Raw genomic sequence first — 72089 nt, forward strand, 5'->3', positions numbered from 1 at the left:
AACTACGTCCAAGTTCTACCTTGACAGCTCATGGAACCCAACCTGCCTGTGTCAATGACCAAAAGACTGCCCTCTTGGGGGAAATGCTGAGCGAGTTTCGGCAAAGGCGAAAGCCATCACAACACGGAGGAACGACCAAGCGCCCAAGTCTGCAAGCGAAGCATAATGGCATCATGGTAGACAAGAGATACCGTCATACTAGTGACAAAGCAGAGTCTCATAAGAAAGGCTAGGTACAACGCAACTTTACGAACTCAGGTGTAGAGCCAGCAGAAAAGAGCCTCTGTGAGATGAAGCTGCGAAAGTCTAAAGTTACTAGGAGATCTGACAGTGAGGGAGGGACAACGAAGACACATGATTCATAACCTCTCCCACTGGCGCAGAGGGCGGAGGAAGCGCCAAAGCGTGTACCCCACGCTCCTCAACAAATGTCGGATTGATGAGTGCTGATAGTCGAGTGCCCAGTGTGTATTTTTAGCCCTTGTGTCAGGTGCAGATATCCACTGAGAGGGGAGGCTATGGACGTTGACCATCGAAACACCCAGCTGTCTTCGATCGCTGTGGAGTCACAAGTCCAGCTGGACAGACGCTGCTGATGCCAGCTGCATTGCCAACTTCTGAGGCCGCACTGATGGGACATGGAGGCCACCATCAGACTGCATTTCTGCTGGATATTTGACCTGCATGACCTGGACGCTGACTGATATCATCCGAGTGGGAGGACACTGCTGGTGTTCATCCCATCATTGTGGTAGACACCGATGCTGCTGGCTCCTGTCTCCTAAATGGGGGCTGGGGGCCGACCCCTGCATGCCAGCGAGTACTCCAGATGGGCCTGGGGCATTACTCTTGAATACAAAACATCGACGCCAACGAGTTCATTTTGGAGATTGATTTGTAGAGCTGGAGGCCGCTGGTATTTGCGGGTCGACGGCCAACCTGTGATGCAGTAGCCGCCACCTGATGATTGGCTTCACTGGCCTTACTGCTGCGAGTCAAGTGCACATTGGCTTTCCTCCACTGACGAGGGACTGTTCTGCTGGCCCGGCTATGATGTGGCACTTTGGAAGACAGACATTTTATTACTGCCTAATAAATGTGTTATTGTCAATGATGTTTTCTTGGTACTCTCGAGGGTAACTAGGTCCTCACCATCGCTTCCTATCCAGCCTTCTCCTGACAACTGTAGGAATGTGGGATGGGATCCCTATAATAGTTTCTTTATGGCTGCTGTACCACCAATGGAGAGAACAGACATAACATATCAATGTAAATATGAGTGAGGACGGCTCTAGGTACTTTCAGTGTGGATGCACCATAACTTCGAAACCCTACGAACAGTGGGGCTAATTAACGGGGAAGCAACTTGTGCATGACACATTGAGAATTTGAGTTGGCTTATATGCACATCCAGATAGCCAAGGTGGTTAAGGCATCTGTTCCACAGAAGGAGAGCGTCTTGGTTCGACTCCTGGTCCAGCACAAATTTTCAACCTGTACCACTGATTTATTTCGATATCCTTAGGCGGCTCGTCCTGATTTGTCTTAATATAATTTATTTTCGGCTGATGTAACGCTAGTGGTGTCTTCTCTATCGGATATGTCTGACAGAACAGACACCATATTATCAGTTTAATTTCTCTAATATTTTGAGGAACATAGTTCAAAAGTTGGGCTCCTGACACAGAAAATGATTTAGAAACCATAACAGAATGTTTAGTGGTACAGTGCGGATTTTGTTTCGTTGAGTACATGTATTTCTGTTGTTCTGCTCAAATGGTTCAAATGGCTTTGAGCACTATGCGACTTAACTTCTGAGGTCATCAGTCGCCTAGAACTTAGAACTAATTAAACCTAACTAACCTAAGGACATCACACACATCCATGCCCGAGGCAGGATTCGAACCTACGACTGTAGCGGTCGCTCGGTTCCAGACTGTAGCGCCCAGAACCGCACGGCCACTCCGGCCGGCTGTTCTGCTCAGTTGTGTAAGGGTTCAAGATGTATCAGAGGGAGTGCAATGATTGAGAAGACGATAGAGCAAACAGAAGGTATGGTAATCTCTACGCTTATCAGCATGTAGCTGCGATAACTGTTCATAGGCGCGAGCGATATGGTCGAAATAGCGAACATCGCAAATGTATCGCACGAAAGCATTCATTGACAGCTTCAGCCAATGCAAACTCTCATACGTATATATATATATATATATATATATATATATATATATATATATATATATATATACGTATGAGAGTTTGCATATATATATACGAATTTTTCTTCAACCCCTGTATATACAGGGTGTTACAAAAAGGTATGGCCAAACTTTCAGGAAACATTCCTCACACACAAATAAAGAAAAGATGTTATGTGGACATGTGTCCGGAAATGCTTAATTTCCACGTTAGAGCTCATTTTAGTTTCGTCCGCCTACGCTCAATGGAGCACGTTATCATGATTTCATACGGGATACTCTACCTGTGCTGCCAGAACATGTGCCTTACAAGTACGACACAACATGTGGTTCATGCACGATAGAGCTCCTGCACATTCCAGTCGAAGTGTTCGTACGCTTCTCGACAACAGATTCGGTGACCCATGGATTGGTAGAGGCGGACCAATTCCATGGCCTCCACGCTCTCCTGACCTCAACCCTCTTGACTTTCATCTATGGGGGCATTTGAAAGCTCTTGTCTACGCAACCCCGGTACCAAATGTTGAGACTCTTCGTGTTCGTATTGTGGACAGCTGTGATACAATACGCCATTCTCCAGGGCTGCATCAGCGCATCAGGGATTCCGTGTGACGGAGGGTGGATGCATGTATCCTCACTAACGGAGGACATTTTGAACATTTCCTGTAACAGAGTGTTTGAAGTCACGCTGGTACTTTCTGTTGCTGTGTGTTTCCATTCCATGATTAACGTGATTTGAAGAGAAGTAATAAAATGAGCTCTAACATGGAAAGTAAGCGTTTCCGGACACATGTCGACATAACACATTTTCTTTCTTTGTGTGTGAGGAATGTTTCCTGAAAGTTTGGCTGTACCTTTTTGTAACATCCTGTATATTCGTAGCGCGGTTCCTCACATGTTGACGATACAAAAATGTCTGTCACAAAATTTCGTCCTGCGCATATTTCGGGCAGTAAATGGACCTTAAAGATTGGCAATCAGGCACCAATGTAATCACATGCACAGTAACTACCCCTGTCAGCTAATACAGCTAAGCTCTGCAGTTGGTACAATGGATAGCGTTTCGGATTGGCATGGAGGAGTTAGAGGGTTCGATTCCGACTCGAGGCCTCCTGGTATTTATTTTTGTTTGCTGTAAGTAGTCTGCGTGGTATGGTATCTGGCGCCTCAATTGTCATGCAGAGATTACATTGGGTTTTCTACAAAACATCTGCAGTTACGCACTTCGAATACAGAAACAGGCGTGAAACATGTAAAACATACTTAGTGCTTGATGAAACATTATCAGTAATAGAAAGTGATGAAAGCTATGAACTTATAAGAAAGGTAGATAGAGGTGGATTGTATTGCCCTAATAATGAGGTCATTAATGCTGTTATTTTCACTTATTTGATTGTTAAAAACTTGGTGTCTGGAGAACATGAGCTCTCCTTCATGAGATGTACATCCCAGAGAAATCTAGTTATAAGATTAGCTGTTGATGTAATTAAAAGGGAAGACTTTTTCCTAAGGGAGTTTTCTTGTAATCAGGTAGACCACACTGGTGACAAAATTCTTCAGTCTGCAGTATATATTTCTCAATAATTATGTTAAAAAATTAATGACAGCCATATTGGCAGTAAAACGAAAAAGAGAAAACTGTCAACTGTAAAGTAGTTTAGAATAAATTTTGTGACAGGTTAACAAACATTTACATTTGTCATTCTCTCCTAATTCCTACTTTTCTCTACTTGATGTGTGTAGCAGCATTGCTTAAAATGAATGTTCATAAAATTAGGCCTATATTCTATTTACAATGATGTCATATCATTATCAAGAATCTTCTCTTACATATTTGAGAGTTTTGATGAGAGAGACAGACAAGGTGTCAAACTTACAAAATCCCTGATTTTGCTTTGTGGGTTAAAGGTTAGAGTAGATTCAGTTTTTGTACTGTAGATTATATGAGTCTCATGGGTGTGGGACATGTCAGAAGATATAACATAAAAACATAGGACACTTTAATATAATACTCACTTCCCTGATCATTTTGCCTGTAGATTGTCAAGATATCCAGATACTTCACAGTAAACTTAAACTGCTAATATCTACAGAATGTACACAGTCAGAACGAAACATAATTATACACTTTTATTAAATATATCATACACAAATTAACTAATCTTGACTGTTGTGGCCAAGTGCTGTCAGAGCTTAAATCTAACAGACATTTTTACGTCAGCTGTTCTAACAGTCCCTGTTAAAAAAATTCATCTGCAGAGTACAAAAGGAGCTACCTACCAAAAAGCTTTTCAACCTGTGCTTTATCTTAAATCAAGTTTTTAATGATTGCTGGTAATTTATTGAAAATGTGTATTCTTGAATATTGGACCTAGGTAAGTGATTTTAGGTCTTTATGTAGATTGTTCTTATTCCTAGTATTGGTACTATGTATTTAGCTATTGGTTGGAAGTAGAGACATATTGTTTGCAACAAATTGCATTAAGGAATAAATATACTGAGAAGCAGTGGTTGGAACACCCAGTTCTTTGAGTAGATTTATACATTATGTTCTTGAATTGACACCACAAATGAGTCTTATTTCACGCTTTTGCATTGGTTAAATGAGCATTTGTAATTAAACTTTTCACTGTGACAATATCTCCAATATCTATGCGATCATTGATGAGCCATTCATGCCGCAGTGAATTACATTTTTGTCCCAGTAATAAACTTATGATCACTACAATAATTTCGTCATCCTGTTACGGAGTATCTCTGTTAGTGTCATTTACTGACTAATGGATCTAGGTTTCTGTAGCGACGTTTTTCTTAACAAGTAAGTCAGATTTTGCATTCGATTTTAAACACAACAGAAGGAGATCACACTGCGTTGTAATCAGTGAGCCACATTGCACACAATATCATACAGGGGCGGCACAGTTTCTCTGTAAAGGGCAAATTTAAAGATCAGTGAATTTGTTATGGTTTCATGAAAGAAATACACGTTCATCGGCTCTAGCGCACAGGCTGTCTTGCAGCGGCAGAAGGTGTTAGCCTAGCACTGATGACGTCATAGTTCCGCCGTGAGGCCTGTGTATCAGAAGGTGTTGGCACGACTCGCGTTTATCCCATTTATTGTTTGTCATCTATTACAGTACTGCCGCCTCGTTTTCTTATTCCATTTACTGTCGTCACTAACTTCCTGCCTTACTTGCGCGTGAGCAGCAGCAGCAGCAGCGCGAATCGATAAGTGCACTGTCGTACCATCTCTGGAGTGAGTGATACTATTTCTGGGTCGTCGTGTGTCTCCGAGTCAGTTCGGGATAGACCAGCAGTGCAGTCGGGACACGGCAGCAGTGAAGTCGGGGGCGGAACGCCACTGAGGTGCGGACAGCCAGTGCTCGCCGACTGCTGGCGACACACATAAACTATCCGACAGAGGGACATTGGAGCAGGATGACCGTTGGTTGGTCGTTTGGTGGGTCATCTCATCAGCTGACGATATTTGCCCTATCCTTACTTACACCAATGTTGCACATATATTGTGTTGTAAATTCTGCAAATCATCAGATATCCTAAAAAGGCTAGCGTTCTGCTTCACGTTTGGCATCTGCCTACCTACCACAACTCACACTTCCTACCAGCTCACCCATTTCTCACACTTTTTTTCTTGGAACAACTTCAAATCCATTGCGTGAATCGGAAAAATCAGTCCCAGCGCCCAACATTCTACACACCAATCATCAAACCCATCCAGGTGCCCCACTGCACCACTACGCCCACATCCCACCTTCTATGCACCTTCACATCTCGATAAAAAGGAACAGAATGTCGAAACACTTCACAATCCATTTCGAATGCAGGTATTCACCTAAGCTGTCACTGAAATGGAAAAGGATGGGATGAGATGTCAAGGTCAAGGTTTCTCAGCAAGAAAGTTTTGGTGTTGATGTTGTTAAGGGAAAAGTGTCCTGATCTGCCAGCATTGGAAGTTAACTTATTTTCATAACATAAACTCAAGGTACAGTATGTGTTGTGCTCTTGTGTGCTCTTAGATTTGATTTTATTATTTTGCTTTGTTGCTGAGATAAACTGCAAGTATTCCATAATGACTTCCATATTTTTATCGTTGACTGTTCTTGCATAGGAGAGGCCAGACATCTGAAAGTGAAAAACGATTTAAATAACGATGATAACTGAACAGAGCTGATGTATATACTGTGCATAAATAAGAAGATAATTGGTGAAACTATTTTCATTAAAGAAGCTTATATTAAGTAAAAATGTCAGCTCTATTGAAGGATAAAAATACATTTGTTTATTTAGGAAAAAAATAGTGGATAAAGTAAATAAGTAAATAGGCTCTATGTATTCCCCCTCTTTGATGTGTTTGGATATATAATTTTTTAATACTATTATATGAAACAACATATATATATATATATATATATATATATATATATATATATATATATATATATATATTCGCTAGCAAATATATATTTTTATTTTGAAATGTTGTTTCATATAATAGTATTAAAAAATTAAGTTAGTACTGTTATTTTCTTAGAATGCTTAAAAATTCCTATAGAACTGCTGCAATGTTACGTTCCTACTTGTACTCAAGCGTATCACATTATGATATGTCATCATGGTTCAAGGGAATACCAGTCTCGCTAAACACCAGCTTATACTTCAAAACAGAGCAACGAGAACAATCGTGACATGTAGAGAAACGCAAAAAAAAAAATTCAAAGAGCTAAAAATCATGATCCTACCACATATAACATTACAAAAATATACACCACGAACTTTCAGAGTCAGACAACTATAAATCAATATACACGAAAGCCACATATCAAATAAGTTCTCTTTTATCACCCAAAAAATCTTGCTTAGTGAATTGCCAAAGGAAACGAAAAGAATTACATGAATTTAGGAAAAAAACTTCAAAAAATTTTAATTAGTAAGAGTTTTTATGGAGTCCATGATACTTGCATCATTAGCAATCATAGGAGAACAGCTTATTTCCTTAGCTGTAGTGAACTTAGGTTCTTATTTTAAAAAATAAACTGTATTCATGCAGAAATATTTATTATTCTAATTAAGTGTATTCTGACCATTGTTATATGTTTGGTTTAATGTTGTCCATAAGATTATTTTACTAATCAACACATAATTTTGTAAAGCTGTTCCATGTACTATTATCTGTGTAAAGGTAGTCCACCCACAATGATTTGTCTGAGCGCTTCACATTTACACAGACAGATCATAGCATGTGCCTAGGAGATTTGGGAAGATATGAAATGTGCTCAAACCTGGAAATTGGAGTTGGAAGTTAGAGCACAACTGCTCAAATCTGCAGGCATTAACCACATCTGCACAGAAAAATCGTAGCAAGTGGTCCAAAAAATGTTACTGAATCAGTTATTTGTTCCATCTAATGTTTCTTGTCTGTGGGTGCGCAGTGAACTTAATGTGGCAGATACACATCAATACCCTAGAGAGTTCATTACTGAATTTTTTCACATTTATAGAAGTAATACATATTTTTGGAAAGTTAAGAGTCAGGAATAAAGCAATCAAGATAAGAAGGCAGCTGTTTATAATTCTTTAATAGAGAAAGTACGAGTGGCTGACCTTATAGCAAACAGGGAAATTCGTTGTGGACTGTTTACTGCAAAGAGCTCAACACTGTAACGAAATCCCTATATGATATGTAGTTCATAACAAGAGTGAATTACAGGTGAACTGGAGAATTCACTACCACAACACTAGAAGTAATACTTTTGAGACTATGAATCCATATGTAGATCTCAGAATTGAGTTTTATTTTCTGGTATAAAAGTTTGTTACAGGTTGCTGGTAGGCTTAAGACAGGAAATTGAAAATTCCGACTCAGAAACGAACCAAAGTATAGCTCACTGGCCACACCAATAATTTCTTAGAATATACTGAGTTCCAAACACATCTAAAAGAGTAAGAATATGATCTGTATCTTGTCACAATATTGGTGTATTACAGGATTGAGGTACTTTATTTGACTTCAAGGAATCCTCCTTTAGGGCAGTGTAAATAGCTCTGCTTGTGTTGAGTATGATTTCACTCAATGCTTGTTTCGAAATTTCGGTATAAAATTCTAGATCCTTGCAACTTCCCCCTGCAGCCAGGAACCTTAACATTATCATTTGTTGCTCATGTGGTGAAACTTTTCTCATCATACAAGTATTTTTCCATATAATACAAGGATGATAAATAAATTGAATTGAAATTATTAGCAATTCGCCATACAAAATTGACCAGTGACATCTTCATAATTCTTAGTTCCTTACTTCCGATATGGACAGTATCTTATAACCTCACTTTGTAAACACACTACTATTTGACACTGATGTCACTTGCTGTTCTACTAACAGCTGGTGTGAAACAGCCTCAGCGATCTCTATTTTACCTGGATGTCGAACTTAAGCTGGTTGTATGTGTTGGCCAAAGACGCTCGATTTAGTTTCTTGCCTGATTACAACATGGCTGGCACAAATTGTTATGAGAACACAAAATGAAGATACTTTTCGTGTGTGATTCCACATAGTCTATAACATCATATGTTGATATAAATTTTTAAGTAAGGAATTATTTATCATATACAGGTAGGTGGAAATTTTTTGCCTATCTTCAATGTGGTGTGCTAAACAGGCGACAAGAATCTATAGGCATGCTGAAGTTCCGTGCTCTAAGATCAGAAATCTACACCCAGATAGTACAGTTATCACCGATCGGCATTTATCCACCCTCTTCTGCAGTACTTCAACCAACCCCCAACAATGAAATTCTTTCTGAGATATATGGTCACAGACTTGTTTGACTCATGAAATGGGAGATGCTAGCACATAGACGCCAATTATCCCGTGAAAATTTAGTTATGAAAGTAGTAAATCGTCTCTTACATGTTACGTGTAGTGCAAATTCTTTGGTTACTGGTTTTGTCTCCAGATTTCGAATGAATTAATGGAATACAGACTTTCCTTTCAGTTTCACTGTAGTGTTGAAGAAATAGTATTATTACATGACACAAAAATTTAAGGACCAGTATTAAAGTATCTAGAAATATATTGCATGAATAGGCACTGAGAAGACAAGATTAGACCTAATTTTATCATCCACATAGAATTTAAGGAGTCATTCTTCTAGCAGTCCATAATCTATTGGACTGGGAAGAGACCCTAATGTGTAGTTCAGTGCTAGGTACCTGCTTCTACGCACTTCACAATGGTTTGCAGAGTAAGCATGCAGAAGTAAAGATCTATTATAGAATGTCTGCGATACTGCTGCACCTATTTAGGAGGTGAATATATTAACTCTGGCAAATGATTATAATTTTTTTTGTAGACACCAGCTTTAAGGGTTAACTTGTGTCCTGAGATATCTACTGAAGTAGCTTTGTACTGTTTGTGAAAAGCATATATGCAAGTTTCAGGTGTGTTGAAGACAGAGTTTTAATATGTTAGTGAAGTTCACAACTGTTTAACATAGTGTGAGGATATATGTAGAGTTCTAATACGTTAGAGAAGTTAACAACTGTTTAACATAGTGTGAGGATATATGTGTAAGTCGTACAACTTGAATTCTATTTCGCGTAGGAATGATTTTCCTTTCTCAAGTTTGGCATGGCTACACATTTGTTTTCTCACAGGATATTAAAACTGATACAAGAATTACTTTTTCATTTTTCTTATGTGCTATTAACTGTAATTTTTATTAAATGATGGTGATTAAATATATATATATATATATATATATATATATATATATATATATATATATATATCAAATGTTCATTCCAGAGAGAGAGAGAATTCTATTTCTTCAATTCATTCAGAACATTTTTATTTTTATTGCAAGCAAACAATGCTAAAGAGGCGAAAAAGCTATCAAGAAGCAAAAACTTAAACAATTAAAATTGGTAACATCCAATGAGTTTAAGTTCCAGGCTTCCACAGAGTATACATACACAGTGAACAAAGCCTACTGTGCATGTTCTTAACATCAAACCACGCTAATCACATGATTTTGGGACGATGCTGGCTGTCTACAAATTTCAGTATTAGCGAAATTGTAATATTTCAAGTATTCGCTTTGTTTTATATACATTTCTACATATTTCAATTTCAGAAACAGGTATAATGCAGTACTGCCATTGCTAAAGAGAAGTATGTGAAAGGAGTGCCAGTTGCTTTTCATAGATATGTACAACAAACATATAATTGTAAATGTCGTATTGATATGAGGCACTTTATACATTGTAAAATAAAGAGACACAGGATTATAAAGTCTTGTATTGTAGAGACAATTTCTGCAATTTTAGGGTATGTGCTTATGAGACAAGATTTAGACAAATTTGGACATGTACTTGAGTAAACTGTCAGTCAGTGTACACATATTGGTGCAGTGTTCATACGCAGACAAAATTTATACATGACAGTCTGATTAATTTCCTCCAATTTATGCAAGTTCTTAACCCTTGTGTGTGAACGAGCGAGTTAGCATAATGGTTAGCACACTAGAATCACATTGAGGAGGGCAACTGTTCAAACCCATGTCCAGCCATCCTGATTTGGGTTTTCTGTTATTTCCGTAAATCGCTTCAAGCAAATTCTGGGATGGTTTCTTTGAAAGGGTACAGCCAACTTCACTCCCCATCCTTCACTAATCCAATGGGACTGACGTCTCGCTGATTGGTCCCCTCCCCCAAATTAATCAACCAACCTTGTGAATGTGTAAGTATTTCTGCATGAGGCAGTTTCATATACAGTGTCATTGCACTGTAATTAATTATAACAGATTCGAAAATATGAATCAGCGCAGTAGAAAATGTAAAAAACGAAGTTCTTAGCTGTTATCTTTTTATCACTCCAAAAATCTAGCATTGGTCTTGCATTTTTTATTTTTTTGTGCATAGTGTATGGTTTTGCTTTTCTGATTAGATGGCGAAAAGATGTTATAGATATTTTACTTGTCTGTAAAAAGCAGTATGATAAATAAAACAAAATTGAAAACAATAATGGACAAGCAGAAGGGTAAATCGCTTACTGTAACAGTTTTATAGTTCCAAAGCTGTTGTTTGTTTGTGGCACTGTTGCCCCCTCTACAGTTTCATTGCAATACGATTAATTACAAAAGAAAACGTAAAAAATATTGTTGGCTGTCATTTTTTATTCCCCTACCGAAAAAACGTAAATTACGTGGAATTTGAGCTATAACACAATGACGAAAAAGCACAGTACCATTGCTCCTCATATCCATAAGGTAATTTCAGTTCCTGGTATCAAACTGTTAAGATAACAGTAAAATGCATATACAAACTTTCACAGTACTTCTGAAGCTGATCCATCTGTAGCAGCGAAGTAGTAACACTCAAAATATGCTAAGTGCTATACAAGCTATAATGCTCCATTTAAAGATCACGTGACTTGAATCGAATGAGATGTTGCCATGTTGCGGACAGAATTCTCACTCTGCGCCTTCGAATGGTCATTCCAAAGATATTTACACTCCATGGTAACAATACAGTCTGATATAAGAATCTCAACACTCTGTTTCATTTTTGTTACACACAGCAATAGCAGCGCCCCAAGTGGACGAGATAGAGAAAGCACTTGACATAACAAATGTGAACAAGTATCTGGTGTGAAACTGAATAGAAATAAGTCTGTCATAATGAATATTGGAAGTGGATTAGGAGTTCCCATACGTTTTGCTTTTCTGATTAGCTGGCGAAAAGATGTTATAGATATTTTACTTGTCTGTAAAAAGCAGTATGATAAATAAAACAAAATTGAAAACAATAATGGACAAGCAGAAGGGTAAATCGCTTACTGTAACAGTTTTATAGTTCCAAACCTGTCTTGGGTGGAATATACAAGGAATATTCGGCAGACCATTGCAGTTAATTACAGAAGAATCCTCAACACCATCCGTGCTTTTACACGTCAGCACAATCTCCGTACTCTTGATGAGATACAAAGAGTGGCTCTCGTAAACATCTATTTATCCTCTAAATTAAATTACGTGGCGCAAGCCCTGCAAATGCAGAGGGAAGTGGCGAACGGGATTTTGGATGCTTCTGGCCACTTCGTCAGCTGCGGCCACATCTTCAAAGTCAAGTACCAAACGTTGACACTACCGACTGAGAACAGCCGGCCGGAGTGGCAGAGCAATTAAAGGCGCTACAGTCTGGAACCGCACGACCGCTACGGTCGCAGGTTCGAATCCTGCCTCGGGGATGGATGTGTGTGATGTCCTTAGGTTAGTTAGGTTTAAGTAGTTCTAAGTTCTAGGGGACTTATGACCACAGCAGTTGAGTCCCATAGTGCTCAGAGCCATTTGACTGAGAACAGTGTATTGAACCTTACAGATGTGTATAATAAAGCACAAGCATTGTACGTCTGTAAAACATATAAACCGTGGAAGCGGTCAGTCAATAGTGTTGCAGCATTTCTTTTAAATGAAACAACGCCGGCCAGCCAGGACGTCCCAATAGACGTTCACCACATCCGAAATGAACTTTACCACCTGAAATATTTCTTCGTAGAATATAGCTACATTAGACTGGGAACACCCGAGAAAGATGTCATCAAAGTCAAGAAAATACACCAACACTTAATGAACTTTCAGACCAAAAACATCATAGAACAAAAATACGTCGGTCACTCTTGGCATGACATCTGGAGGAATATACACCACCTGCATTTACCAACAAAAGTGCGGTCATTAGGGTATTATTTTGTGAATAGGAAATTTCCAACGAACTCCAGACTACATTCCATTCATCTGGCACATTCCCCTTTGTGTATCACTTGCAACCTCCCCCTTGCCTGTGGAGCTTGAAGCTATTATCCTAGCCATTACACCTACAGATGGACTATGTAATGCGTCTTTTTACGCTATTGACCATCACGCAAAATTCCGAAATTTTTTTCGTCAATTACTCCCAAACGAGGGCCCACAAGGGTGAATGGCTGCAGTGTGTGATACCTGGGCCCCTAATCTACATCACCACACATTTGGCTTCTAAAAGTCGATTCCACCGCTGGGGATCTCGCTTTGTGTGCAGCAGTAAGCTGTGGTAATATCGCTGAAACCGAAGGATTATCTGTGCGAAATACTTTGAAACGTCAAAGTGGCGGGAAAATCCCTGTCATTTTTGTTTGTTGTTATTCTTCGTTGGGGTGAATCTGTCAGCTGTTGGAAAAATGTTTTTCGAAAGAAGTTTCTTCCCGGATTATTTTTCGATAGATGATATAATGGCATCACAGGAACGTGTTCCATGTAAATTCGAAGTGCAAGTGTTGCGCTTAGGTAAGTGGTCTGTATAAAGGCTACGATTTTTATATGCCATTATCCGACTTTCCTGCTGTTTTAATACACAAACTGGTCCGATAACGCTAAATGAAAAACAGGACCGCATATAGCATTAAAAAGAAATCTCATTCAGGTGACCTTTTAAAATGTATGTGTTTGGCTTTAAATAACACTACCAAGTTCGCTTTGCGTGAAAGCTGGTTGGACCGCTACGGTCGCAGGTTCAAATCCTGCCTCGGGCATGGATGTCTGTGATGTTCTTAGGTTAGTTAGGTTTAAGTAGTTCTAGGGGACTGATAACCTCAGAAGTTAAGTCCCATAGTGCTCAGAGCCATTTGAAGCTGGTTGTGTCATAATATTTAGTTTTTTCCCTATCGTAGGTATATAGCAGATTGCGAAATTTCCTTTTATGAGTAAACATTATCGTTGGCATAACTATAAATGTTACAACTAGATCTTTCGATTAAAATTTACTGAACCAACCCGTGATTGCTCGAGAATGACATATTGTCACATATTATGTGTGAAATGTCATCCTACTACTGAGAGGTAATCAACTAATATGCTTGTTAATTCATATGTACACCTATATTGTTACAGAAAAGAATTGCTTCCAAATAACTTTAGTGCGGTTGAACAAGATACTCAGTATTCTCCATGTTGAACTGTGTGTTGTAACTGTTATAATCAGCAGATAATTGGATACTACACTCAGTGCATATGAAGAGGACAGATGTACTGCTGAAGCACTATAATAAGTGTTAATTGCCTCATGTGGAGAGCTGTATCAACCAATCTTGAGACTAAAGACCATAGCAACAGCAACATAACCACCGAAATACATTACTCATAAAAGTGAAATGAGTCTGATGAGATGTTTCCAGTCTGGACTACACTTAACACAAAAAAAGAGTAATTAATGCAACAAGATAATCAAGCAAATTGTTTTATTTACTAGGTTTCCTCGATCAGGGTTCCGAAAGTGAGCATATTAATGCTGGTACTAATATGGAACTACCATATTGGTTGGCACGTGCCCTTGGCCATCAAAGACAGAAGATTGTATCAGTGGACATTCCAAAAGTGTATAAGGAAGCATACAGGTATGACGCAGTTTATTCAGATACACACAGCTTTGTGCTGGTTAGAATAAATCCCAGAAACAAATTAAAATTATCTCAAATCCCCTGGTTCAGTCCTATGTTTTAAGGGTGATTTCTTTGATTCTCAGGCAGGTATCCTGCTCAAGGAATCCCATGTGGTGGGAACACAGTTGTTGCATTCCTAGCTCGGTAACATTTACATGATGAGAATGGGGTACAGCAGTATGCCCTGTTTTCTTGGATAGCAACATTAGTTATGAAGTGTTATGCAGGTTGAAGTTATAAGCTAGGTGTCTTTTAAATCAAAAATGGGTTGTGTGTTGTAGGAATGAGATAGCTCAGTGTAAATTGAATTGTGATATTTTTTTACCTTTAGTAATACTCAGCAAAAAGAGTCAAATGATTATGGTGATAGCAACAATTAGTAAAAATGATAGAATCAAAGTAATAGCAAAATATGAGCCAATGTTACGATCGATGATTGAACACACATTGTAAATGGTACAGCTGTCTCTCATCGCAATTTTTTGCTAGTTTCAGTTTATGATAAGAATAAAAACGAGGAAAAAATCTCTGTTCTGGCATGCATAGAAATAATTATAAAATTACAAACAGCCGGAATGGCTGTGCGGACAAAAGTCCAGTGCTGCCAGTAACCTAACTTTGCTGCCTATTTTGGAACAATGGTCATATTTGCTTTGAAAAAGTAGTGTATATGCCATCCAATACTGTTGTTGCAGACATGTTTTTTCTTATGTTGTACTGAGTTCCATCAATGTCTTCTACTCTCAGTATCCTTACACTTGAACTTAAGTTTGCTTGTTCATTTGAGTTAATTGATTACTGTGCATTTACATTTAAGCAGCTGTGTCATGATTGACCTTTGGTACAAACTTACCTTTTCAATTTCTTTTCTTCATATTTCAATTACTCAGGTACGCAATTCAATTACTGTACAAGTATGATTGCTTCCAGTAAGCCTAATAAGCAGCCCAAACATGACTTTGTGGTCACTTTATAGCAATTTAAAAGTATCTAGCTCATTGTGAGAATGATGCTAAAGTGTGATGACATGATAGAAGAAGAGATGGGGAATCAATATGGAAGACTTAAGGGGATCTGATATTAGAGTCAGAGTTTAACAGAAATGTGGAAGAATTGTGATCAAATAAGAGGGACGAAGCAGATAACATTCCTTCAGAATTTCTAAAATCATTGGAGGAACTGGTAACCAAATGACTACTCAAGTTGGTGTACAGAATCTATGAAACTGGAGACTAGTATCAGACTTGCTGAAAATATCAACACAATCCTGAAGATAGCAATGACAGATAAGTGTGATAACTATCTCACAATCAACTTAACAGCTCATGCATCCAAGTTGCTGACAAGAATAATACACAGAAGAATGGAAAAGAAAATTGAGGGTCTGTTGGGTGATGATCAGTTTGACTTCAGGAACAGTAAAGGCACTGGAAATGCAGTTCCGACATTGGGCTTAATGATAGAAGAAAGACTGTCAAAGAAAATTAAGAAACATTAACATGATTTGTCAATCTGTAAAACAAGATTAACAATGTAAAGTGGTGCAAGATGTTCGAAATTTTGAGAAAAATAGGAGTAAGCCATAGGGAAAGATGGACAATGCACAATATCTATAAGAACCAAGAGGGAATGTTAAGAATGGAATGCTCAGATTCTAGCACTCAGATTAAAACACTTGTAATGGAGGGAAGCAGTCTTTCGCAATTGCCATTCAACCTATACAGTGGCGGAAATGAAAGAAGTGTGGGATTAAAATTCAATGTGTAAGCTATCAATGATAAGTTTTGCTGATCTTGTTGCTGTCCTAAGTGAAAGAGAGGAAGGTTTGCAGGACCTGTTAAATGGAATGAACAGTCTAATAAGTACTTATGTTCGTACATACATACTCCGTAAGCCACCATATGGTGCGTGGCAGAGGGTACCTTGTACCACTGCTAGTCATTCCCATTCCTGTTCCACTCGAAAATGAAGCAAATAAAAAATAACTCTCTCTACACTTCCGTATGAGCGCTAGTTTCACTTATGTTGTCTTTGTGGTCCCACATTAAATGTACGTTAGCATCAGTAGAATCGTACTGCAGTCAGCTGGAGTATGTTTGGTGTGTGCTTGCTTGCACACGTGTGTGTATGGGTTTTTTTTTTTTTTTTTTTTTTTTTTTTTTTCTTCTGAAAAAGGCTTTGACTGAAAATTAAATGTGTATTTTTGTTGTGCCTATCTGCAACTCAGTGTGTCGTCTCTATAGTGGGTAGAAATCTATCCTTTTCCTAATATTGTTCATATTCGTACCTGGAGTTTCTATTGTTAGATTTTCTCAATAAAGTTTTGTAAAAAGACCGGTATCCTGCTACTTTGGAAGAAAGTTAACACATGATAGACAAAACAAGGGGAACAGAGAAAACAGAGGCAAAGAGGGCATTCCTGATCAAAGAAGGTTTACTAGTAGCAAAAAATTTCTAAAAATGTGCGTTTGGAGCACAGCACTGTGTGTTAGTAAAATGTGGACTTTGGGAAAACTCAAATACAAGAGAATCGAAACATTTTGAAAATTATGTGGAGTGGTAAGATAAAAAATGAGGAGGTTATCTATGGAACTGGAGTTTCTCCATATGTTCTTTTCAACATATGGAGAATACTGACAAGAAGAAGGGACAGGATGATGGGATGTGTTAACATGTCAGGGAATAACTTTCATGGTGCTAGGGTAAGCTGTAGAAGGTAAAAACTGATGGGGAAGACAGAGATTGGAATATATCCAACTAATAATTGTGGATGTAGGGTGCACATGCTTCTCTAAGATGAAGAGGTCGGCATGAGAGGAATTTATGGGAAAGTGTGGGGGGGGGGGGGCTGCATTCACCAGTCAGAACACTAATGAATACGAAAGAAAAACATCATGGAGAGTCCCTCCCATCGTGATCTATTCCACCATATACAGGATGTTTAGAAATGAATGGTGTGGTTTTAAAAACTAAAAATAATTCAATTTACTAATTTATATAGACAAACCTTACAGCATAAGCAGTGGCAACTGTCACAAGTTCTTGATGCATTAATCACGATCCTTCAATATGTTCACCCTATGTCACACATCTACACAGTAATCAAACTCTTCTCATATTCAGTGTAGCATATTCTCCATTGTGGTGTGCAGTGCGTGCTTTATCCAACCACACACTTCCTGAAGGGATACAGGCATTGGCAGCATGTAAACTGTCTTTCTCAAGCTCCGATTGGAAGAAATCTGAGGGGTATTAAATCTGGCAAATGGGGTGACCAGGGGAGAAGGTTGTTGTCTGCTGCTGCAGTACATCGAATCCAGCATCGGTGGTGAACATGATTGAGAAATTCTTGTACATTCCTCTGAAATTGGGGTGGAGCACTGCCCAGTTGCAAAATGTAATCTTCATAACTGGTGTCTGGCTCGGGTAACAGACAGATTTCCAATGTGTCTCAAAATGAGGTACCCATCACCATTTGTTGTTCATAGATAAATGGGCACTTTTTTGTGTGACACTGGACGGAAAATGATCATTTGTCGAAAGTCACAGGGATGTTCTACCAGCGCATGTGCTTGTTCTCTTTCCAGCTATGGACATTATGTGTGTTCATCGTGTGACTTACACAAGAAGTGGCTTCATTGCAGCAGATGAATCTTTACACAAAACCAGCATCCTCCATTTGAACTGCAATCCTTCAAGAAAGTAATCTCTTTTCACTTTGTCTGCTGGTGTGAGGGTATGCACTAATCCCAGTTTGTTTTACTAAGTGACTTGCAAGGACTGTGGTGAAATGCCTCGTGCACTCTTTCAACATTTGCATCTGACACCTGAGGTCAAGGAGGACTCTTCCACATACAAAGGCATCTGGTTCCTATGAACTGTTGGTGTCACCTACCTTTGTTATGCTGGGCATGGGTCCTTCCTAAACCATGCATGAAACTCATGTTGCACTGTAACCACAGATCTGAACATCTCAAAACGGAGTACACAGAATACCATTTTCTGTCGCAATGCCGCCTCGGAAATGATAGCGTAGTAAGCATGACAAGCGAACAGTGCGTGGCCCATGAAAACATTGGACAGTTGCTGCTGCTTGTACTGTCAGGTTTGTCCGTATAAAATAATAAATTGATTTAGTATTAATTTTTAAAACTGCACCATTTATTTATAAACACTCTATACAAATTGATCCAGTGCATAATCAACTACTCTTTTACACTTGATCTACACACTCCTGCCAAAAAGCAAGAGTTTTGAGTTCCTGTTTGAGATATGACACTACTGCCTCTTTATATAGTTTACTGAACATGTAAATATTTCTACTTGTTTTAATTAACTTTTGTATTTTGGAAATAATTATTGCTACAACTACCTCATGGTCACTGAAACCAGTCTCAGTATGGCTGATCAAAAGTATCTGCCCCACCTCCACGTAATGCAGAATTAATGACTAGACGTCACGAGAGATGGACATGCCAGTATAAAAGTATTATGTTGTCAGTGGAGGAGCTGTAACAGCATACTGGGTGCAGATCATTGGTGAAATCTTCATTTTCATACCACTGTAAAGGATCTGTCATAAGGAACTTGTTATTGGAGTAAAAAAAAAAGAAAAAAGAAAAAGAAAGTGTTGGTTCGTTGAAAACAAACAGTTTAATCCTGGTACTGACAGTTTCTGAGATATGATCAACTCCTGCTTGAACCACTTTAATATCTACTGATGATCCTACTTCATGATTTAATGTATGGAATATTTTCAGTTTTTGTTCAGAAGACAAATTAGGTGCTTCGCCAAAAAGTTACGTAGTTTTGTTCATACAAAGCTTGTAATTTTGGTATACAGCGTGTCACCTTATGTTTGGAATTTACTTTTCCCAATAAATCATTGCTAACTGCTCAGCACTTCGTCCCTATTAATTTACAGACCCACAATTTGTTAAAAAAAAAACTTTTATTATCAGTATTATTTGATGAAGCACAATTTACAGGGTTATTCTAAATGAAGAATCCATTTTCAAAAATTCATATGCATTCAAGTACAGAACCAAAATGAACAAGCTTTATACCAATGAAAAGAGAAAGTTTAAAAAGTTTTTGATGAGTGGCTAGTGATGGTTTCAGAAGCGGCCAGTAGAGTTCGCATGGCAATAGGGCTGTCATTCTGTTTCACTGGTGGTTGTGACTGAGATGGTGACTGTGGAGCACAAGGTTTTCTGCATTCTTGAGTTCGCAAAAAGTGAGTTGCAAATTGCAGTGCAGTGGGCATTTCATACCAAATTCAGTATTCGACCACCAACTCGCAAAAACATTAGTAATTGGTTTAAGCAATTTAAACAGACTGGGAGTGTGTGCAAAGGAAAAAGCACAGGCCTACCGCATGTGTCAGGGGATGATGTCCGACAGATTCAAGAAAGTTTTGTGCGCAGACCCAGTAAGTCTACCAATAGTGCCAGTCAAGAACTTGGAATACCCCAACGAACTGTATGGAAAGTTCTGAGACAGCATTTGCTGTACAGGCCCTACCACTTACAGCTTGTGCAGGCTCTCAACCCCAATGAAAAAGAAAAGCATCTCACATTTTGCGGTTCTGTGCTACCAATGATGGAGGATGACGCATTCCTACAGCATAAAATTTTTAGCGACGTTCTACCTTAGTCGAAAAGTCAACAGACACAATGTTCGCATATGGGGTTTGGGAAATGCACATTCGCCATTTCAACACTAAAGAGACTTACCAGATATCAACATGTTCTGTGCCGTATACCGTACAGAGGTTTATGGACCATTTTTCTTTGCCGAAAGAATTACAACGGGAATCACATACCTGGACATGTTGGAACAATGGCTGTTCCTTCAAGTTATGGAAGATTCCCGGGTCTTCATTTTCCAACAGGCTGAAGCTCCTCGCCATTGTCACCGTGATGTACAAGCCGTTTTGAATGACTCCCTTCCTCAGCACTGCATTGGTCGCAGGGGTCTTGAGGACCTGGCTCTGCACTTCTGGCCACTGAGATCTCCTGATCTCATACCCTGCGATTATGTCTTATGGGTTATGTGAAGGAAGCTGTTTAAGTTCCGCCTCTGCCGACCACTCTGAATGATCTGCAGCCGTGCTGCCAGGCACTCAGTAACAGCAGATACGCTTTTGTGTGTTTGAGGCGAGTTTGGCTACAGCATCAATGTTTGCCGTGCAGCCAATGGTGGCCGCATTGAACACTTAATTTATCACATTTCTAATTGTTAAATAAATATTAAAACCTAATTACAAATTATTAAATTATATCAAACATAATTACAAAAAACTTTGAAACTTCCTCTTTTTATTAGTATAAAACTTGCTCATTTTGGATTTGTACTTGTATAAATATGAAGTTTTGAAAATGGGTTCATCACTTAGAATAACCCTGTACTTAGTTACTTATTGCAAGTAATACCCAAGAAAATAAATTTTCACTCTTAAATTACCTGAAGACGAAAACATTGTACTTGTAAATGACAGCTACATTCCCTCAGCCCCTCATGGGGTCCAAAACTCTGTTGTGGATATGTACGTGGCAAGCACGGGGCCCCAAGCTAGTGCAGCTCTCATTCCTTTTCGGGCTGTATACCTTCCCTTTCCACATCCCTCTCTGTCCCCAATCCTTCCTCCCCACCCCACCCCTTCCCCATCTTCCTCTCTTCAGGAATATGTTTTGTGCCTGCATCCAGAGATGGACGCTTGTGACTGTAAGATGTGGTTTCTCTTCTTTTATCTCTCTACTGGAAAGCCTCTATCCTTACTTTGTCCTCTTTTCCTTGACACTCTTCTTTACCTTCTTCTCCGGTGCGGCATTTGACAATTCTTCTCTTCTTTCCTTTTCTTTGTTCCTCCCTTTCTCTTTCTTTCCTCCCTATGCATGCCTGAAGGCTGACCCAGATGTTCCCATGCGTAACCCGGTGATGGAGCAACGTGTAATTCCCTGCCTCGGGTAGAGAAGTAGGACACGTATGTACCCTTTGGTAAAGGCCAGGTCCAGGGAGCAGTGATTACCCGAGCTAGTACCTTCCGAACATGCCATTTCTCGGGAGGTGTGACCTGAGATGTGGACAATCACCTAAGGCGGGAGTGCCCTCAGAGAGGGCCCCCACTTGGAAGGAGAGCGCAGCCGGAGATGCCAGTAATCATGGTGGATGCTTTCACAATGGTTTCTTCTAATTCTACAATTTCTGCCCACAAGAGAAAGCTAGATTAGTCTCAGCCATGGACAATTCTTCTGTCAGTGCCAAAGTTCCTAGTTGTTTCTCGATCTGATGAAGGTCAAGACTTCTTCACAGTCAAATCTTTCAATATTCAGAACGATGTTGACGCAACTGTAGATCTTGTAAAGTGTTGTTCCTGGTTACGAAATGGCACCTTGTAGTTAGAAACAGACGGTGCACTCCAGGAACATAAATTGCTTCGAACCACACTGCTACACACCTTCTGTGCCTGGGTGGAAGCGCACCGTACCTGAAATTCATCGCGCAGGGTGGTTTATACAAGATCGCTTGATGGATTATCCAATGAGGACTTTCAGCATTACCTTTCTGATCAGGGTGTATCGGCCGTACATAGAGTCATGAAACGGGTTGAAAAGGAATTGGTAGCGATCCGCACTCACTTCTTGACGTTTGACAGAGTTCAGCTTCCATCAAATATTAAAGTGGGATATGAGATAATTTCAGTTCGACCTTACAACCCCAACCCTACACATTTCTATCGGTGCCAGTTGTTTAATAATACCAGCCAGTCGTGTTCCAATATGGCCAAATGCGTTACCTGTAGAAGGGATGCCCATGAGAGTGATAGTCCACCTCCATCTACTTGTTGCTTCAACTGTGTGGGCGACCATGCTGCTTCCTCTAGATATTCCTCTATTTTTAAAGATGAACGCATTATTCAGGAAATCCGAGTGAAGGAAATGGTAAGTTATTTGCCAGTAGAAAGCCCACTGTGCTCCCAGTGGGGTAAATATAGGCACTGTCTCCGCCTTTCCTCGCTCTACTAAGGAGGTAGCCACCCAGACTTGCAATCTCACCTTTAGTGCCGCGGTCGTCAGATTGGCCAGCTCAAAGATCACCCGTTCAACCTCCCCACTATCACCAGCTCACTCTAAGGCTCAACATTCATCAGCTTTTGCTAAATCACAGACCTCAAAATCGGACGCCCGAACTTCCGAAAAAGCACCTATTGTGAAGATTTTTTACGTACCCAGGCCCCACATCCATCAACTCCTCTTCCATCTCGATGTCCTGCTTCCAAGAAGGCTCATAAGAAAGTTCCTCTCCTTCTCCGCCACGGCATGTCTCTTCTACAGCGCCACCCAGTGGTAGCCGCCCTCGGCCATCTTCCATGTCGCCGAGACACACCGCTGGTGGCAGATCAACTAGCCGATTACTGGCGGCAGGAGCTGTCCCCAAACAATCTATGGATCAGGATCTTCTGCTTTGGCTGAATGCCTTTCCATGCCGTCGGCTGCCAACTCTCAGCAGCCGTTGAGTTGATGGCAACCATGGTGATATTTTTCCCTTTTCTGGCCACCCTGTGTCTATCCATTGGAATATCTGTGGAATTCGCTCCAATCAGGATGAATTGTCGATCCTCTTACGATCCCGGTCGTCTTCTGTTTGTAGGAAACAAAGCTATGTCCGTACGATCACTTTGTCTTCCCTCATTTCCATTCAGTCCGGTTTGATCTCCCCTCTGTTGATGCCACTCCAACACTCGGGGGATTATGTTTCTTCTTCATGATACTACCCATTATCACCCAAGCCCCTTCAACAGTTTTTCCCAAGCTGCCACTGTATGTCTTTTCCTTTTTGGATACACCTCTCTGTACCACACCAATGGCAAAAGCCCATCTCCTTGGTCAGCTCCCACCCCCTATTTGTTGGTTGGGGACTTGAACGCCCACTACCCGCTTTGAGGATCTCCATGTCCTTATCTGAGAGACTCCCTATTGATCGATCTCTTCCACCAAGTGGATCTTGTTTGCCTCAATACAGGGTAACCTACTTTTTTGTATGCCTCCACGTCAACCTACTCTCATTTGGACCTTTCGGTCGGTACTGTTCTGCTAGCTCGGCACTTTGAATGGTTTGCTCTTGCTGATACACATTCGAGTGTTCTTCGAATACAGCCACAACTGCCATCTATGCGCCCAAGACACTGGTAGTTTCAAGCTGATTGGGCACTTTTCTCCTCTATAGCAGCATTTGATCTGTCAGTTTCCTAGCATCGATGATCATGTCACTCATGTTACGGAAGTTATCCTTACAGTTGCAGAACATTCAGTGCCTTGTACCTCCCCTTTGACCTGGTGCCCCCCACCCCAGTTCCTTGGTGAAATGAGGCATGCCATGACACAATACATGAGAGGAGGCGTGCTCTTTGCGTTTTTCGCCATCATCCTATGTTGGCCAACTGTTCCCGCTATAAGCAGTTATGTGCACGATGCCGTTGCATCATCTGCGATAGGGTGAAGGCAAGCTGGGACTTCTTTACCAGCTCCTTTAACACCTTCACGCCCTCATCTGTAGTTTGGAGTCGAATTCAACAGTTATACGGCATGTCTAGTTTCTCCCTGACCTCTGGGTTAACAGTCGTGCAAGATACTTAAGTGAACCCGGTCGCAATTTCTAACTCATTGGGTCAGCACTTTGCTGAGATTTTGAGCTCTTCAAATTACCCACCAGCCTTTCTCTCAAGGAAACGAGCAGCGGAAGTGCAACCTCTTGCTTTCTCATCTCAAAATTGCGAAAGCTGTAGTACCATTTTTTCTAAGCAGGAACTCCAACACTCACTCTCCATCTTCTACTCCGTGACGAGACAGCATCAACATCCAAATGTTGCTTCATTTATCATACCGTAGTCTGTGTTACCTCCTTCGTCTTCATAAACGAATTTGGACCCACAGTACCTTTCTCAGAAGATGGCGGGATGCTATCTTCATTCCTGTTCTGAAACCTGGAAAGAGATAAACATCTCCCCTCTAGCTATCGCACCTTCTCTCTCATGAGTAGTGTATGTAAGGTTTCGGAGAGTATGGTAAAGTGCCGTTTAGGCTGGTGGCTGGAGTCCCGAAACCTTTTAACACCTGCCAAATGTGGTTTCTGAAAGCATTGTTCCACAGTTGATCATCTTGTTGCTCTCTCCACTTACATGATAAACAGTTTTCTCAGGAAATGCCAAACGGTAGCTATAATGCTTGGTCTGGAGAGGGCATACTATACCTGTTGGAGGACAGGCATCTTCAGCACACAGTTCTCTTGGGGCTTTTGAGGTCGGCTATCCCTTTCATCCTTGAATTTATGACAGAGCACACATTTAAGCATTTAAGGTGTGGATGACCACTACTCTCTCCCATACTTTAACCCAAGAAAATGAGATGCCCCATGGCTTCGTGCTAAGTGTTGTACTGTTTGCCATGGTCATAAATCCAATTATGGATTATCTCCTTCCCGATGTCTCAGGCTCCCTCTTTGTCGATGATTCTACAATCTACTACAGCTCTCAACAAACCAGCCTTCTTGAACTACATCTTCAAGGATCCCTCGATTGCTTCCACTCATGAAATAGCGAAACCAGCTTCAGATTTTCTCCCAGCAAGACCATCTGTTTAAATTTTTGGCGTCATACAGAGTTTTATCCGCCATCCCTACATCTAGGCCCTGTCTACCTTCCGTTCGCTGACATTGCCAAATTGTTGGGACTTATGTTTGACAGAAAACTGTGCTGGTCTTCCCACATTTCATATCTTTTGGTTCGCAGTGTGCGATCCCTCAACACTCCATGTTCTGAGTGGTCCCTTCTAGGGAGCGGACCGAGTGGTCCTCTTCCGTCTGTGTTGTGCCTTAGTGTGCTTGAATTGGACTTCGGAAGCATAGTTTACTCCTCTGAACAGCCATCTATTCTTTGGCATCTAGACTCTGTCAACCACTGTGGATTGCATTTAGCATCTGGAGCTTTTTACACCAGCCCCGTGGAGAGCCTTTATGCTGAGACAGCTGAACCTCCACTATCTAATCAGCGAGGGAACTCTATTTAGTTGGTACTTCACATAAAAACACGAGAAGTGTGAACTTTTGTTAATGTGGTTATTTGTTCTGGAACTTTGTAAACTGTGAATAAATGTTCAAGTTTTGTTAAAATGCTACCTGAGCTTTAGTGGGAGTATCCTAAGTTGACAGATACTTCCGTTTAAAATTTACCAGCAACTGATTACATAGTGGTTGTGTTTGCTGTCTTTCACAACAGCCCATTAGTAAAGTATCACATAGTTCTCCAGATTTTACTACGTAGCACTATTTACCAAACTAGCACTGTGTTATGACTTGAATGTGTTGATTCATTCTTATTATTTGTAGTCTACTCTGTCATTGTGTTGTTTGTAACTGTCATAATATTTTGTTTCAGGGAAATTCTCAAGGCAGATTCTTGTGTAGTAGATCTCTACAAGTTTGGTGCATATTTTTACGAGTTTGGCATCTACATATCACTTCTGGGACACCGTGAGGGTCCAGAAATAAGGGAAATTCTTGTAAAGGTACACCATTTTCAAAATTATTTAAGAAACTAATATTTTCATTTACTCTGAAAGATATTTTTATGTCTTAAATATCCACTATTGAATAAAATCTTCCATCATCAGAAGAAGAGAGAAAATACGGATTGACGGGGGAGTTAAAAGCACCATTGGTGAAAAGAAAAAAGAATCACTGAGCAACTGGAATCAGGTAGATTATCAGGTACATAAACAGAATTTGATGTGACAGTGGTTAAATTGTTTAGATCCCACAAAAGGAATGAAAAAGTTTAAATTGAAACAAAAGATAAAATTGGAAGGATTTGGAAATAAAATGGAGAAAATTGAAATATGTGAAGAAAAAAACCATGAACCATGGACCTTGCTGTTGGTGGGGAGGCTTGTGTGCCTCAGCGATACAGATAGCCATACCGTAGGTGCAACCACAACAGAGGTGTATCAGTTGAGTGGCCAGACAAACATGTGGTTCCTGAAGAGGGGCAAGCAGCCTTTTCAGTAGTTGCAGGGGCAGCAACAGTCTGGATGATTGACTGATCTGACCTTGGAACGCTAACCAAAACGGCCTTGCTGTGCTGGTACTGCAAACGGCTGAAAGCAAGGGGAAACTACAGCCGTCATTTTTCCCGAGGACATGCAGCTTTACTGTATGGTTAAATGATGATGGCGTCCTCTTGGGTAAAATATTCCGGAGGTAAAATAGTCCCCCATTCAGATCTCCGGGTTGGGACTACTCAGGAGGACATTGTTAGCAGGAGAAAGAGAACCCATTTTACGGATCGGAGCATGGAATGGCACATCCCTTAATCGGGCAGGTAGGTTAGAAAATTTAAAAAGGGAAATGGATAGGTTAAAGTTAGATATAGTGTTAATTAGTGGAGTTCAGTGGCAGGAGGAACAAGACTTCTGGTCAAGTGAATACAGGGTTATAAATACAAAACCAAATAGGGGTAATGCAGGAGTAGGTTTAATAATAAATAGGAATGTGGGTAAGCTACTACAAACAGCATAGTGAACACATTATTGTGGCCAAGATAGATTTGAAGCCCACGCCTACCACAGTAGTACAAGTTTATATGCCAACTAGCTCCGCAGATGACGAAGATATTGATGAAATAAATGATGAGATAAAAGAAATTATTCAGATAGTGAAGGAAGATGAAAATTGAATAGTCATGGGTGACTGGAACTCAATAGTAGGAAAAGTAAGAGAAGGGAACGTAGTAGGTGTATATGGAATGGGAGTAAGGAATGAAAGAGGAAACCGCCTGGTAGAATTTTGCACAGAGCATAACTTAATCATAGCTAACACTTGGTTCAAGTCATATAAGAAGGTTGTATACATGGAAGAAGCCTGGAGATGCTGGAAGGTCTCAGATAGATTATATAATGGTAAGACAGAGATTCAGGAACCAAGTTTTAAATTGTAAGACATTTCCAGGGCAGATGTGGACTCTGGCCACAATCTATTGGTTATGAACTGTAGATTAAAACTGAAGAAATGCAAAAAGGTTGGAATTTGAGAAGATGGGACCTGGATAAACTGAAAGAACCAGAGGTTGTAGAGAGCTTCAGGGAGAGCATTAGGGAACAATTGACAAGAATGGGGAAAGAAATACAGTAGAAGAAGAATGGTTAGCTTTGAGAGGTGAAATATTGAAGGTATCAGAGGATCAAGTAGGTAAAAAGACAAGGGCTAATAGAAATCCTTGGGTAACAGAAGAGATATTGAATTTAATTGATGAAAGGAGAAAATACAAAAATGCAATAAATGAAGCAGGAAAAAGGAATACAAACGTCTCAGAAATGAGATTGGCAGGAAGTGCAAAATGGGTAAGCAGGGATGGCTAGAGGACAGATGTATGGCTGTAGAGGCGCATATCACTAGTGGTAAGATATATACTGCCTACAGGAAAATTAAAGAGACCTTTGGAGAAAAGAGAACTACTTGCATGAATATCTAGAGCTCAGATGGAAACCCAGTTCTAAGCAAAGAACGGAAAGCAGAAAGGTGGAAGGAGTATATAGAAGGTCTATACAATGGTGATGTACTTGAGGACAATATTATAGATATGGAAGAGAATGTAGACGAAGATGAAATAGGAGATATGATACTGCGTGAAGTGTTTGACAGAGCACTGAAAGAGTAGACAACATTCCATTAGAACTACTGACAGCCGTGGGAGAGCCAGACCTAACAAAACTCTACCATCTATTGAACAAGATGTATGAGACAGGCGAAATACCATCAGACTTCAAGAAGAATATAATAATTTCTATCCCAAAGAAAGCAGCTGTTGACAGATGTGAAAATTATCAAACTATCAGTTTAATAAGTCATAGCTGCAAAATACTAGCACGACTTCTTTACAGACAAATGGAAAACTGGCAAAAGTCGACCTCAGGGAAGATCAGTTTGGATTCCGTAGAAATGTTGGAACAAATACTGACCCTACGACTTATCTTAGAAAATAGATTAAGGAAAGGCATTTGTAGACTTGGAGAAAGCTTTTGACAATGTTGACTGGAATACTCTTTCAAATTCTGAAGGTGGCAGGGGTTAAATACAGGGAGCGAAAGGCTATTTACAATTTGTACAGAAAGCAGATGGCAGTTATAAGAGTCGAGGGGCATTAAAGGGAAGCAATGGTTGGGAAGGGAGTGAGACAGGGTTGTAGTGTTTCCCCGATGTTATTCAATTTGTATATTGAGCAAGCAGTAAAGGAAACAAAAGAAAATTCAGAGTACGAATTACAAATCCATGGAGAAGAAACAAAAACTTTGAGGTTCGCTGATGACATTGTAATTCTGTCAGAGACAGCAAAGGACCTGGAAGAGTAGCTGAACAGAATGGACAGTGTCTTGAAAGGAGGATATAAGATGAACATCAACAAAAGCAAAACGAGGATAATGGAATGTAGTCGAATTAAATCGAGTGATGCTGCGGGAATTAGATTAGGAAATGAGATGCTTAAACTAAAAAGTAAAAATCGTAGAGGGAGACCAAGATATGAATACACTAAACAGATTCAGAAGGATGTAGGTTGTAGTAGGTACTGGGAGATGAAGAAGATTGCACAGGATAGAGTAGCATGGAGAGCTGCATCAAACCAGTCGCTAGACTAAAGACCACAACAACAACATGAAATAGAAAATGAAAAGTGAAACCTGTGAGTTTAGATAGGAGATAGTTGGGTAATAATGTAAGTACAAAAGGGAAGCAGGAAGGCTGAAAAAGACACAGGAGATACTGGGGGCGAAGGGATGAATAGAGAAGTGTGGATTTAGACCAGGTAGTACAGTTGGAGTTGGCGAGGGCCTCATCTTGGCTGTTGTTCGGATCAATAATTGTAATAGTTCTTGCATTGAGTCTCTTCAGTGCAGTAAAAATGAAATGCCATTGTAATGTAATGTTAATAAACGCTACAACATAGATTCACATCACACAAACAAGGTAAATGTTATGTGCATCCAATCCTGGACAGAGTTAGTGTTGACATATACAACTGTACTTTTTTAACAACAGAATTATCTTCAGATAATCTTTACCAAAACAAAATTGTTATCACAAGCAGTAGAGGCATAATAAGTGTTCCACAAAACGGTTGTAGGCACTTGTACATAAGAAATTATTAGCTCAGCGTAGTACACTACTGACCATTAAAATTGCTACACAACGAAGATGACGTGCTACAGACGCAAAATTTAACCGACAGGAAGAAGAAGCTGTGATATGCAAATTATTAGCTTTTCAGAGCATTCACACAGCCTGCTGACACGAGGAAAATTTCCAACCGATTTCTCATACACAAACAGCAGTTGACTGGTGTTGCCTGGTGAAACGTTGTTGCGATACCTTGTGTAAGGAGAAATGCGTACCATCACATTTCGGACTTTGATAAGGGTCGGATTGTAGCCTATTGCAATTGCGGTTTATCGTATCGTGACATTGCTGCTCCCGTTGGTCGAGATCCAATGACTGTTAGCAGAACATGGAATTGGTGGGTTCAGGAGGGTATACGGAACACCGTGCTGGATCCCAATGGCCTCTTATCACTAGCAGCCAAGATGACAGGCATCTTATCTGCATGGCCATAATGGATCGTGCAGCCTCGTCTCAATCCCTGAGTCAACAGATGGGGACGTTTGCAAGACAACAACCATCTGCACGAACAGTTCGACAACATTTGCAGCAGCATGGACTATCAGCTCAGAGACCATGGCTCAGAGACCATGGCTTGACGCTGCATCACAGACAGGACCGCCTGCGATGGTGTACTCAACGACGAACTTGGGTGCACGAATGACAAACAGTAATTTTTTCGGATGAATGCAGGTTCTGTTTACAGCATCATGATGGTCGCATCCGTGTTTAGCGACATCGCGGTGAACGCACATTGGAAGCATTTATTCGTCAGCGCCATACTGGCGTATCTCCGGACGTGATGGTATGGGGTGCCATTGGTTACATGTCTTGGACACCTCTTGTTCACATTGACGGCACTTTGAACAGTGGACGTTACATTTCAGATGTGTTTTGATCCATGGCTCTACCCTTCATTCGATCGCTGCGAAACCGTACATTTCAGCAGGAAAATGCACGACCGCATGTTGCAGGTCCTGCGGGCCTTTCTGGATACAGAAAATGTTGGATTGCTGCCCCGGCCAGCACATTCTCCATATCTCTCACCAATTGAAAACGTCTGGTCTGTGGTGGCCGAGCAACTGGCTCGTCACAATACGCCAGTCATCCTCTTGATGAACTGTGGTATCGTGTTGAAGCTGCATGGGCAGCAGTACCACCTGTACACACCATCCAAGCTCTGTTTGACTCAATGCCCAGGCATATCAAGGCCGTAATTACGGCCAGAGGTGGTTGTTCTGGGTACTGATTTCTCAGGATCTCTGCACCCAAATTGCGTGAAAATGTAATCGCATGTCAGTTCTAATATAATATATTTGTCCAATGAATACCCATTTATCATCTGCATTTCTTCTTGGTGTAGCAATTTTAATTGCCAGTAGTGTACACACAAGCTTTATTTTACAGAACGTGAATGATCCCTTTTAATATAAACCCAAAACATGCAGCAAATGATTAAATAATTATACTGTTAATGAAACAAACTTTTTAACTGTTAATCAACTTAGTAGAATGGCTTACATGTTGTATGATCTGTGGAAGTGAATGCTACTTCTAATGCTCATGTCTTCAACAAAAGCATCTGTACATCATCTTATGTTATTACATCTGTTTGCTACCCTCAGCAACTACTATCTATATTTTAGCACTCTTGCTTAAAGGAAATATTTCAGAAGCTGCAGATGATTGTCTTTACTGTCTGATGTCTGTACAGTCCTGGGTAGTGTAGTTAGATGACAGAGACTTTGGTGCAACATCACAGTGTATATCTTACGAAAGTATAATTGAAGTCAAAGTGATAGGATGCATTTTAGGTTGTAGATTCTTTATTATAGATTCTGCTTTTCAATTTACAGTTGATCCAATGTGAATATTTTAATAGCTGAAGAAATTTTAGTGCTTACTATAGGCCATAGTAGATACTAATACTACTTGTACTTTGAGAGAATTTTCATGGCTAAAAATACGACATATCTTTGAATGTTCCACATTAAATTTTACCAAACATTGCCTGTGAACATTAATGCCATCTTGACAGGTTTTTTTTTTTAAAAAAAAGGAAAGAAAAAAAGAAAGCTTGATGTATAATCATTTTGGCACTTCTGACCTCTGGTGCCGTCCATATGGCAGTAGTAGAGCCAATTCAGGCCGGAAGTGGGAAAAGATTTTGTTTGTTTTCATACAGTTTCATTTTTCTTTAGTACGTAGTTAGTACGTTGTATTTCAGTGTACTTGTGATTTGTTAACAGTGAAAAAGAGTTCATGCTAACAGTCTGCTTTATTTTTGTTGATCCTTGAAACTGTCAGATAGGCAACCTGCAACTGGCACTGCATTCCAGGATAGTGCCCCTTCTCCCCCACACAAAATCAACCTCGTGTATTTCTTAACAGCTGAGCCTAGCCAGAGTGTCAAGTTTAGAGAGGAATACCGTGTAATCTAACTGGGAAGTCTGCGGAGGCCTGTACTGAAAAGTTTTTCCCATGAAAGATCAAAATGTTCTGCACAATCTTCAAATATCTGGTCTTGCCAATGTTTTGACATGTCTAATCTTTTGAATGCTACATTATATTTCGCATATATGGCATGGCTGGTATGTGTAGGAGAGTTTGAATTTTCAAGGGGGAAAAAGTTTTTAGTATAGGCCTCTACAGACCCCCTGCCAAGAAGGTATCAAGGCTTCCTTTGGAGGGGAACACAGATGCTCTGACAAGAGAATGGTCCTATCTGACATGTCAAAATCTGCCCTGAAAGTTTTTTCCTTGTGTGAAATTCGAACAAATGTATTATTCAAGTGTGTGTGTGGGGGGGGGGGGGGGGGCGTGCGGCACGCGCACATGTAAAATATTGAAAGTTGCCAATTTCATTGCCCACCAGATGTGTGGAAAAATCCTTAGTGGAGATGAAGCAGACAGTGCTTGGGCAACACTTTTGGTGTGCAGTTTTGTCTGATGGCACATCATTATTTATTTATTTTACACTGATCATAATCTGTAAAATGATATTCAGTTTCTGTTGATAGTTTTGACCCATTTGTTCACAACTAAGATTTAGTGGACTTTGCAACTCATTTGTTATCAGTTCCTTTCACAGTATCAGTAAATGTTAACAGTGCAGATAAATCTGAATTAATGTTGTTGTGTTTTCCCCATACATTTCTGTTAATAGAAACTGGTTTTGTGCGGGTCACAGCGGAATCCAACTTGGTTAACATTTTCAATCTTGCGGAGATGATATATGAAGAACATGGTATGCGATTAGCATCACCTAATTTTTCTGAAGAAGTATATCCGTGATTTGCTGGTTAATGTCATTGGGAACTGTTGTCCAAGCAATGATAATTGTGCCAGTAAGAATCAAAACAAGAAAACCTTTCTAGCACAAAGAAATGTGCGCTGCAAATGCTTTTTAGCAACAAGGAAAAGGCTGTAAATTTTTTGTTAAAAGGATTATTTATTTATTTTACACGTCTAGTTTCACAGGACCAAATTGAGAGCAAATCTCCAATGTCTTGGAACATGCCAGTACATGAAATTACAACATAAAAGTAATAAGAGATAAACTAAAATGTTTATGAACCCAAAAAACTTACAAGCCATAAGTTTATGTAAATGCAATCAACCATGTAACACAGGAATCAGCTTAAATTTTCAAGGAAGTCCTCGACAAAATAGGAGTAGTGACCCATCAGAAAACTCTTCAATTCAGATTTGAATGTGCGTGGATTACTGCTAAGATTGTTCAATTCTTGTGGTAGCTTATTGAAAATGGATGCAGCAGTTTACTGCGTGCCACTCTGCACAATAGTCAAGAAAGTGTGATCCAAATGCTGAGTGGACTTCTGCCTAGTATTAACCAAGTGAAAGTGTGAATTCTTAGGAATAAGCTGCTATTGTTAACAAAAAATGACACGAAAGAGTATATATACATAGAGCGCCCAGTGTCAGGGGTCGGCAAGAGGTTTGTGAACTTACAACACTTACTGCCCAAACCGCCCACTTCGGAGCCAAAAATATCCTTTGAGAATAGGAAGTATTACCCCAAAATATAATACCATACATTATAAGCGAATGAAAACAAGCAAAGTAGACTACTTTTTGTGTTGAATATCACTCACTTCAGATATCGTTTGTGTTGTGTACATAGTTCCGCATAGTCAGCGCATACACAGCTTTCCCAATAGAGTGCGCCCCGCTAAGCACAACAGCGCAGGCGCAGCGCTCGTCCGTCTCCGCACTACGAGATGGTGCTCCATAAAGACGCACCAAATTCTGCTTCCGCCGATCCGTGTATTAATATGTAACGCAGCCAATGAGATTGCTGCTAACGAGGTATTATAACGAGTGTACAGACCTCCAATTAGTCAGTCTGCATTAGTCTGTACCAGTCTGCATTTGTCTGTACCAGTCTATAGTCAAGTTTGTCTGCGCCTAATAAGATTACCATATTCCTGTACATAGCCGTGAAGATAAATGTATAGACTCTTTTGTCAAGTATCAGAGATATGTGAGAATAAGATTAATGTACCAAGACCAAAGGAACTTCAGATTGTCAATTGTAAACAGCATCCAGAATCAAGTTACGTAATGTCTATGTTATTTATTATTTTAATAAATGTGTGTGAAAATTAATCAATTTCTGTTTAAAGTTATCACCATCAATCTGCTACTGTATGCGTGCAAGTGGTATTTCTATCGTCTGACCTAACGGCAGAAGATAAACACGCCACGATAAGACCAAGAGACATATTGCTGACACTCGCCTACTTTGTTAGAGCAACAAGTCAAATAATCTGATGGTGTGTGTACCGAAGGTCTTACAGTACGCACACCACAGTTCGAATGGTAAAAGTGGCAACATTAAGTCTTTGAACAAGATTCTGAACATGGGCTTTCCATGACAGTTTACTATCTATCTGAACAACTAGAAGTTTGAACTGTTCAGTTTTACTAATCATATGCCATTCTGTAAAAGTAAAATGTCGGGTTTTATTGAATTATGTGTTAGAAACTATACAAACTGAGTCTTACTGTGATTTAGTGTTAGTTTATTATTTTTGGCAAGCCTTGAACTTGTGGCTTGAACTGCACTGTTTGAAACAGTGCCAACATTGCACTCGACATCCTTTAATATCAAGCTAGTGTCATCACCAAAAAGAAACATTTTAGAATCACCTGTAATACTATACAGCATATCATTTATATAAATAATGAACAGGAATAGCCCCATCATTGATCCCTGTGGCATCCCCCCCCCCCCCCCCCAAGTTAACTGTGCCCCACTCAGACCCCACATCATAGTCATTCTCAGCACTGTGGGAGTGACTTGGTGCCTGTTATTAATGTACGAGGTGAACCAATTGTGGCTCCTCCCCGTATTCTATAATGTCCAATTTCTGGATCAATATTTTGTGATCGACACAATCAGATGCCTTAGTCAAATCAAAAAAGATGCCTAGTGTTCGAAAACTTTTGTTTAATCTGTACCCTTCATGGTTGCTTCTGCTCATTCACTGATTCACACACTAGGCAGGAATTGACTGTATTAATTGCAGTTGAAAGCAGTTCAGAATGTGGCCAGGTGTCAACAATTTTTTAAAAGCACTTTCAGTACATTTGAGCAGATTAAAATTTGACAGTTGAATCCCTGTCAGATGCTGTTAGTGAGTCCCTCTTTTAATTTTAATCTATAGTAGATACCTTGAACAAAAACTGGTGCCCAGGAAGCTTAGGTCACACATCTACAACGAGAGAATCAGAAGCGATAAACAAAAACTACAGCCAAATATCCTTGCCTTCGATTTGTTGTTGTATCTTGGAACATAATATGATCTCAAACATAATGAGGAATATCGAACAGAATGACCTCCTCCATGCCAACTAGGATGGATACCAAAAGCAATGATCATGTGAAACCCAACTCGCACTTTTCCCACATGATGTACTGAAAGCCAAAGATGAAGGCAGTCAGTTACATGCAGAATTGCTCAACTTCCAAAAAGCTTTTGACTCAGTATCACACCCTACTTCTTATCAAAAATAGAGAGGACACAGGAAGTTACCTCAGATGTCAGATAATCAACTGATGTAGAAGTAACTGTGGATGTGCCCCACGGAAGTGTGTTGGGACACTTGCTGTTCATGTATTATATCACTGATCTAACTGACAATATTGACAGTAACCCCAGGCTTTTCACTGAAGACACATGAAGTATTGTCTGAAAGAAGCTGCACAAATATTTGTTTCAATCTTGATAAGATGTCAAAGTGGTGCAAAGACTGACAACTGGTTTTAAATTTTCATAAATGTAAAAAACATAGTATCATATGACTGCAATATCAGTGACTCACTATTAGAATTGTCCAACATGGTACAAATACCTGGGTGTGACAATTTGCAGGAATATAAAATGAAATGATTATGTACGCTCAGTCATAGGTAAATCAGGTGGCAGAGTGCAGTTCAGTGGTAGAATACTAGGGAAATGCAGCCCGTCTGTAAAAGAGACAGCATACAAAATATTCATGAGACCCAACCCAGAATACTGCTCCGTGTATGAGGCCTGAGCGTTTTGTATGCTGTCTCCTTGTAGAGTGGTTGCCTTTCCCTGAGCTGCAGTCTGCCACATGATTTACATATGGCTGAGCCTATGTGATCATTTCATTTCATACCCCTAAAAACTGCTACGCACAGGTATTTATAAGTTGTCCAATTCCAACTGTGAATCATTGATGTGACAGGCATAGAATACTAGGGCTTTTTCATTTTGGTCACAAGTGTGTGTGACCCGCAGGAGAGTGCTACAAATATGCTGAAAGAACTGGACTTGTGGACACCTGAAGATACGTGCAAACTATCCTGTGAAAACATACTTGGGATGTTCTTAGAACCAACGTTAAGTGATGATCCTAAGAATATATTACAACCTACTAAAATATTTTCCATTCCCCTGAGACAGAGTGGTATAGCAACTGATTTTGAATTGTTTCAGAAAAAAACATTCTCTGTCACAAAGTCATTTAATATCAGTATTATGTTTCACCCTTTGTTGGCATCATCAAATTGTGTAAAAGTTACTTAATATGTAGCCCATCCATCATAAAAACGTGTAACCTGGAAAGAGGACCTTAAATACCCCAGCTAACTTCATCGCACAGAAAAGGACCATTTGTACAAAACACACACATTATAGTTATTAAATAACTTTGCAACCAAGACTGCTTTTATACTCTTGCAATCTCCTATGCATTTCTCCTGCAGGGATCGCAGAGGCAAGATCATACTAATTACAATGTACACAGACTCATTTAAAAAGTCATTCTTTCTGTGTTCCATATGTGAATGGAACAGGAAAAAAACTTTTATAACTGCTACAATGGGATTTATCATCTACTGTACACTTCATAATGGTTTGTAGACTATACAGTAGTTATAGATGTAGTTGCATTTCTTACAGTGTATTCTTCCCGTGTAAAAAAATTTCGGGACCACAGTCTCTGGCAGCTGAAGCCAGACTGCGAGCAGCAGCGTATGATGGGAGAGGCAACCAGATGGTTGGGGTAAGGAGGAGGCGGAGGCAGGGAGATGGAGGAATAGCAGGGTAGAGGTGGGGAAAATTAAAGTGCTGCTTATGGGAATGTACAGGGACAAGCTGGAGAGAGGGTAGGGCAGCTTGGTGCAGTTTGGAGGTTAGACGTAGAATGGGGGAAATAGTGGAAAAGGAGAGGAGTAAAAAGCCTGAGGGTGTGTTGGTGGAATAGAGGGCTGTGTAGTGCTCAAATGGGAAGAGGGAAGGGGCTAGATGAGTAGGAACAAACACAAATGAAGGCTGAAGCCAGGGCCCCTATTCTCTATCTTTTCGCTGTTTTGCTGGTCGGTTTGGTACACGAGCACACTGAGCGGTCTTGTTTCTGAATGAGAGCTGCAACATTATTTTGTAAGCATTTCAGAAGCAATGCCGAATGGTCCTAGCAAAGCAAAATGCTGTTGTCAGTTTTCCTCACACCAACCAATCAAAAGCAATCTGCCTAAAATTCACACATGCGCACTGCAGCGCCACGAACGTGAAGCAGCTAGCAGCCGACACAGGCACACTATTCTTCAGAGTACCGAAAAGTTTGGTTAGAGTATGTAATACTGTTCAAATTTCACTGACAAAGTGCTTCCATAAATGCATGACAATGATAAGAATATTGTCATAATGTCACATTATGTCATTTTATTCTCACTGACATCAACGCCTTGTTTTGGATTTTTCTTTCGGAATATGACTTATGAATGGAGTGTATTACCACATTGTACAAATACATCTATAGATACACCTGAGACACTCATCATTTTTTCTGTTTTCCATCGTTCCTTAGTTGGTTCAAAATTCATGGAGATATTTTCTGTCTATGCTTCACAAATAAAAGAAGCAGAGTGCGTTTAGCAATAAAGAAACTGCCTTCAATTAGTTGCATAGATGGAACACATCTCCATAAACCCAAAAAATTGTTTAAGAAAGTGTCAAAGAATAAGAAGATGCATAGAATGTGGTTGTGACTTGATCCTAGAGATCCAAATGAAGAAGTACCCTACTTCTCTATATGACACATCAGCGATTTGGTTCCTAAAAACAAAATTAAAAAAAAAAGCCTTTTTGAGAGCGTGCAACGAGTGCAGCTATAGAAGTTCTTTGTAGTTTATAACATGCATCTGATGCAATTAATTAAAATGTTTCATATATGGTGGTATAGTATGAAAATATTGTGGCGGGAATCTTTCATCTCTGTCTCCAGTTTTTAAGTATTCAATCACTGCTAGTTTCGTTCACAGTAATTTGTGTTCTTGTCTGCCCACAGTCTCGAAAGTTGCTATGTATTCAGAAAAAAATGGTGAATTATTTGCGACAAGAAAAAGTATAAATGTCACTGGCAGTTGTTTCACATGAAGCAATTTCATCTTTCATTTCTAAAATATATGGAAGTCACGAATGATTACTGACAAAGTGCGCTCATACTTGTAAATAACAATGAATATTTCAGAAAAATTCTTGACTTTGACAATTAACGAAGTCTCAAAATGTGTTACAAACACAAAGGGGGAGGGGGTGGGGGTATTTTCTTGCCCAGAGGTATGCAAACCTATGACCTTGGACACGGCAGTTCACTGCCATACCAAATTGGCTATTGTAACTTGCATGACTTCAGCACTTTATTCCACATAATTCAGCAAGAGAGAGACACAGGCTGACTTCGTTGCCGAATGATGCAGGCGTAAGCCTTAAATGCATGAAATTTTGGAAGATTTCCTCTATCAGGCTTTACAGAATTCTTTTGCGTTGTTACTGGTAAGTTCTAAATGTGTTTTGATAATAAATAAGTAAACCTTTCGCGGAAAAATATATGCGAAGCAACTAGAAATTTCAGCTAACACTCAAGTGATATACGTAAACAGAGCCAATCTTTTGCAATGTAATGATTTTTTAAACTCTTACATAAAAATAACAGCTGTTTCGTGAGAATATTGACTGAAACTATGGTGTTTCTTTAAAAAAAAAAATCATTCGCAGTAACAATAATACATGCCATATTTCTAACAAAGGAAACTGGCCTATTATGAACTCACCTTCCATCTGCATGCATCCTTGTGATTCTTCAGTAACATAATCACTAAATCCGGAGCTAAAACTGCTCAGTATGTTTAACAAATTCTAGATGCAAATAAACTACACTGAACCAAACGAGAGGGCCATACTAAAATCCAAAACTTCTTGCTACAATTGCTGAAAAATTGGCAGGAGGATCAATAGGGGACAGGTCTCAGAAACTTACTGAATAGGAACTTCAGATAAAGAACCATATCTGACATCACTACCGAGGGTAACCTACTGCACCCATCAGTGTGAACGATACAGAATAGGCCCTAGGAGGGATATGGAAACATAAGATAATTGCAGGGAGAGTACCCACCTGTGCAGTTCAGGAAAGCTGGTGTTGGTGGGAAAGATCCAGATGGCACAGGCTGTCAAGCAGTCATTGAAATGAAGAATGTCATGTTGGGCAATGTGCTCAGCAATGGGGTCCAGTTGGTTCTTGACCACAGGTTGTTGGAGGTCATTCATGTGGACAGACAACTTGTTCATTGTAGACAACTTGTTAATTATCATGCCCACATTGAAAGCAGCGTAGTGGTTGCAGCTTAGCTTGTAGATTGCATGACTGCTTTCACAGGTAGCCCTGCCTTTGATGGGACTGGTAATGTGTGCAACCGGTCAGATGATGTAATGGAATCAGTCAGTGACTAAGATCAGCTTGTTTCACACACAGTACACATTTCCTCATGTATTGCTCAAGTTGTTTTCTAGTCCTCCACCAAAAATTTTTCTCAATTTGTGTATAAGTTGCTCTTCGCCCACCATACCCTGACAGCAAATGGTCACATGCTTGTGTCATGACATGAGGTCAGGTTTTGGAGAGCCTCATGATGTCTCATGAGCTGTACATCCTCAATACAGATCCTTCCACTTATTTCTGTGCTGCTACTGGGTCATTCTCAATCATCTACTTCTGTTTCTGCTCTTCAACCCTCACAGACACTGTTCACTGGGAAGTAACTGATGACCTTTATTTCAGTGACAACTTCCCACTTTGCATTCACATACTGGATGGAGCATTCCCTGAAGAGAAGCCACAAAAATGAATGGTCAGCAGGACTAACTGGACGCTATTCAGCCAGTTGGCTGTGTTTGAACACTGCAACAGTGTCCAGCAATGAATGGACCACATTACACGAGTGATCCATCATGCCAGTGACTTATCCATCCCAAAGTCTCAGGTCATCTTAGGAAGCAACCTGTGCCTTGGTGGACTGGTGAGTGCCATTCAACAATCCAGACCAGATGTGTGACTCTTGGACAGTTTAAGTGCTACCCAACAGCAGAGAACCTCACAGCATGTTGTGTAGCCAGAGCTAAGGCCTGATGTGTAATTAGGGAGAGCTAGAAAAGATCATGGCAAGCATTCCTGGACTCCATCAGCCCATCCACTTGTATGAAAGTATGGGAAGCCGCCTGGAGGATTTATGGTAAACACAACCATTTACCAATAGCAGCAGTATTGAAACAGGTGTGTCTCCAAACTGTGCGTGGAGACATAACTTAGATGATGGCAAACCGTTTTGCAAAGATAACTGCTAATTCCAGCCAGGACCCAGCACTTTTCCACTACTGTGTGTTGGTAGAGAGGGGAAAGTTGGACTTAAGATCCACCAATATTGAGTCTTACAACCAGCCTTTCTGCATGTGGGAGCTGGAATCAGCACTGTCTGATACTTCTAGCACTGCACCCAGTCACAACCAAATCTGGTGCTGTATGTTTCAATGTTTGCCAGCAGCGTAAAGGAAATCTTGTATGGCAGACAGACAACTTCCCCAACTTGTTGAGAGAGGCAATTCTGATACCTTTCCTCAAACCAGGACAGGACCACACATCTGCCAGTAGTTAGCAGAGCGTCACCTTAATGAGCCGTATAGGAAAGACCCTGGAGCAAATGGTTAGCTGTCGCCTGACCTGGTTATTAGAGACGAGGCAATTTCTTAGCCGCTCTGTATGGATTCAGGCTGATTTTGGTCGACTGCCTGACTGTACTAGTGGCAGCTATCCAGCATGCTTTCCTAAGTAAACACAACTATTTGAGTATATTCTTCGATTTCTGTAAGGTGTATGACATTACTTAGAGATATAATATTCTTGTGCAACTCCATAAATGGGCTTTCATGGCCAGCTCGCCATTTTCATAAAGTCCTTTCTTTCAAAGCGCTTCTTTAGGCCTCGAGTTGGTGATGTGCTGTTGGACTGCTTTGAGCAGGAAAGTGGTGTTCAGAGAAGTATTTTAAGTGTTATCCTCTTTGCCATAGCCATAAACAGTATCACGTCTACAGTAACGAGTCCTGTACAGCTGTCCTTATTTGTGGACGATTTTGCTGTTTTCTGTTCCTCCTCAGGTGTTGTAACAGCAACCCGTCATATGCAACTTACAATGCAGAGGTTAGGAGAGGAGGTTGCAGATAAGGGTGTGTCATTGTATTTTTAATTTACCTGACTTTTGTATGGGGGAAACCATTCTAAATTTTAAAGACTCTGTAAGATTTCTGGGGCCTCGTTTTTTTTTACTGCAAATCATCGAAGGACCTGAGAGTTGGAGCCCAGGAGGTGCTGAATATCATAAAGTGCTGTAGCCACAGGTCTTTGGGAGCATACAAGACATGTCTGCTCCAGTTTTATAGAGCTTTTGTGCATTCACAGCTAGACAATGGGTGCACAGTGTACAGGTCAATGAGGCCTTCTTATTTGAAGATAACTGACGCTATCCACTGTGAGGGGATTAGGCTGGCTACATTTGCTTACAAGTCCAGTCCCCTATGCATTCTCTGTGCTGAGGCTGGGAGCAGCCACTCACCATCAGGTGGCAGCTCCTCGTGGTGGGACAGGCATGTAAGTTTCTTGCATCTCAGACTTCGCCCACGCACCCATGCTCGTCTGTCTCTGGAGCCCCTTTTTCCAGTTGTCCACAAGCAACAATACCTTTTGGGATCCGCCTGCAGCATATGCTGGAGTCATTCAGTGTGGAGCATGTCCAACACCAAATCCAGGGTTTTAACTGCCTGCAGCCGTGGTTACTGCAGAGGCTCAGTGTAATCTTAGATTTGGTGCAGTACAGGAGAGATTGCACTCCTGCTTCTGTTTTTAGTGCATTTTCTGACAGTTTATAAGAGCACCACAATTATATAGCTGTCTTTATAAATGAACCTAAACAGGAAAACTCTGAGGGTGCTATGTTGTTTTCCCAGATCGTGTTCTCAAGGTCCGACTGCTTCAAGACCTTACTGTCTTCAGCTTAGAATTATATGCGATCTTGCGGAACTGGAGCGGATAATACATTCTCACAGTGCTAAATTTCTTGTCTATTCCAATTCTCTGAGTGCCCTTCACTCTCCACGACGCCTGTACCCAGCAGATAAAGTAGTCTAGAATATCCAGGTCAACCTCCTCCTCCTCCTCCTCCTCCTCCTCCTCCTCCAACAACAGCAACTGCAGAAGGTGGTGTCTTTCTACTGGGTACCAGGGCACATGGGTATTGTGGAGAATGAAGGGACAGATCTAACAGCGTAGGAGGCATATCATGATCCTAAGTTATTTCAGTGTGCCAACACCCTGCATGCTATAGCCTCACTGTTGAGATCCGAGTCTTGCATCGGTGGAAGGATAAATTCTGGAAGTGACAAGACAATAAGCTCCGTCTAGTAAAGCCTACAAAGTGGCCATGGCGTACCTCCCAGCCACATTGACCAGATGAGTTTGTCCTTACTTGTCTTCGCGTATGCTGCAGCCCAATGACACATAATTTCTTGCACCGGCAAGAGGACCCTCCAGCGTAACGTGCTTGTGGCAAACAGGTAACTGTGCGCCACGTTTAATTGGGCTGTGTTTTGATTTCAGCAGGCTGATGGATCTTTCCACTATTTTAGGTAAGATTCAAATGAATTTGGTTGAAGTTTTAATGTTTTGTGAACTGTCCGTCATTTTGCCCAAAAATTTTAGGAAGATGGTTTTAATGTGCTAACAGGTTGACTGTCTAACCCATGTTCTTTGAAAGTGGTCAGCCAGTGATATTTCCCTGTGCATTTCTTGTAGTTCTGTTGTTTTACTTGTGTTTTAATCTGCTGCATAGCACCTTTTACTCTTTCTCCATTATCTGAGTGCATATGATAGCATTTTTGTAATTTTATCCACATTCATTTCTTTTAATGTGTGTAAGGGTGCTGTTAACCTTGCTGTTGTGTTCCTGTAAGCTCCAAAAACATACACTTAGCCATTATACCAGTAGAAAAGGAAAATTCACACGCAATAGGCAAAAAAAGGAATTAAACTATACTTAATCTTTATGCTGAATCATAGCCCAATTAGACTCTGCGCACTGGTATGCTTCGTTGCCAACCCTTCTAAATGTACTACACATAGCTGACACACCTTAAACACATGGCAAGCCGTGTCCAGATAAATTACAGTAAGCACACCTCACTGGGTGCAAGTAAACTACTCTAATGTTCCAAGAGAACTGAAACCAGTCATGTAGGTTCCTGCAGTCTAACAAATGACAGTTCTAACATACTGTGAAGGTCCCTACAGATCAACATGGCTGTAAGAAAGTACAGAACACGAAAGCAAACTAATATTAGTCACTTACGACATCACATTCTTACAAACTTCAAATTGTTGTTGTTGTTGTTGTTGTTGTTGTTGTGGTCTTCAGTCCTGAGACTGGTTTGATGCAACTCTCCATGCTACTCTATCCTGTGCAAGATTCTTCATCTCACAGTATCTACTGCAACCTACATCCTTCTGAATCTGTTTAGTGTATTCATCTCTTGGTCTCCCTCTACGGTTTTTACCCTCCACGCTGCCCTCCAGTACTAAATTGGTGATCCCTTGATGCCTCAGAACATGTCCTTCTTCTAGTCAAGTTGTGCCACAAGCTCCTCTTCTCCCCAATTCTATTCAATACCTCCTCATTAGTTATGTGATCTACCCATCTAATCTTCAGCATTCTTCTGTAGCACCACATTTCGAAAGCTTCTATTCTCTTCTTGTCTAAACTATTTATCATCCACGTTTCACTTCCATACATGGCTACACTCCACACAAATACTTTCAGAAACGACTTCCTGACATTTAAATCTATACTCGATGTTAACAAATTTTTCTTCTTCTGAAAATCTTTCCTTGCCATTGCCCGCCTACATGTTATATCCTCTCTACTTCAACCATCATCAGTTATTTTGCTCCCCAAATAGCAAAACTCCTTTACTACTTTAACTGTCTCATTTCCTAATCTAATTCCCTCAACATCACCCGACTTAATTCGACTACATTCCATTATCCTTGTTTTGCTTTTGTTGATGTTCATCTTATATCCTCCTTTCAAGACACTATCCATTCCATCAACTACTCTTCCAAGTCCTTTGCTGTCTCTGACAGAATTACAATGTCATCAGCGAACCTCAAAGTTTTTGTTTCTTCTCCATGGATTTTAGTTCCTACTCCGAATTTTCTTTTGTTTCTTTTACTGCTTGCTCAATATACAAATTGAATAACATCGGGGAAACGCTACAACCCTGTCTCACTCCCTTCCCAACCATTGCTTCCCTTTAATGCCCCTCGACTCTTACAACTGCCATCTGCTTTCTGTACAAATTGTAAATAGCCTTTCGCTCCCTGTATTTTACCCCTGCCACCTTTAGAATTTGAAAGAGAGTATTCCAGTCAACATTGTCAAAAGCTTTCTCCAAGTCTACAAATGCTAGAAATGTAGGTTTGCCTTTCCTTAATCTTTCTTCTAAGATAAGTCGTAGGGTCAGTATTGCCTCATGTGTTCCAACATTTCTACGGAATCCAAACTGATCTTCCCCGAGGTCGGCCTCTCCTAGGTTTTTCCATTCGTCTGTAAAGAATTCGCGTTAGTATTTTGCAGCTGTGACTTATTAAGCTGATAGTTCGGTAATTTTCACATCTGTCAACAGCTGCTTTCTTTGGGATTGGAATTATTATATTCTTCTTGAAGTCTGAGTGTATTTCGCCTGTCTCATAGATCTTGATCACTAGATGGTAGAGTTTTGATAGGCCTGGTTCTCCCAAGGCTGTCAGTAGTTCTAATGGAATGTTGTCTACTCCCAGGGCCTTGTTTCGACTTAAGTCTTTCAGTGCTCTGTCAAACTCTTCACGTAGTATCATATCTCCTATTTCATCTTCATCTACATTCTCTTCCATTTCTATAATATTGTCCTCAAGAATGTCGCCCTTGTATAGACCCTCTATATACTCCTTCCATCTTTCTGCTTTCCCTTCTTTGCTTAGAACTGGGGTTCCATCTGAGCTCTTGATATTCATGCAAGTGGTTCTCCTTTCTTCAAAGGTCTCTTTAATTTTCCTGTAGGCAGTATCTATCTTAACCCTAGTGAGATAACCCTGTACATCCTTACATTTGTCCTCTAGCCATCCCTGCTTAGCCATTTTGCACTTCCTATCAATCTCATTTTTGAGACGTTTGTATTCCTTTTTGCCTGCTTCATTTACTGCATTTTTATATTTTCTCCTTTTATCAATTAAATTCAATATCTCTTCTGTTACCCAAGGATTTCATTTAGCACTCGTCTTCTTACCTACTTGATCGTCTGCTACCTTCACTATTTCGTCTCATAAAGCTACCCATTCTTTTTCTACTGTATTTCTTTCCCCCATTCTTGTCAGTTGTTCCCTAATGCTCTCCCTGAAGCTCTCTACAACCTCTGCTTCTTTCATTTTATCCAGGTCCCATCTCCTTAATTCCCACCTTTTTGCAGTTTCTTCAGTTTTAATCTACAGTTCATAACCAATAGATTCTGGTCAGAATCTACATCTGCCCCTGGAAATTTCTTACAATTTAAAACCTGGTTCCTGTATCTCTGTCTTGTGTTGTTGTTGTGGTCTTCAGTCCTGAGACTGGTTTGATGCAGCTCTCCATGCTACTCTATCCTGTGCAAGCTTCTTCATCTCCCAGTATCTACTGCAACCTACATCCTTCTGAATCTGCTTAGTGTATTCATCTCTTGGTCTCCCTCTACGATTTTTACCCTCCACACTGCCCTCCAATGCTAAATTTGTGATCCCTTGATGCCTCAAAACATGTCCTACCAAACGATCCCTTCTTCTAGTCAAGTTGTGCCACAAACTTCTCTTCTCCCCAATCCTATTCAATACCTCCTCATTAGTTACGTGATCTACCCACCTTATCTTCAGCATTCTTCTGTAGCACCACATTTCGAAAGCTTCTATTCTCTTCTTGTCCAAACTAGTTATCGTCCATGTTTCACTTCCATACATGGCTACACTCCATACAAATACTTTCAGAAACAACTTCCTGACACTTAAATCTATACTTGATGTTAACAAATTCCTCTTCTTGAGAAACGCTTTCCTTGCCATTGCGAGTCTACATTTTATATCCTCTCTACTTCGACCATCATCGGTTATTTTACTCCCTAAATAGCAAAACTCCTTTACTACTTTACGTGTCTCATTTCCTAATCTAATTCCCTCAGCATCACCCGACTTAATTTGACTACATTCCATTATCCTCGTTTTGCTTTTGTTGATGTTCATCTTATATCCTCCTTTCAAGACACTGTCCATTCCGTTCAACTGCTCTTCCAAGTCCTTTGCTGTCTCTGACAGAATTAAAATGTCATCGGCGAACCTCAAAGTTTTTACTTCTTCTCCATGAATTTTAATACCTACTCCGAATTTTTCTTTTGTTTCCTTTACTGCTTGCTCAATATACAGATTGAATAACATCGGGGAGAGGCTACAACCCTGTCTTACTCCTTTCCCAACCACTGCTTCCCTTTCATGCCCCTCGACTCTTATAACTGCCATCTGGTTTCTGTACAAACTGTAAATAGCCTTTCGCTCCCTGTATTTAACCCCTGCCACCTTCAGAATTTGAAAGAGAGTATTCCAGTTAACATTGTCAAAAGCTTTCTCTAAGTCTACAAATGCTAGGAACGTAGGTTTGCCTTTCCTTAATCTTTCTTCTAAGATAAGTCGTAAGGTCAGTATTGCCTCATGTGTTCCAACATTTCTACGGAATCCAAACTGATCTTCCCCGAGGTCGGCTTCTACCAGTTTTTCCATTCGTCTGTAAAGAATTCGCGTTAGAATTTTGCAGCTGTGACTTATTAAACTGATAGTTCGGTAATTTTCACATCTGTCAACACCTGCTTTCTTTGGGATTGGAATTATTATATTCTTCTTGAAGTCTGAGGGTATTTCGCCTGTCTCATACATCGTGCTCACCAGATGGTAGAGTTTTTTCATGACTGGCTCTCCCGAGGCCATCAGTAGTTCAAATGGAATGTTGTCTACTCCCGGGGCCTTGTTTCGACTCAGGTCTTTCAGTGCTCTGTCAAACTCTTCACGCAGTATCTTATCTCCCATTTCGTCTTCATCTACATCCTCTTCCATTTCCATAATATTGTCCTCAAGTACATCGCCCTTGTATAAACCCTCTATATACTCCTTCCACCTTTCTGCCTTCCCTTCTTTGCTTAGAACTGGGTTGCCATCTGAGCTCTTGATATTCATACAAGTGGTTCTCTTCTCTCCAAAGGTCTCTTTAATTTTCCTGTAGGCAGTATCTATCTTACTCCTAGTGAGACAAGCCTCTACATCCTTACATTTGTCCTCTAGCCATCCCTGCTTAGCCATTTTGCACTTCCTGTCGATATCATTTTTGAGACGTTTGTATTCCTTTTTGCCTGCTTCATTTACTGCATTTTTATATTTTCTCCTTTCATCAATTAAATTCAATATTTCTTCTGTTACCCAAGGATTTCTATTAGCCCTCGTCTTTTTACCTACTTGATCCTCTGCTGCCTTCACTACTTCATCCCTCAGAGCTACCCATTCTTCTTCTACTGTATTTCTTTCCCCCATTCCTGTCAATTGTTCCCTTATGCTCTCCCTGAAACTCTCTACAACCTCTGGTTCTTTCAGTTTATCCAGGTCCCATCTCCTTAAATTCCCACCTTTTTGCAGTTTTTTCAGTTTCAATCTGCAGTTCATAACCAATAGATTGTGGTCAGAATCCACATCTGCCCCAGGATATGTCTTACAATTTAAAACCTGGTTCCTAAATCTCTGTCTTACCATTATATAATCTATCTTATACCTTTTAGTATCTCCAGGATTCTTCCAGGTATACAACCTTCTTTTATGGTTCTTGAACCAAGTGTTGGCTATGATTAAGTTATGCTCTGTGCAAAATTCTACAAGGCGGCTTCCTCTTTCATTCCTTCCCCCCAATCCATATTCACCTACTATGTTTCCTTCTCTCCCTTTTCCTACTGACGAATTCCAGTCACCCATGACTATTAAATTTTCGTCTCCCTTCACTACCTGAATAATTTCTTTTATCTCGTCATACATTTCATCTATTTCTTCATCATCTGCAGAGGTAGGTGGCATATAAACTTGTACTACTGTAGTAGGCATGGGCTTTGTGTCTATCTTGGCCACAATAATGCGTTCACTATGCTGTTTGTAGTAGCTAACCCGCACTCCTATTTTTTTATTCATTATTAAACCTACTCCTGCATTACCCCTACTTGATTTTGTATTTATAACCCTGTAATTACCTGACCAAAAGTCTTGTTCCTCCTGCCACCGAATTTCACTCATTCCCACTATATCTAACTTTAAACTATCCATTTCCCTTTTTAAATTTTCTAACCTACCTGCCCGATTAAGGGATCTGACATTCCACACTCCGATCCGTAGAACGCCAGTTTTCTTTCTCCTGATAACAACGTCCTCCTGAGTAGTCCCTGCCCGGAGATCCGAATGGGGGACTATTTTACCTCCGGAATATTTTACCCAAGAGGACGCCATCATCATTTAATCATACAGTAGAGCTGCATGTCCTCGGGAAAAATTACGGCCGTAGTTTCCCCTTGCTTTCAGCCGTTCGCAGTACCAGCACAGCAAGGCCGCTTTGGTTAATGTTACAAGGCCAGATCAGTCAATCATCCAGACTGTTGCCCCTGCAACTACTGAAAAGGCTGCTGCCCCTCTTCAGGAACCACATGTTTGTCTGGCCTCTCAACAGATACCCCTCCGTTGTGGTTGCACCTACGGTACGGCCATCTGTATCGCTGAGGCACGCAAGCCTCCCCACCAACGGCAAGGTCCATGGTTCATGGGGGGAGGATCTCTGTCTTACCATTATATAATCTGTCTGACACCTTCCAGTATCTCCTGGCTTCTTCCATGTATACAACCTTCTTTTATGATTCTTGAACCAAGTGTTAGCTATGATTAAGTTATGCTCTGTGCAAAATTCTACCAGGCGGTTTCCTCTATCATTCCTTACTCCAATTCCATATTCACCTACTACGTTTCCTTCTCTTCCTTTTTCTACTATCAAGTTCCAGTCACCCACAACTATTAAATTTTCGTCTCCCTTCACTATCTGAATAATTTCTTTTATCTCATCATACATTTCATCAATCTCTTCGTCATCTGTGGAGCTAGTTGGCATATAAACTTGTACCACTGTGGTAGGCATGGGCTTTGTATCTATCTTGGCCACAATAATGCGTTCACTATGCTGTTTGTAGTAGCTTACCCGCATTCCTCTTTTCCTATTCATTATTAAACCTACTCCCGCATTACCCTCATTTGATTTTATAGTTATAACCCTGTATTTACCTGACCAGAAGTCTTTTTCCCCTGCCACCGAACTTCACTAATTCCCACTATATCTAATTTTAACCTATCCATTTCCCTTTTTAAATTTTCTAACCTACCTGCCCGATTAAGGGATCTGACATTCCACGCTCCGATCCATAGAATGCCAGTTTTCTTTCTCCTGATAACAACGTTCTCCTGAGGAGTCCCCGCCCGGAGATCCGAATTTTACCTCTGGAATATTTTACCCAGGAGGACGCCATCGTCATTTAACCATACAGTAAAGCTGCATGCCCTTGGGAAAAATCACGGTTGTAGTTTCCCCTTGCTTTCAGCCGTTCGCAGTACCAGCACAGCAAGGCCGTTTTGGTTAGTGTTACAAGGCCAGATCAGTCAATCATCCACACTGTTACCCCTGCAACTACTGAAAAGGCTGCTGGCCCTCTTCAGGAACCACACGTTTGTCTGGCCTCTCAACAGATACCCCTCCGTTGTGGTTGCACCTACGGTACGGCTATCTGTATCATTGAGGCACGCAAGCCTCCCTACCAATGGCAAGATCCATGATTCATGGGGGGGAGAAGTTATGGAAGAATCCATAAATTTGTACTAAGTTTTTATTTTTACACATTCTGTATGAACATTTGAAGCATCCAGTCTGTGTTTGTCAGCACAGACTGGATGTTTCACATGTTCGTACATAAGGTGTGTGTCAGCAAAGTATTTCATCTGGAGAGGCTGTTCAAGCTCAGATATTTCGCTGATTTTTCCACACAATTATATTTCCCATCCTTCTTTCTCATCCGGGCTTCGGACCGGCAATGGCGAAGTTAAAAATTTATTTTTTTATTTTTAAGTAATTTTTCATAAGTAATGGCTTCATTTCATCTTCCAGCTGTAGTGACTTGGCTAAGAGTTCTTCTTTGTGTGGTATGTTTCAAAACATGGGTCAACGTACAAAGGTGTATTGCACGTTTTGCATTCATATTTCGTTTTTCAACGCACATTCTGTTTCGAGCAGACTGCACATCTACGCCATAGTCCGCATTTCTTGGACTGGTCACTTGGAGTGACATGTGGAAAGTGCCTCCCAGTAAAGCGAAGAGGATTCTCGTCATCGGAGTGCCTTCCTTTCCTATCTCTTCTCCATTCTGTAGCAAATTTTTCCAATACCAGACATAAAAGAAAATCTGCTAATAATATTTTGCTCCCTGTCACCAATCTGTGAAGAGTATGGGCATTCAAAAAACAAAGGTCCACAACATGAAAAAAAACCTTTTGTACCATTTAACAGATTTATGCACAGATGTAACAGAGCTTAATAGCATATCGGAGTGGTCTACTGCTCCCATATTTGCATTGTAATCAACAACACATTGCGGCTTCATTACTTTTTCGCCGGTCGTCCTGTTTGTCTTTCCCGTGTCGCATTTCTGTAGTGTTGTAGGTAGTCAGCATGAACACTTCTCTCTTGTCACACCACTTGATGGCAAGCATTGCATCAGTTGACATAAACTCAACTTCTCCTCGTTTCAGTTTCTTTTGTAACTTTGGAAAGTTGCGCCTGTTCCTACGTACAGTGCCGCATGCTGCTGTTCTCTGGTTGTGAAGCCAGAGGAACAAGACTGGACTTGTATACCAATTGTTGACATACAGATTATGTCCACGTTCAAGGTATGGCTTCATTAGTGTTGCCACAATATCACCAGATTTCCCCAAATTATGGACTTCAATTTCTGTTGTTGTCTGTGTATACAATGAAGTCCAAAATGTATCCAGTTTCACAGTCGCACAACATGAATGTTTTGATTCCATATCTACTTTGTTTCAAAGAAATGTATTGTTTAAAAGATAAGAGACCTTTGAACAATAATAGGCTTTCATTGACACAGAGTTTTCTGTATGAATTAAATGCACTGCGGAACGCCACACGAACTGTATCAATTATCTTCCTAATTCTAAACAAACTGTCATCTCCACGATTGGCCAAGTTGTCACTAAAATGCAACATTCTCAAAAGTAACATAAAACGGTCACAGACATAACTTCGACAGACATAACTTCGCCACAAATTGGAGTACTCAGAAGTACATCTCTGGACCAATATTGCTTTATTCTCAACTTTTTAACACGAGCCATGAGAAACCAAATCCCAATGAAGCTATACATTTCCTCAAAACCTGTATCTTTCCAGGTGGATAGTCGAGAATGGACAGATTCCGACGTATTTTCCATGGTAAAAGTGAAAAATCGGTTCATTTCAAGTGCTATAAATTTCAACAGATCTTCTGATAGAAATAGCATGAAAAAGGACAGAACACTTGAATTAGGCACTAGTTGGCAATTATGTCCTGAAGATGAGCCATCAAATGCATGAAGCGCTGGACTGAAATCATGATTTTGCCAATCAGATTTCTCATTCTCACTATGGCGTGGCCTTTCACAGATCGATTCGTCTTCACTTTCAGAATCTGAAGAAGAACTGTCCTGGTAAAGTTCTACTAGGTGAAGTACATTGAGGTGTTATACTACGAGATTCTTCTGATGAATCTTCATCGTCACTACACTCATTGAAGATGCCACACTCACTGTCACTCCTTGTCAGTATCTCTTCGTCAGTGCAACGACACCAATGTGCCATTTCATCTACATCTACATACATACTCTGCAATCCACCATACGGTGCATGGCGGAGGGTACCTCGTACCACAACTAGCATCTTCTCTCCCAGTTCCACTCCCAAACAGAACGAGGGAAAAATGACTGCCTATATGCCTCTGTACGAGCCCTAATCTCTCTTATCTTATCTTTGTGGTCTTTCCGCAAAATGTAAGTTGGCGGCAGTAAAATTGTACTGCAGTCAGCCTCAAATGCTGGTTCTCTAAATTTCCTCAGTAGCGATTCATGAAAAGAACGCCTCCTTTCCTCCAGAGACTCCCACCCGAGTTCCCAAAGCATTTCCGTAACACTTGCATGATGATCAAACCTACCAGTAACAAATCTAGCAGCCTGCCTCTGAATTGTTTCTATGTCCTCCCTCAATCCAACCTGATAGGGATCCCAAACACTCGAGCAGTACTCAAGAATGGGTCGTATTAGTGTTTTGTAAGCGGTCTCCTTTACATATGAACCACATCTTCCCAAAATTCTACCAAAGAACCGAAGACGACTGTCCGCCTTCCCCACAACTGCCATTACATGCTTGTACCACTTCATATCGCTCTACAGTGTTACACCCAAATATTTAATCGACATGACTGTGTATTCAAATATTGCGGGATTCTTTTTCCTATTCATCTGCATTAATTTACATTTATCTGTATTTAGAGTTAGCTGCCATTCTTTACATCAATCACAAATCCTGTCCAAGTCATCTTGTATCCTTCTACAGTCACTCAACGACGACACCTTCCCGTACACCACAGCATCATCGGCATTTGTCTGTGGAACTCAAAAGTGACAGCGCTCTAAAAATCCTCATGAAACAGCAGAATGCAGAAGGTCACACGAACCAGCTAGCACGAATGTCGAACAGCAACTGCAAAATCCGTAGCAGAGTGTTTCCCAGATAGCAGGGACAGCGGCACAGGAAAATAAATAGGGTACATCTATCCCGGGTACTGCACACGACAAATGAACTTGCGATGGGCCGTCATGCAGCCCTGAGTGGCTATTAACGTCCGCAGGCCCACAGGCAGTGGAACTGGCTGCGGTATAAGCCTTCATTAGGACTCAAGTACCAGCCAGGCCACGCGGCCAATGCTGTCTGCAGGGCCCACAGGAAAGCCCACTTCAGTGGCAAACAACGTCTGCAGGCCCCGCAGCAATGTGGAGCGCCGCGTCATATCATGTCTGCAGTACTCAAAGGGTTAAATGCTATTCCGCAAAGGTCAAGGAAGGAATACACCCCCTCCTGGACAAAAGAGTGTGAAACACTAATGGAGGAATTTGAGGAGAGTGAGTACACCGAGACTGCAGACCAATTGATAAATGCTATCAATGAGGCAATAGAAAATCTCTCATCCTAGCAGAAAGAGCTGGGGTCTGTTAAGGAAATCGGGCAGTGCTACAGTACCTCAGAGGCCGTCTCTTGGCACAAGTGCTTCTGAGATTTCATCTTTTCTGAAACACACCTCCAAAATCCAACTAAAGGCATGTGAAAAGTAAGAGGTTTCCAGAAACATGAACAGTTTATTAGTCAATAATCCAACCAACATGGACATTCTGAAAGAAGTGGAGACAGAAGAGATTACACAGGCTCTGAAGGTAATGAAGAAAGGAAAAGCAGCCGGACCTGACGAGATCCTACCAGAATTCTTGAAGGAACTGGGAACTCTAGGAAGAAGGTGGCTTGCCAAACTCTGCATGGAATGTATCAGTACGTGTGCTCTCCCCAAGATCTGGAAAGAGCAAAACTCATCGCTGTGCTGAAACCCTGAAAGACTGGAGATAACCCAAAGAACTACAGACCAATATCCCTGCTATGTACCTCCTATAAATTATCCGAGAGAATATTACTGATTAGATTAACTCTGTACATTGACACCAACCTTCCAACATACAAAACCGGTATTTGATCAAGCAGAAATTGTTGTGATCAAGTGCTGTCCCTTACAACGTACATAGAGAAAGGCTTCCAAAACAAGATAAGAACTGGATTGGTTCTCATAGATCTTACATCAGCTTAGGATACAGTGTGGATCAAAGGGCTAGTGTTCAAGCTAACTAGAATCATAAAATGCAAACAGACCTACACACTATTCAAGAACATGTCAACAGGCAGGAAAATCTAAGTCTCACTTCATGGCACGAACAGGAAGAGCGTGGTTCTGAATAATGGTCTGCCACAGGGCTCAGCACTAGCACCCGTTCTCTTCAACCTGTATATAGCTGACGTATCAGAAACCAGATAACATAAATTTGCATACGCTGACGACCTGGCCTTCGTGTATCAAAGTAAAAATTTCAACGACCTTGACAAAACAATGAATGCGGACTTGGAAGTTCTGAACACATATTACTCCAAGTGGCACCTACACCCCGACCACAACAAAACAACCAGTGCAAAAATGCACCTTAACAACAGAGAAGCACATAGAAAATTACAGCTTTATATGAATGGACAGCAGATCAGACACGAGAGTAAGCCTAAATACTTGAGTGTGAAACTAGATCGCACTCTAACATACTACGCACATCTAGAAGACAAAAAACAGAAATTAAAATCCTGCAATGCTATCCTTTCGAAACTGGCTGGAAGAACATACGGAGGTGGGTTGAGCACTTTGAGGACATCAGCACTAGCTGTTGTCTACAGCATAGCTGAATACTGCTCACCAGTGTGGATGCGAAGTGCAAATGTAGCTAAAGTGGATGTCCAGCTGAGGAAGACAATGCAAATAATCTTGGGAACACTCAGGGTCACCCTCTGTGCCTGGCTTCATCTCCTAGCCAACATAGAGCGCTCTGAAATCAGGCGATCACAGCTAGCCCTAGACAACCCGGACCTCCCTATCCAATAAGATCTAACAACTACAAACTGGCTTAAATCCATTACAGCTTCCTGGAAAATCAGCGAAGAACTTCAAGGCTTCAACTCAAAAACAACCTGGAAGGAACAATGGACTACAAATGCACACAAGAACTGCAATTTGGTGGACAACCCCAACAAGAAGATTAAAGGACTCAACCTCCCAAGGAAACTGTGGACAACTTTGAACCGCCTAAGAACAGGTGTCGGCAGATGCAAGCAACTAATTAAGAAATGGGCATGACAGAAAGCTCTGAATGTGAGTGTTATGAAATCCAAACAATCGACCATTTAATCGTGTGTGAGGTGTATGGATATGATGATGATTTGAAAGACATACACAGACTTGGTGACTTGGTGTAAAGTGGCTGAAGAGTATTTGTAATGTTCTATAGTATTATAAGAGCACCTGTAAAGAGTATTGTTATCATAGTTGTATAAGTACATTGTAATTAATGTAAGAATGATTGCCTTTGTATATGCCGAACAAGTAAATAAATAAAATCCCATATCAGAAATATTAATGTGGCTCCCAAGCTGTTCGTGTTGTAGGCATCAAGTTAGAGGCTTTGGGACGTATCATGCACAAAATTTGTGATAACCAAGCTCATCAGTCAGAAGTTCACAAAAGACTGTCCACAGTTCTTGAGAGAAACTGACTTGAGACTTCAATAATTGTGTACCAGCATTTTTCTCCGATTCTGTCAATTCAGTAAGTTCATTTAAGTTATCTGCTTGTTTCTTCATCATGGACTTTCATATGACCACCTCAAAACAGATGGTACAATACTTTTCGTAATATTATCTCCGTGGACTGCACAAAGTCCAGTGGTACCATACTTTTCGTAATATTATCTCCATGGACTGCCCAAAATTTACTGTGAAAGTCTACAGCTTTTATGTTTTTTGCACACAGAATATGGGCTGTAGCATATAATTAACACGCACTGGAATTTTCAGTGACAGTGGCCATTCTGATTTATAGTTACAGCACAAACATGCATTCTATAACGTTGCTGTGCCACTGCCAGACACAACACAGCTATGCATACTAAATATTTGGCCTTGAGGAAAAGTGTTGGCCTACAATTCTGTGTCACAACTCCTTGGTGGGACATAAATAACAGAAGGATTAAAAGTAATCAGCTACAAACCCAAGTCAATGGCTATGCCAAACTGTGGCCAATAGCAGAGTTCACCACCCCATGATGAGACTCACTGCTGTGCACATCTTTGATTTCAATGGCTGCTCCACAATCTGTGCCATCTGGATCCCTCCCATCACCTTTCCCCAAACACCAAGTTCTGTGAATTATGTAAATGAGAATTGGCATTGTAACATGTCCTTAAATCCTGCAATTCTCTTGGCCTCAATCTGCACTAGCCCCTTCCCCTGCACCACCTCCAACACTGCACGTGGAATGTAATCTCCCTCATTCTGTTCCCACACCCTCTCCTCTGCAGTCTCCCTATTACTGTTTTCTCTCCCACATTATTGTGCACTGTACCAACTCAAGATGAGTAGCCAGAACGAGCTCATTGGTGCCACATTCCTATCCCATTCACCTACTGCCTCCCCCTGTAAGGCACCAGCAACACTTCCCCAACCCTCCACTTGCCTCAGTAGAGCTGCAGCGTAAACACTGTTGTCACCCAGATAATGTAACCCTGCAGGTGTGCGCGCATGCATCCATGCTCTTTGCACAGGAGGAGGATTCATCTGAAAGCTTCATTGTTCATGGTTTAACACACAAGCATAAACCTCTGGAACATCTACATCTGGAGTGGAAAAAAATGCACGGAAAAACATTATGCAAATATTTGAGCAAATCCTGATAAGATTTCAGTGGATAATTTCCTTAAATGTGCAGAAGTTGTTGTCTATAAAGAGAGCACATTTCTTTTGAACATATTTGATACATTTGTACCAACTATTCTTAGATGGATTAATTTCAGATCTGTGCTTAGAAAAGTTTCTTTCCACAGACATTTCGAGAGCGCCTGCGCCAGGTGACAGACTGGGCACAGAATATGGAAGCGGAGCCAGGAAGAATTCTTCGCCTTGACACTCTCGAGCGAGGTCTGCTCCATTCGGGGCAGAAAGCTCATTGTCAACTGGAGGCGTGGCTGACGTCTGGGGCTGGAGGCCTTGTTGCCTCGACAATGGTTGTGCAGCACAAGAAAAGACGCCTTGCGATGGAGAACCAGATATAGAAGACTGTTTCCGTCATCACACTAGTATGTTGTAGCATCAGCTGGAGGGGGGGGGGGGGGAGGCTCCCAATATCCTTAGTTGTGTATTACTCCTTGTACTATGTTGTCCATGTAAATAAAACCAATATTTAATTAGTAATTGATTAAGGTAAGAAAACAAAAACTAGAGATGGATGTGCAACTTTTTAGCTATTTTTAGACAAAATAACTTCTTAGTGTTAGTTAATGTAAGTATTTGAGCAGTTCTTACATTCGTAAACTGTGATATGTAATCTAAATTGGCTGTCATAAATTTAAATAGTTTTGGTCATCAACTGTGCATCGTTTTGGATGGTGCAATTGTACAGTCAAACGTCATTTTAAGCTTAATGTATGTACTTTCATCACTGCACCTGCCTGAAAAGAAGACATCTGTTGAAAGCTAAGGTACATATCCGTGCCTCATCAGAATTTTTTCAGCAGATTATTTAAATTCTGTTATTTTCAAATGGAGAATTAGGATACCTTATTTTAGTGTTACTGCTCACTTTCTTCACTTTTATATTGTTGCCATGAATGGGCATGTTGTAAACATGTACTGTATTACTGTCTACTGTTAGCATTTAAAACCAACTGAGCTATAATAAGTTGTTGTTTTTTTTTTTTTTACGTCATTGGTTTCCTTAGTCATGCTCTCTGCAGCGCAAAGTAAAATAAACTTTTAATGATCAGTCAGTAAGTTACCAATGTGAAAAAAGAGTTCACAGAAATTGTTTAACCACAAAATGACAAATTACAAAATTCAAACCAAATAATGATGTTAGTACACAGGAATCAGATGAGATTTTGTGTTTGTAATTTTAGCAACATAAATTCATTGCCTTCTATCTATATATTGACATACACCCCCTTTCCATAAGCATATTCTACAACATGATCCTTAAATTTTCAAATACCAGTTATAGAAATTGGACTCAAAGAAGGTAGTATTAATTTATAAATGTGATACATATATTTTCAGTGTTCATAACATCAGCTTATCACTCTCATTCTTCGCCCAGTTGAGCTCATTACTTATGTAATATCATTGTGTAGGGCTTTCTGTGGTTCTGTAGCTGCTGTATCATACAGCATATTTTTCCTTGGTACTGTCTCATTTCTAATCTTCTCCTTCCATTGTCTATGACACTGCTTTGGCCATTAACCCTTATGCTTCCCTCATTTCCAATAGTGTCTTCAACAATGTGTTAACAACTGTGTAGGTAATTTTTTATGACCACCCAATTAAGATTCACAGACCTTGAATGGTTTTGTGGCTGTATTTCAGCATTGCATTGTCCCTCTCGAATATCACCTTTCTCCATAGTCTACATAGCTGGACAGGTCATGACTCCTTGTTAGTGAGAAATTGCAGTAAGCCCTAATACTGAGGGGGGGGGGGGGGGGGCACACTTGATACTGACTGTCATAATTTATCTCCTTTCCAGTGTAAAAATAAGGTTCCATTTACAGTATACAGGATGGTTCAAAATTGTGTTACCATACAAATGCCATACAAATGTTAGCTTCCCCCCACGAACCATGGACCTTGCCGTTGGTGGGGAGGCTTGCATGCCTCAGCGATACAGATAGCCGTACCGTAGGTACAACCACAACGGAGGGGTATCTGTTGAGAGGCCAGACAAACGTGTCGTTCCTGAAGAGGGGCAGCAGCCTTTTCAGTAGTTGCAAGGGCAACAGTCTGGATGATTGACTGATCTGGCCTTGTAACAATAACCAAAACGGCCTTGCTGTGCTGGTACTGCGAACGGCTGAAAGCAAGGGGAAACTACGGCCGTAATTTTTCCTGAGGGCATGCAGGTTTACTGTATGATTAAATGATGATGGCGTCCTCTTGGGTAAAATATTCCGGAGGTAAAATAGTCCCCCATTCGGATCTCCGGGCGGGGACTACTCAAGAGGATGTCGTTATCAGGAGAAAGAAAACTGGCGTTCTACGGATCGGAGCGTGGAATGTCAGATCCCTTAATCGGGCAGGTAGGTTAGAAAATTTAAAAAGGGAAATGGATAGGTTAAAGTTAGATATAGTGGGAATTAGTGAAGTTCGGTGGCAGGAGGAACAAGATTTCTGGTCAGGTGACTACAGGGTTATAAACACAAAGTCAAATAGGGGTAATGCAGGAGTAGGTTTAATAATGAATAGGAAAATAGGAATGCGTGCAAGCTACTACAAACAGCATAGTGAACGCATTATTGTGGCCAATATAGATACGAAGCCCACACCTACTACAGTAGTACAAGTTTATATGCCAACTAGCTCTGCAGATGACAAAGAAATTGAAGAAATGTATGATGAGATAAAAGAAATTATTCAGATAGTGAAGGGAGACGAAAATTTAATAGTCATGGGTGACTGGAATTCGAGTGTAGGAAAAGGGAGAGAAGGAAACGTAGTAGGTGAATATGGATCGGGGCTAAGAAATGAAAGAGGAAGCCGCCTGGTAGAATTTTGCACAGAGCACAACTTAATAATAGCTAACACTTGGTTTAAGAATCATGATAGAAGGTTGTATACATGGAAGAACCCTGGAGATACTAAAAGGCATCAGATAGATTATATAATGGTAAGACAGAGATTTAGGAACCAGGTTTTAAATTGTAAGACATTTCCAGGGGCAGATGTGGACTCTGACCACAATCTATTGGTTATGACCTGTAGATTAAAACTGAAGAAACTTCAAAAAGGTGGGAATTTAAGGAGATGGAACCTGGATAAACTGAAAGAACCAGATGTTGTACAGAGTTTCAGGGAGAGCATAAGGGAACAATTGACAGGAATGGGGGAAAGAAATACAGTAGAAGAAGAATGGGTAGCTTTGAGGGATGAAGTAGTGAAGGCAGCAGAGGATCAAGTAGGTAAAAAGACGAGGGCTAGTAGAAATCCTTGGGTAACAGAAGAAATATTGAATTTAATTGATGAAAGGAGAAAATATATAAATGCAGTAAATGAAGCAGGCAAAAAGGAATACAAACGTCTCAAAAATGAGATCGACAGGAAGTGCAAAATGGCTAAGCAGGGATGGTTAGAGGACAAATGTAAGGATGTAGAGCCTTATCTCACTAGGGGTAAGATAGATACTGCCTACAGGAAAATTAAAGAGACCTTTGGAGATAAGAGAACCACTTGTGTGAACATCAAGAACTCAGATGGAAAACCAGTTCTAAGCAAAGAAGGGAAAGCAGAAAGGTGGAAGGAGTTTATAGAGGGTCTATACAAGGGCGATGTACTTGAGGACAATATTATGGAAATGGAAGAGGATGTAGATGAAGATGAAATGGGAGATACGATACTGCGTGAAGAGTTTGACAGAGCACTGAAAGACCTGAGTCAAAATAAGGCCCCCGGAGTAGACAACATTCCATTGGAACTACTGACGGCCTTGGGAGAGCCAGTCCTGACAAAACTCTACTATCTGGTGAGCAAGATGTATGAAACAGGCGAAATGCCGTCAGACTTCAAGAAGAATATAATAATTCCAATCCCAAAGAAAGCAGGTGTTGACAGATGTGAAAATTACCGAACAATCAGTTTAATAAGCCACAGCTGCAAAATACTAACACGAATTCTTTACAGACGAATGGAAAAACTAGTGGAAGCAGACCTCGGGGAAGATCAGTTTGGATTCCGTAGAAATACTGGAGCACGTGAGGCAGTACTGACCTTACGACTTATCTTAGAAGAAAGATTAAGGAAAGGCAAACCTACGTTCCTAGCATTTGTAGACTTAGAGAAAGCTTTTGACAATGTTGACTGGAATACTCTCTTTCAAATTCTAAAGGTGGCAGGGGTAAAATACAGGGAGCGAAAGGCTATTTACAATTTGTACAGAAAGCAGATGGCAGTTACAAGAGTCGAGGGACATGAAAGGGAAGCAGTGGTTGGGAAGGGAGTAAGACATGGTTGTAGCCTCTCCCCGATGTTATTCAATCTGTATATTGAGCAAGCAGTAAAGGAAACAAAAGAAAAATTCGGAGTAGGTATTAAAATCCACGGAGAAGAAATCAAAACTTTGAGGTTCGCCGATGACATTGTAATTCTGTCAGAGACAGCAAAGGACTTGGAAGAGCAGTTGAACGGAATGGATGGTGTCTTGAAGGGAGGATATAAGATGAACATCAACAAAAGCAAAACGAGTATAATGGAATGTAGTCGATTTAAGTCGGGTGATGTTGATGGTATTAGATTAGGAAATGAGACACTTAAAGTAGTAAAGGAGTTTTGCTATTTGGGGAGCAAAATAACTGATGATGGTCGAAGTAGAGAGGATATAAAATGTAGACTGGCAAAGGCAAGGAAAGCGTTTCTGAAGAAGAGGAATTTGTTTACATCGAGTATAGATTTAAGTGTCAGGAAGTCATTTCTGAAAGTATTTGTATGGAGTGTAGCCATGTATGGAAGTGAAACATGGACGGTAAATAGTTTGGACAAGAAGAGAATAGAAGCTTTCGAAATGTGGTGCTACAGAAGAATGCTGAAGATTAGATGGGTAGATCACATAACTAATGAGGAAGTATTGAATAGGATTGGGGAGAAGAGAAGTTTGTGGCACAACTTGACCAGAAGAAGGGATCGGTTGGTAGGACATGTTCTGAGGCATCAAGGGATCACCAATTTAGTATTGGAGGGCAGCGTGGAGGGCAAAAATCGTAGGGGGAGACCAAGAGATGAATACACTAAGCAGATTCAGAAGGATGTAGGTTGTAGTAGGTACTGGGAGATGAAGAAGCTTGCACAGGGTAGAGTAGCATGGAGAGCTGCATCAAACCAGTCTCAGGACTGAAGACCACAACAACAACAAATGTTAGATATCTCCTTGCTCATGAAACTTGTTGATGGTGTAGAGTACATTAGAGTTTTATTGGTCCTGGTAATAATATAATACATAAATAGTACATTCTGATGTAGGACAAGTCAATGTATCACAAAATATAATATTAAATTTCCATAAACTTCATTAATTCTACATTAAATGATGACTGAGTTACAATATACAGAGCAAATATTGTACAAAAATAGAGAGTAGATATTTTAAAGCAGAAAGAGCATGTACTGTATTGGCAGATTAATATTTGTATTACAGCTACATTTACATGGTAAGTCATTAAAGCTCTAGTAACATGTATATGATACATCACTAAGGCAAAGACACAAATCGTTAGTGAACTTCCTCAAGGAACTCATGGAGGCTATAGAAGCAGTGATGAGTCAAATATGCCTTAATAGTTGACTTGAAATTTGCTACGTCATTTATTGATTTAATTTGTGGTGGAAGTTTTGTTATAAATAACTTTCTCATAATACAGGGTTTCTTTTTCATTCAGGGTAGTGTTGGTGGGCTCTAAATGAAAGTTTCCTTTTTGCCTGGTGTTATACGAGCAGATATTTTCATTTTTCTGGGAGAGAGTAGGATTTTCCATTGAATATTTTTTCACAAGCACAGTTATCCCATACATATATACACATGGAAGTGGGAGGATTTCTAGCTTTTAAATTAGTGGTATACAGGTTTTGTTCTATTTTACACCTTCCATTATTCTTATAATTCTTTTTTGTAGCCTGTAGAGCTTTTGGCTAAGAGAAGAGTTACCCCAGAAAATGATTCCATATTTCTATTGTGAGTATATATAGGCATAATACACAGTTTTCAGAGAATCTTAGTTGAAGCATCCCTCTAATATTCTCAGTAAGTAGCATGTAGTTCTTAATTTCTTTACAGAGTTTTTCAATGTGTGTCCCCCATTTAAGATTATCTTGAAGCCATACTCACAGGAACTTAATGTTGTCTACATTCTGAAGGTCTTTGTCAGATATCTGTATCTGAACAGGTTGCTCACCTTTTTTCACATTATAGAAATTTAGTGCCACTGTCTTACTTGCATTTATTACCAATTTGTTGTGACTGATGCTGGCCGGGTTGGCCGAGCGGTTCTAGGCGCTACAGTCTGGAACCGCGCGACCGCTACGGTCGCAGGTTCGAATCCTGCCTCGGGCATGGATGTTTGTGATGTCCTTAGGTTAGTTAGGTTTAAGTAGTTCTAAGTTCTAGGGGACTGATGACCTCAGAAGTTACGTCCCATACTGCTCAGAGCCATTTGAACCATTTTTTGTTGTGACTGAACCAATTTTCCATATTGTTCAGTGTCTCTGTTGCAGACTTCTGAAGCATTTCCATTTCTTTCCCACTCACTAGCACACTTATATCATCAGCAAACTGGATGGAGATCTCGCAGAATTTGTTTAGGTTTTTTGCATATAACAGAAATAGAAGAGGTCCCAGAGCTGAATCTTGTAGCACTCCATATTTAATGGTTTCATAGTTTGAATAGAGTTAGTGAGTTTTATGAAATTTTGATGTTGCATTTCAACCACTTGTTTTCAACTGTTTAGGTATGACTATACAGTTGTTAGATGTTCCTCTAATCCCCATTTGTCAAGCTTAAGCAGTAGTTTTGTGTGATCTGATATCAAAAGCCTTATAGAGACCTAGAAATATTCCAATGATGTTTTTGCCATTATCTAGTTTCTGAAGTGCTTCACTTCATAGTACAAAACTTGCTGTATGAGTTGATCGGCCTTCCCAAAACCATGTTGTGCTGTGGATAGTATTTTGTGCTCATCCAGAAAATCTACTACTCTTCTTTGAAAAACTGTTTCTATGATTTTTGAGAATGCAGATAGTAGAGCAATGGACCTGTAGTTAGCCACTTCATCCTTTTTACCTTTTTTGAATAGTGATTTGAACTTAGCTGGTTTTAGCATGATGGGAAAATTCCAATTTGAAAGGAACTATTATAATTGTGAGCTAATGGTTCAATAATGAGATCTCAACATTTTTTAATATGGCTGTCTGGGATGCTATCTATTTCAATGGAATGATTCACTTTTAATGTTCTGGTAACTGACAGGACTTCTTTCTGGGTTGTTGGAAAGAGAAACAGTGAAGTAGGATTTCTACATCTACATCATTACTCTGCTGCAATTCACATTTAAGTGCTTGGCAGAGGGTTCATCGAACCACAATCATACTATCTCTCTACCACTCCACTCCCGAACAGCGTGCGGGAAAAACAAACACCTAAACCTTTCTGTTCGAGCTCTGATTTCTCCTATTTTATTTTGATGACCATTCCTACCTATGTAGGTTGGGCTCAACAAAATATTTTGGCATTCGGAAGAGAAAGTTGGTGACTGAAACTTCGTAAATAGATCTCACTGCGACGGAAAACGTCTTTGCTTTAATGACTTCCATCCCAACTCATGTATCATATCTGCCACACTCTCTCCCCTATTACGTGATAATATAAAACGAGCTGCCCTTTTTTTGCACCCTATCGATGTTCTTCTAAGTGTCCTGCCAATGAAACGCAACCTTTGGCTCGCCTTCCCCACAATATTATCAATGTGGTCTTTCCAACTGAAGTTGTTCATAATTTAAACACCCAGGTACTTAGTTGAATTGACAGCCTTGAGAATTGTACTATTTATCAAGTAATCGAATTCCAACGGATTTCTTTTGTAACTCATGTGGATCACCTCACACTTTTCGTTATTTAGCGTCAACTGCCACCTGCCACACCATACAGCAATCTTTTCTAAATTGCTTTGCAACTGATACTGGTCTTCGGATGACCTTACTAGACGGTAAATTACAGCATCATCTGCAAACAACCTAAGAGAACTGCTCAGATTGTCACCCAGGTCATTTATATAGATCAGGAACAGCAGAGGTCCCAGGATGCTTCCCTGGGGAACACCTGATATCATTTCAGTTTTACTCGATGATTTGCCGTCTATTACTACGAACTGTGACCTTCCTGACAGGAAATCACGAATCCAGTGGCACAACTGAGATGATACCCCATAGGCCCGCAGCTGGATTAGAAGTCACTTGTGAGAAATGGTGTCAAAAGCTTTCCGGAAATCTAGAAATACGGAATCAACTTGAGATCCCTTGTCGATAGCGGCCATTATTTCGTGCGAATAAAGAACTAGCTGTGTTGCACAAGAACGATGTTTTCTGAAACCATGCTGATTACGTATCAATAGATCGTTCCCTTCAAGGTGATTCATAATGTTTGAATACAGTATATGCTCCAAACCCCTACTGCAAACAGACGTCAATGATATAGGTCTGTAGTCCGATGGATTACTCCTACTACCCTTCTTAAACACTGGTGCGACCTGTGCAATTTTCCAATTTGTAGGTACAGATCTATCGGGGAGCGAGCGGTTGTATATGATTGCTAAGTAGGGAGCTATTGTATCAGCATAATCTGAAAGGAACCTAATCGGTATACAATCTGGACCTGAAGACTTGCCCGTATCCAGCGATTTGAGGTGCTTCGCAACCCCTAAGGTATCTACTTCTAAGAAACTCATGCTAGCAGCTGTTCGTGTTTCAAATTCTGGAATGTTCCATTCGTCTTCCCTGGTGAAGGAATTTCGGAAAACTGCGTTCAATAACTCCACTTTAGCGGCACAGTCGTCGGTAACAGTACCATCGGCACTGCGCAGCGAAGGTATTGACTGCATCTTGCCGCTTGTGTACTTTACATACGACCAGAATTTCTTCGGATTTTCCACCAAATTTCGAGACAATGTTTCATTGTGGAACCTATTAAAGGCATCTTGCATTGAAGTCCGTGCCAAATTTCGCACGTCTGTAAATTTTAGCCAATCTTCGGGATTTCGCGTTCTTCTGAACTTTGCATGCTTTTTCCGTTGCCTCTGCAACAGCGTTCGGACCTGTTTTGTGTACCATGGGGGATCAGTTCCATCTCTTACCAGTTTATGAGGTATGAATCTCTCAATTGCTGTTGCTACTATATCTTTGAATTTATGCCACATCTCGTCTACATTTGCATAGTCAGTTCAGAAGGAATGGAGATTGTCTGTTAGGAAGGCTTCTAGTGACACTTTATCCGCTTTTTTAAATAAAATTATTTTGTGATTGTTTCTGGTGGATTTGGAAGAAACGGTATTGAGCCGAGCTACAACGACCTTGTGATCACTAATCCCTGTATCAGTCATGATGCTCTCTATTAGCTCTGGATTGTTTGTGGCTAAGAGGTCAAGTGTGTTTTTGCAACCATTTACAATTCGCGTGGGTTCGTGGACTAACTGCTCGAAATAATTTTCAGAGAAAGCATTTAGGACAATCTCGGAAGACGTTTTCTGCCTACAAGTATTTTTGCCAACATATCGAAAGAAGGTTGAAGTCCCCACCAACTATAACCGTATGAGTGGGGTATTTATTTGTTACGAGACTCAAATTTTCTCTGAACTGTTCAGCAACTATATCATCAGAGTCTGGGGATCGGTAGAAGGAGCCTATTATTAACTTAGTTTGGCTGTTAAGTTTAACCTCCACCCATACCAATTTGCATGGAGTATCTACTTCGACTTCACTGCAAGATAAACCACTACTGACAGACACAAACACTCCACCACCAATTCTGTCTAATCTATCTTTCCTGAACACCGTCTGAGACTTCATAAAAATTTCTGCAGAACTTATTTCAGGCTTTAGCCAGCTTTCTGTACCTATAACGATTTCAGCTTATGTGCTTTCTATTAGCGCTTGAAGCTCAGGGACTTTCCCATTTTTTCCAATTTACAGCTACAATTCCGACTGTTCCTTGATCCAAGCGCGTCCTGTATTTGCCATGCACCCTTTGAGATTGCAGCCCATCCCGTACTTTCCCGAGGCCTTCTAACCTAAAAAAACGCCCAGTCCACGGCACACAGCCTCCGCTACCCGTGTAGCCGCCGAGTGTAGTGAACTCCTGACCTATTCAGCGGGACCCGAAACCCCACCACCCTATGGCGCAAGTCAAGGAATCTGCAGCCAACACGGTCGCAAAACCATCTGAGCCTCTGATTCAGACCCTCCACCCGGCTCTGCACCAAAGGTCCGCAGTCGGTTCTGTCAACGATGCTGCAGATGGTGAGCTCTGCCTTCATCTCGTAAGCAAGACCGGCAGACTTCACCAAATCAGATAGCCGCTGGAATCCAGAGAGAATTTCCTCAGATCCAAAGCGACACACGTCATTAGTGCCGACATGTGCCACCACCTGCAGTTGGCTGCAGCCTGTGCTCTTCATGGCATCCGGAAGGACCCTTTCCACATCAGGAATGACTCCACCCGGAATGCACACTGGATTTCTTTCCCTCCTTAGCCGCCATATTTATGTTGGTATATACAGATGATACTGGACAGTTTGTACTGCAAGATTAGGTTTGATTTCAGTGATTAATATATTGCTAAAATAAGTATTGAACACATTTGCTATTTCTTTAGGATCATTAATTTCTTTGCCGTTACAATTCAATTTAATACTGGAATTTTGAGGAGAAACATTGTCAGTTCTTTGTTTCGCTAATAACCATACAGCTTTCATTTTGTTATTGGAGTTATTTATATAGCAGTCATTTGCCATTTCTTTAGCTTCTTTGATCACTTTTTTAAGTATTATTTTATAATTCTTGAAATATGCAAGGAATTCTTTGGATACTATGGAAGACTTGGAGATACCATATAATCTTTGTTTTTCAGCACATGACTTTTTTATACCTGTTGTTGATCAGCAATTTTTTCTGTTGATTTTCTGATTTTTAGCTGGAAATGACATGTTAAAATAATGTGTAAATACATCCATAAATATGCTGAATTTCTCATCTGTGTTTTCATATCTGTACATTTCAGTCCATGTTTCTTTCTTTAATAAATTCCTAAAGTATTCAATGTTTTGATGGCTAAAGATTCTTCCTATTTTTATTGTTTCTGTTTGCATATTAAGTTCAGCATTGAAGATACTTCAAGAAGCTGTGCATAGTGGTCACTGAAACCTGTGATGAAGTTTCTAGCTGCATATTCGTGGCTTTCCTTATTTATCAGTATCATATCAGTAGTGGTTCTGGACACACTTGTAACTCTGGCAGGGGAATTTATAATTGGGAGCAGGTTGTATGTTGCACAAATAGCCATAAGATCGTCTCTATCTTTTGAAACTTTGTTAAAGTCTAACAGTCTCCACATACTATAACTGTTTTGTTTAGGTCCCCGATATTGTCAAGACCACCTTCAAGTTTGTTAAGGAATATTTTTATGTTTGAGTTTGGACTTCTGTACAGGCACATTATGATTGTTTTTATTGAGGTTAGCTCTACAGCTAAAGTCCACAGCTCATGGTCTCGCAGTCATGTTCTCACTTCCCGAGCGCAGGGTCCCGGGTTCAATTCCCGGCGGGGTGAGGGATTTTCACCTGCCTCGAGATGACTGGGTGTTTGTGTTGTCGTCATTTCATCGTCATTCATGCAAGTGGCGAGATTGGACTGAGCAAAAGTTGGGAATTTGTATGGACACTTATAACCACACAGTTGAGCACCCCACAATCCAATAATAATAATAATCATCATCATCATCATCTACAGCAGAAATTTCAAAATCACCTTTTCGTAATTTTTTGAGAGATTTTAGGCAGCAATAACTGATATATATGTCCCTCCATGTGTAGATACTTTTCTACATAAACGAGATATCAAAACATAACCCCGTATACTTGTGATTGCTAACATCTCATCAATTAGCCAATGTTCACGAAAACACAATACAGATACTTCTTTTAATTGACTGACAGTAATACTTCTAGCTCATTAATTTTGTTTCACAGTGACTGCACGTTTTGATGGACAGTTATAAACTCGGGTTTTCTGCTTAGCATACATAATTCATCACTTACCATTATTTCTTTATGCCTTCCTTTCATTTTAATCTGAAGAATACTTCTGGGAAGAACTATGGAGGTGCTGCCTTCATCTGTGGCCAGTAAAAATCCCCATTTCTTGATACTTATTGTCTTGCTGTAGCAGGTTGTGTCCCTCGCTGTTGTTTTAGGGATGTACAGGAAGCTGATAGATTGTTCTATTCCTTAGAAGTCTTTCTTTAATTATTTCACTAACACGATCACAAACTAACCTTTTCCCTTCATAGTTCAAATATATTCCATGCTTAGTGTGCAGATTTCAATGCAGCTTGCTTATATCCAGTACATTGCACTTAGTGTATTGAGAACACAGTTTCCGTATTTTAATGTTTGTTTTCCAAATTTCTTTGTTTGCACATGACCTGTAAATTAGATCGTGCCTATGAGACAGTGTGGCAACTACTGTGTTTCTGCACTTGTAACACTTTCATACAAACCTCTGCTTCATTTTTTTGCAACATTGTTTGAACCCATTATACAGACGGTAAAGTCATGTTCCAGCATTAATTTCGTCTGATAGTGTCTACAACGTTTTTATATACTGTCCCTAGTTTCACTACACTAGTCACTTCTATGTCGCGATTTTTCTCACGGAGCATGCTGGATAGATTTCTGACATGACTGACTGTTAGTAATAGTACATTACACTTTTCCCTGATGATCTGTGTTTGTTGTTTGCATATTTTTGCATAAACACAATTCATTTGATTTTTACAAGTTCACAATCATTTGGAGAGTCGTTATCACAGTCACTTGTTTGCAAAATATGATATTTGTTTTTATCAGAAAAGTGATAGTTTTAGCAGAGTTTGTTGTTCTTTTTGCAGTTGGAAAACCATATTTATAAAACACTTTTATCCACTTGTACGATTTACTACTTTTGACTTGCATCACTTCATTTGGTGTTGGCTTCAATCTAGATCCCGATTTTCTTTCTTGAGTGAATCAATATTGCTTCTTAAAGCACTGACTATGAATTATAAACTTGCAATTCATTCTTTTAGTGTTGTTATTTCAGCGTTACAATTCTTAGAAACTCCCTTTTTAACCACATAACTATTTCTCAAGTTAGAATCACACACTTCTACACTTGCAGTCATTTTGTCTAAGAGTGGTAGTGATTTTGTGTGTGTGTGTGTGTGTGTGTGTGTGTGTGTGTGTGTGTTTGTCATTATTCTTCTGAGACTGTTTTGTTGTGGGCCGCGAACAATTCCTCTCCTGTGTCAACATTTCCATCTCAAAGTAGCGCTTGCAACATATGTTCTCAATTATTTACCAGATGCATTCCAATATATCTTACTGTACATCACATGAAATGTGTGTTTAAATGAAAGTTGGCATAATTTGGAATTAACATAGTGGCCGCTACTTGTTCAGCATCATATTTAACACACGCAAACCAATAGTTAACAGTAGCATGTGAATTCCATACACGCATTTCACCAAGTAATGGATGGTATCACTTCTCATATTCAATCCTTCGTGTTGCTGATGTTAATTTTCCTGTTTTGTACACACACTACACTTTCCCACAACCAGAAATTACTGGATGTCTAAGTCCGTAATTGCAGAGGCCAGTGTAATGGTCCGCCATGATCGATCCGTCTACTGTTAAATGTTTTGTCAAAATATGCGCTGTGTGTTCATAATGTGTCATGATGTCATTTAGGCACAGCATCTTTCCATTGGTTAAGACCAAAGGCTTTGACAATGCTAGCTAGCACAGCAGAGTCATTGGACATTGCATGTGTAACCACAGTTATGTTTCCAACAAGATAGTTATTAACACTAGGTGTAAGTGTCTAGCTTGGATGATTTGGACTAATGACGATGCCAGGTATGTGGGTTACATTATTGCCATGCATATTTATGGTGGTAGGCCTTCCTAGTATTTTAAATATTGTTTCAAATATTTGGTATGAAATAGCTGTGTTGGTCAGATTCACAGATTGCACATCAGACTCATTGCCAATCTTCTCCACGGTAGCCATCACCTCAGACTTACACACATGCAACCTTAATTAATTTATTTATTTGTCCATATAAATCTCTTTTTCAGTACATACATTGTACACAGGATATTGGACAGAAAATCTTTTTAACTATTGGTTTTTCAAACATACATTATTTAAATTTTTATGACAAATTGGATCTATACAGTTAATAATTACAAATTTTTGAAATACTGTATATTTATAACTTATTTTGACAATTAAAGAGACAAATTACATTTTTTATTGCATAAGATACTGTGAGATTGAATAATAGCAGTTTTGCAGAAGGTAGGCTGTCACAGACTTTTTAAAGCTTTGTAGTTCAGGAAGAGATTTTATATGTTTTGGTAATCTGTTGTAAAGTTTTGTTCCTGCCTGATATACACTTTTTTG

General features: G+C 40.2%; 1 protein-coding gene across 1 annotated transcript; it reads left to right on the plus strand.

Moving 5' to 3' along the window:
* Positions 1-13347: 13347 nt before the first annotated feature.
* Positions 13348-58538, plus strand: LOC126088106 (DNA replication complex GINS protein PSF3). The gene is made up of 4 exons (XM_049906201.1): positions 13348-13535; positions 14497-14641; positions 26121-26250; positions 57669-58538. The coding sequence occupies exons 1-4, from the start codon at positions 13430-13432 to the stop codon at positions 57894-57896; spliced, it is 609 nt and encodes a 202-aa protein (XP_049762158.1). The 5' UTR covers positions 13348-13429; the 3' UTR covers positions 57897-58538.
* Positions 58539-72089: the final 13551 nt, after the last annotated feature.

The sequence above is a fragment of the Schistocerca cancellata genome, chromosome 6 (genome assembly GCF_023864275.1).
Source record: "Schistocerca cancellata isolate TAMUIC-IGC-003103 chromosome 6, iqSchCanc2.1, whole genome shotgun sequence".
Lineage (NCBI taxonomy): Eukaryota > Metazoa > Arthropoda > Insecta > Orthoptera > Acrididae > Schistocerca > Schistocerca cancellata.

Bases quoted from the DNA above. Each gene is read 5' to 3' on its own strand.
- LOC126088106 (XM_049906201.1), top strand. From the start codon at position 13,430: ATGTTTTTCGAAAGAAGTTTCTTCCCGGATTATTTTTCGATAGATGAT. The intron at 13,536-14,496 runs GTAAGTGGTCTG...TTTATTTACTAG, and splicing joins AGTGCAAGTGTTGCGCTTAG to GTTTCCTCGATCAGGGTTCC. The intron at 26,251-57,668 runs GTACACCATTTT...TTCTTTCCACAG, and splicing joins TAAGGGAAATTCTTGTAAAG to ACATTTCGAGAGCGCCTGCG.